We start from the raw sequence: 72,089 nt of genomic DNA, 5'->3' as shown, positions 1-72,089 counted from the left end.
CAATTATTGCGCAATTAATAGGGCTTGCTGACGTCAGCGGAGGAGAGAGAGGAGGGTGGCGCCGACGGGTGGGAGCCACCTGTCGGTGGGAGAGAGGGGGTGAGGGGAGGATGACAGGCGGGCCTAGGGAGGAGAGAGAGGAAGGAGGGGGTGGCGACCGACTAACGGGCCGGACCCACCGGTCAGCGGGAGAGGGAGCGAGAGGGGATAGGCGGCCGGTGACTGGCGGGTGGGACCCGCTCGTCAGCGGCCCTAAACAGAGGAGGAGGGGAGAGCTCGGCCGGGAGGGGAAGACGGTGCCGGCGGCGAGCGAGCGGCGACGGCGAGGACCGAAGGCACGAGGGCGATGACGGCGACGGCGTCGGCCGGCGACTGGAGGGCAATGACGGCGATGGCGGCGACCGGCGCAAGGCGATGGGCGGCGACGCACGGTGTCGGGACGATGGCGACGGCGCACGGGAGGTGGAGACGGGCGCCGGCAGTGGCGGCACGGTGACCGTGAGGCGACGGCGAGGCGAAGGCGATGGTGCTGGGGCGGTGCGTCGGTGGCAGCGAATGGCGCGCGCGTGCGACGGCGACACGCGCGTCGGCGGCGACGACCGAAGAGGGAAAGGGGAAAGAGAGAGGAAGGGTGATACTCACCGGCGAAGGCGAAGGCGAAGGCGAGGGGAAGCACGGTGAGGAAGAGGCGTAGGTGATGACACGATCCCGCGGCAACGACCGGTAGTGAGGGGCGTGATCGGCGGGCGTCGGAGACGGCAGCGACCGAAGTAGCGGTCGGGGAGCGGGAGGAAGCGCTGGCGCTAGGGATGCCCGCCGGCGGCGACGGGCGGCAGCAAGTCGGCGAGGCGACGGAACAGTCGATGACGACCGATGGTGAGGGCGGCGAGGCACAGACGGTGAGATCGATCGGCGGGGAAGGCGGCGTCCCTCGGGTGCGGGTGGGAGAAAGCCGGCCGCGGCGCGCGGAGGAGCGAGATTTATAGTGGAGGTGGCGCCGGCTAGGGCGGATGCGGCGGTTGGGGTGGAGACCAAGTCGGCGACGGCTGGATTCGGCGACGGCCGGATTCGGCGGCCGCCGTTGCGGGCGACGGAGTTGGAGTCGGCGGCGGCGACGCACGGAGCTCGGCCCGGACGCGGCAGGGAGGCAGCGCAGACTTGCACGGCGTGGGCGCGGGCGAGCTGGGCCGAGCGGCGGCCCAGGAGGGAGGAGGCGCGCGCGTGGGAGAGGGGACGGCCGGTCGGCTGGGCCGGCCGAGCGGGGGAGGTAGGCCGGCTCGGCTGGGCTAGCCCGGGAAGGAAGAGGGGAAAAAGAAAAAGGAAAAATAAAAAGAGAGAGGAGGAAAATTGGACTTCGGCCCAATTTGAGAAGGGAGGGAAAAGAAAGAAAAAAGAAGGGAAAAAGAAGGCCCCACTTTTGCAGAATTTTAAATTAATTTGTTTGGCCAATTTTTATACTTCTTTAATCTGAGTTTAAATCCAGTTAATCGATTTGAAACCTCAATTTAATTAAATTAAGTTCTTTTAGAAGGATTTTTCCTGAGTTAATTAAGCCAATTATTATTTACGAATTTCTTTTACGAATTTACGCTTGGAATAAAACTCCGGGTGTGACATTAATATTTAAACCTTGGGTCTAAACAAACCAACATTATATAATTCTAATTAAGTCAAAATCCTTCTGTTTTAACATTTCGCTTCTGGCTTTTGTTAGTTTATAAAAGCTTTACTCGCGTGATTTATTGGAGTTATTTTAGTTGCAATTTCGTTTTATTTATTTATTTTCTAGCATGTTCTATATAGAAAGAAGAGTTGATCATGGACCTGACTCCGCAATATATCTTGTGCAAGACAAGTTACCACTCCACCGTCAAACATCTTGAACCCATATTGTGAAATATTTCGTTTACAAATAAAATTGCACGCGAATGATCAATACGTGAATGTTACTTACCTTGTCATTAAATATCATGTTTCCTTTGTAGCCAATAATTATATATGCACCCCTAGTCAATTATGACACTGCTTAGCAATGCCTTACTAGTTGCATGTATGCCATGATGTCGTTATGATGTTCAATAGTTGTACAAATTCAAAACCAATAACTATTTAGACCGAGGCGACGAGGTGGATTTGGGTGGTTTCCGGGAAGCAAATTAAGTACGATCACATTTCGTGAATGGATATAGATCTAGCAAAGTAAATAAATAAATATATAGGTAAGTAGATGTGGTATCCAAGTCATGGTTGTTTCACTTAGAGCAAGTTTAATAGTAAAGCCAACTTGCTAGCTATAAGCTTATATTATAGTCAACATATATAACATATATAATAGATTGGCTATAAGGTTGGCTATAATTTTTATCTCCTATCTCTTTCTCTTATCTTTGCATTTAATGTATTTTTTTTAGAGTTGGTGTATAGCTAACTCTTGCATGAGAGCCAACCCTGCTCTTTTTTCATTACCTCTTTCCTCCACGTCAGATTATAGTCAACTTATAGTCTACTATTATACTTGCTCTTAGGTGTGTGTGGATAGATGGGAAGCTTAGCTGGCAACAAGTTAGACGTAGGCACACCAAAACAAATTAATTAACAAAACTGGGTGTTGTATTCCCCTCTTAGGATCACCAGAACTCATCAAAATACACCTAGAGTGCATGAGGGCTATAGTTCATAGAACGTGTACCCGCGATGTTAGATTATTGAAATAATTTGCCATGACAACTATTCTTTGTGGAGAGGAGGCTCATTCGTTGGGCAAGTCATGGAGTGAGGGTAAAAGCGCACATCCATTACAGTATGAGTAAACTAAACTATTCAAATAATCGTTCTCACGATTAAGCACCGAGACATATCATACACTTGGCTACTTTTAAAATAAACTTCATGGGAATGAGATCGCATATGATTTTGGGACTGGTGGATCAACTTCTTAAAGAGGGGAGAAGGGGTAGACCCTAGAAAACATGACGAACTCGAATAGGAAGCCATCCTTGGATAATAGGGATGGTAGACAAAACTCTCACTAGATTATAATAATGTGAACCTAAAACCTAACTACTAGATATAGCTAGGTTCATGAAAGTATTTGTAAACTCAACTTTATGCAAAAGATACATATCCATCCTTTGGGAATTACTCTGGTACTTGCATAATTACGTGGTGGCTTGCTAAGTACTCCCATACTGCTTGAACTACATCAAAGTTAGTTGACGATACCGCTACACACACATAGGAGAAGATGGTGCCTGGTAGGTTGTAGTCAGTAGTAGCCCCTAGAAATATCTCACCAGTATCATACCCCTTTCTGTCTTTGCTTGTAATTTGTGGCTTTCGTAGACTTACAACTCTATTAGCGCTTTTGGGCCTATTTGTGCAATAATCTCTGAGATATTTTGTGCATGAGCACTTGATTATTTAGCAGTATATTCGTGAGATACCAACTAGTTGATCTAGGAATTGATACAAAAATTCACGAGTGTTCTCGTTTCCAAAAATAGGAGGCCAACACCACGACAGGGAATACAGTCCAATCAAACAATACTAGTATTCGACTAGATTCCCTACATGGTAACCTTGTCCCTAGGCATTCAAGAGGAGATCAGGGCTCCTTAATGACATAATATTCAACACCTACCAATACACATGGCTAAACCGTTGCCAAAATGAATAGGGTATTACTTCGTATTCAAGGACTCGAACCCACTGGCTAAACCTAACTAGGTGTAGGGTATTACTTCGTATTTGAAGACCCAAACCTAAATAATTACTTGTCTCCTTCCTTGCCAATGGTCGTCGCTCCACCGCAGCGCGGGCACGCCGCCCCAGCGCATGGCCGTCATCCTTGCCAACAGCCATTGCCGCCGCACGGGCGGGCTCCTCCGTCTTCCCTATCGACCTACGCGTCACTGCCGCCTCCGCTTCCTCGTTGATCGGCGTCGCCACCCCCAGTCAGATCCGTCACCATTGTCCTCCGCCTCCATTCGAAGGCCCATTCGGAACCCGTTCGGGGATTACTTTTGGCCCCCGAGTTTGATTTCGATGCCGAGGCCAGGACCGGGGTCAGTCTTATCGTACCCGGTCCCGATCCATCCCGTTGCCAAACCTACGTGAGTTGGTTGGGACAAAGAAACTACCCTACTTCAAGCAATTTACTTTACTTTTAATCTCTCTCTCTTTCTTATACGCCGCTGACGTGGAGAAGCTAGGCTACTCGTTAGGGGCCAGAGCGATGCAACTTGGAAATGCCCTGCCTTGAGACCCTGTTTGTTTCCCTCCGACTTTTTTTTGTCTATGTCACATCGAATATTTGGACACTAATTAGAAGTATTAAATATAGACTATTAACAAAACCCACCTCATACTTAGAACTATTTCGCGAGACGAATCTATTGAGTCTAATTAGTCTATGATTAGCGAATGTGATGTTACAGTAAAAACATTTGTAATCATGGATTAATTAGGCTTAAAATTTTATCTAATGAAATAGTCTTTAATTAGTTTTATTATTGATCTATATTTAATCCTCCTAATTAGCATATAAACATTCGATGTGACAAGTGACGGAAAAAATGGCTGAATTCTGCAACATGTGGATGCGGTGCCCAACTTTGCAGCGTTGTAAACGAGAGGGAGAGCTTCTGAATCGGTGCCAGTTGCACTTAAAATAAGCGCATGCAGCTTCAACTTTGCACAACCGTGACTCATTGGAGAAGCTGCCAAAAAAAAAAATGTCTGCGCCATCTTCTGCACGGTGCAAGCTGATCAGTTGGTTACCGACTCAACTCACATCAGCAACGTGGCTGACAAAACTAGAAACTAGTACCACGACACGAGTAGCTATGAAAGTGAGCACATACAAAAAGGTCCACACAACCATCTCAGTGATATAGTGGCACATATTGACTCGAGTTGTTTGCAATTATGCTGGTTATTATAATTTAATTTCCTCCATGGAACTGAATTAAGCAAGGAAAGTATTGGCCATGATTAATTGATTCCTAGCTGAGGTGAGCTAGATTAACGGAAAATCTCCTGAGGTCGAATCGAACGGCGTGTCGACACCTACTGCAGTAGGATTGGATTCCACCGCGCGCGAGTTGCGACTGGGCCAATCGATCCGCGCGCTATCGGTCAGTACACAAAATGTGAAAGAAACCGCACCATATGATATGTCCTTGTGGGGGAGGGATCCTTGCCTCGCCCTGCGTATGTACGAATATTACAGTTCGCAATCAGCCCTAACCAGCCCTCTTAATCCAAAAAGCTATTGTTACCTCAAAAAAACGACCACGCACGTACACTATTGTGTTATATTAACTCCGTTTATGTTACTGAAAAAATTGTTAATGCGTTGCAATGGATAAATGAATTAGCGACGATGTGTGTTAGATGGATGAAACACTTGAAATAAAAAGAGAAATGTATAGATTACTAAAAGATTTATATAATAATGTTATATATTATGGTTTTAAAGTTATATCTTATTAATGTTGTAGCCTATAGTAATACAGAAACCTGACTCTTAGACATAAGATAACGGCCGAGACAGCTTAAAGGCACAAGTGGAGTGTCACGTCCAGCGGCCTAGCTTGCCACTCCTTATGGCTGCCCAAAATCCAAATATGAACTTATGCTTCCCTTCAATCATCGTGTAAAACAGGATGCTTTAGAAAAAGAGCACGTAAGTACTTCTTCTGTTTTTTATTTGACGTTACTGATTTTAAGATATACGCTTGATCATTCGTATTATTCATAATTTTATTTGAATATATAAAATTATAAGTCATGCTTAAATATCATAAAACAATACATTAAATCATAACAAATAATTAATAATTATATAATTTTTAAATAAGATAAATAATTAAACGTAAATAAAATCCTAATTATGCAGTCAACAATCATCCTAGTTACATGCTTGATTCAGAGGAGTGTCAACGCATGCATAGGCTAAACAAAATTCATCTTGAACTCTTTGTTTAATCAGACAATAGTTCCGTTTTTTTTTTATTTGAAAGGGGACAATAGTTCAGTTGATTCCTTTCAGTTATGCGAGACTGCATGTCTGCATCGCCCTCGGTTGTGGGTGACAACCCGAGCTCACTCTTTCTCTCTCTTCCCTTTCCAATCTCACTCTCTCATCTGCTCCTCCTCGTTTCTCCGGAAAGCGGTGCGACGGCTCAACTCCCGTACGCCACCGGCGGCGCGGCTCCTCCCAACCCCCACCGTCCCCGGCCCGTTCGGCACCTTTTGGTGCTTAATTTTTTTGGGGGGTTATCTGAGTTGGGAGATCGCTCCCAATCGGTAATGCCGGGCCTGATCCCTTTGTTTCATGCGAGTTTGGGCCCGATTTATCTGGCTTCCTCGCTAATTTTGTGCTGCGTTTGTTCGGTTAGTTGACCATTAGTCTGATTTCCAGATGACGCAGAGCAACTGGGAAGCACGGGGCAGCCGTGGCATCGTACGTCATCGGCTGTGCTGACACGCGGCCCATGATAGACGAAAATTAGACAGAAACACTATTTTTTTTAATAATAGTATAGATATGGATATATAGAATAGATAAGCTCATTCAAATTTACATGGATATGAATAAATTTAGACTTAAACTCTCGTATATTAGTTTATAATTAAATCTGAATAGACCTAAAATATCTTCTAAGTTTCTTAATAAATATGCAACGTCCAATTCAATCCATGTACCGAGAAGTAAAATGACTAACGTCTAATTTTTCCCCTTTTGTCACTTCGTAAAGTCCATGCGTTCTGTCCGAACTAAAAATTGATTATTTTTCACACTCAAGAGGATTTTGTTTGAAACAAATTATGGGGTTTTCACTAATATAAACTCTTACTCCTATTTGATAACAAACCGTTGCTTTTCAGAAAAACCAATAAAGAACAAGGCTAGGGGTGCGCTGCTTATCCGGTTTTGAAGTTTTGAGTAAAAAACAACTGGTTTTTAAGTTCATCGTGAAAAATATTTCGAGAAAAGCTCAGTGGTCAAAAATACATGTGACCAAAGCTCTTGGAACGGAACGTTCTAGTACAAGCAAACACTGTGCAGTATCGTTCCAAGGTTTAATAAAACAATATAATTACATTATTTTACAATATCTCATCAAAATTTCAGATGCATGTAGTTACATTTAAAAATGGTAGTAATAAGATTAAACATGACATAGACAAATGGAGATATAGGTAAACATAATTTAGTAATCAATAAAACCAAATTTGATGGAAGACCACTCGTGCTTGAAACAATACCAGGACAAGTGAGAGCGATTGTTTAGGTGTTTCATGATAAAAAAGCTAAATGATATATTTGTAAACGAAAAATAATTTGTGAATAAAATTTTTATATAAATATTCTTAACCATGTATGAGCCAAAACTGGAAAATAAACTTCGGTGAAAAAACTCCAAAATCAATTTTAAATTTAAAACTAAAAATTTAAATTTTGGCTTATAGTCATAAGTAAAAAGATGATGATTAGCAGTTAATATCGTCAAAAATTTGAATGAACGGCCAGAAGAGGTAATATTTTTGGCTTTTTTCAATGAGGTATTTGCAAACAAAAATATTATGAATAAAAATTTTATATACGTGTTTTTAGCAATCCAAAAAATAATGCTAAAAAATAAACTATGATTAAAAAAATCTAAATTTAACTTTAAATTTAAGATTAAAAATTAAAAATTTAACTTATAAGCATGAGAAGAAGAGAAAAAGATAAGGATGGAAGGGACCGGTATTTTGACCGAAACGATCACTGCTATTTGTTGAATACCATTAGGACGTGGAATGATACATGCCGGGTATTCCCGGCCGATACGAGTACGGAATCGCTAGGCTTGTTTCGATGACTTCACTTTTGGTATATTATGATAACTTTTTCGTGATGTAGATTAAATTTAAACACATATATATAAATACGTATTGTTTATTTATTTAGTCTGCACTCTGCAGGTAGGAGATCAATGGAGCGACAAGTAGACCTGCTTTTATACGAGTATTATATTTATGGAAGTTCTATGATAGAAAAAATAATCTTAAAATAACCGAAATTTGCAAGTCCTGACGTATATAGTTTCAGACCCGAGTAGACATACTCCAGTGCAGATTAGCCTGGAAACGCTCGCACGCCATATGTTTACACGTACGCAGCTCGATCGTGAGGCGAATCAGATGAGGGCGTATCAACGGCGGCCACCGGCGCCGGGTTGCGTCGCGTCGAAAAGCGATAGGAGGAGTATACATACAATTCCAACTGGTACGTGTTATTCGTGCCTCCTACCAACCAAGACCGACCGTACGGATCCGATCGATCTCCGGCGACTGTTTCTTAGACCATGACTACCGTGTTCTCCCTTTCACTTTCATCCCTCTACTTTTGTTTAGCAGCTGGACAGATTCATGAACAGTACCGGTTCTTTTTCAATAAAATCTCAGATAGCTGATTCATCTGCAGTGTCTAATATGCATATTTACTTGATTTTTGTTCTAATAGTATATTTATACACAAAAAAGCATATGTACGTATTTGCAAATATTATTTCACATACTAAATATTAGTAACGAGTTTTAGATCTGATTATATTTAGATTTCAAAAGAGTTGGTAGAAATTAAATGGGACAGTATTGTGATTAGTTGATATGAAAAACTAGTAATGGAAGTTTATAATTAGGTCAAAACATAATGTAGGGGTGTACAAACTATCATATCTTATGATAACTTTTAAATGGTATAATGTATATTTGAGATGGATAGAGAAATATGTTAATGTTTGACTACACGTATTTCCCAACGTCATGAACAGAGGTAGATATGCTCCACACAAAGGTTAGTACGGTGCTAACTGGCAGACTATTGCGCGCACACGGTATTATATGTAGTAATTCTTTTGACGTAATTTTGTCGACAGGGTATATATGTTCTTCGTCAAATATGATAAACCGTACATTGTTACGCACAAATTAAAGTAAGTTTGGAAAATTCCGAGAACCACGCCGTTGTTGCCAGACCGGCCGGAAGGTTGACAACCATCCAGGCGATCTCAAACTGGCACCGCTTCGGTGTTGCGACTTGCGTTGCGTCAGAGAGCTGGTAAACACAGCGCCGGGACCCACGAATCAAAAACACCATTTGGAAATGTGGAAAGGAACAAAAACCAAACAAACTCCAGACAATTTCTCCGCCCTGATCTACACCAATCCCAAATTCTCTCTGAACAAATAATTGGAGTAATCTGCAGGCCAAACTAGGACAAATTTGTAGTAGTGGTATCTCCAATGAGTCCAATCCCTTTTATAGAAAACTAGCTGAACGCCTATGCTTTATAAAGCATAAAAACATATTATGTTATTCCTATAATAAATAGAAAAATATTTTTCATGAAATATATGTCTATGCTTTTTATATAGGAAATATTCATATCAATTTGATTTTATATGGATACAAAGTTAATGCGGTAAATTGTAAAAATGGAATGGGAGTAGATGGTGGTGATACATTCACTGTCACGTCTATGCTTTTTATATAAGGAATATCCATATCAATTTGATTTTACGTGGATATCCATCTAGATTTAATTGATTTTTAATATTATGAAGTTAAAAGGATAAATTGTAAAAATACAATGAGGTAGATGGTGGTAGCAGATAGAGGCTTTTATAGTACTCATCCGTTTCATATTATAAGATTTTTTATCTTTATCTAAATTTCTGACAAATGTATATAATTTATATATGTGTCTAGATTCATTAGCATCTATATAAATATAAATATAGACAACTGCGTTACGAAACGGCAGGAGTAGTGAACATAAACAAATAAAATAAATCTGGAGAGCTAGCACAGTTGGGTGTGTCAGCAGCAGAAGAGCTCACCGCTTCGCAATCAGATTTTAATTAGGCCAGCTCGCTCGCGGTCCATGCGACGACCTGTGTGTGACGGTGCGCGCTGGCGCCCCAAACGAAGAGCGTCGTGAAGCAGCCTGACGGGCAAAACCGCTGCGTGAGGCCTCTGCCTCTGCTCGGCCAAGGAACCAACCAACTCCACTACCCAACCAAAACTCACGCGCGCGCCTATGAGTTGACAAAACAAAGCCGCGGTGTCAGCGTTGCATTCGCCGCGCGGCAGTGCAAGCGCAGCCGTCCGACTCTGTTCGAGGCGTCGCGGATCCCTCCCAGTTTTTGTTTACCGGCTCGACGTTGACGCCACCAATTAACGAAGAACAGCGCACTCTACATCTCTGTGTTGGGGCATGAACTACTTCCTGTAATCATGTCATATAGCCTGTAACTCTCTATCCATCAATTCATTTTCTCAGCTAATAGTACCAGGTGAGAGTTGTATTTTTGATTCAACTGTGCGTGGTCACATTTGCACTTAAGAAAGGGGAAAAGGAATTTGGTCTGATGATTGATTTTCTGTATAATATTTGCACCCAGAAAGGGGAACACATAAACAGGACGACAGGATCCAGTATGTCACAATCCTAACAACACTAGTTGCGCCACTACTACTTGCTATCAACACCAGGGTGACCAGACCAAGCTAAAACATAAATAAAAATGAAATCTTGCACAATGTTTTCAACCAAAATCTGTATACAAGCTGCAATCTTTTTGGTAAGAAGTATTCCTAATTATTCCTAAAAACCTCCTTGCTTGGAGATTTGGAAACCTTGTGCTACGTACAACTTTGCGTGCCACCCCCTCCCGACCTTTCCAGTTTCCACCTCAAAATTTCTACACCCAAATTTGCCCCAAATTTGGCCACCTAAACAAGAATTTCGATCAAAATGAGGACCTCAAATTGGCGATCCTCCCATGGCCGGCGGTGTCGCCGGCCGGCTATACCTCGGCGCACCGCCGCGGCGCGAACCCGAGCTGGTTGTTCTGCAGGTCGTAGAGGACATGGAAGTTCTGCTGCTGGAAGTTGCCGATGATGGACATGGCGGAGCGCGGCGTGCCGAGGACGGCGAGGCACATGATGCCTTCCGGGTCCAGCCGGATGAAGTAGTTCTCCGCCGGGAAGTCCCAGACGGCGCCGTCGGCGAACAGGAGGGAGAACTCCGGCACCTCCACCCTGTCCACGCCGGAGACGTTGTAGCACGGGTTCAGCACCGGGAAGTCGGCGATGAGGGGGTACGCCTTGTTCATGCGGTCGATGAACGCTTGCCGGATCACCTGGTACGCCGGCTCGGCGAAGTAGCTCAGCGTCGTGCCGGAGTCTATGATTGTGCCGCCGGAGCCGTCCTTGGCGACGTCCCACGTCGAGGCCGAGATGCTGAGCATCTCGCCGCCGACGAGGACGCCCTTGAGCTGGACGTAGTAGAATGTGTCCCCTGCCGAGGCGGCGGCGGGCGGCGAGAACGCCGTGTAGTTGAGGCGCGGGTGGCCGAGTAGCGCGTCGTCGTCGCCGAACACGATCTTGCTGCCGACGCTGCTGCCGTGGTCAACGAGGCAGTAGGAGAAGGCGTGGCCGTACACGGCGCGGAGCTGGGACGCGAAGGAGAGGGCGCCGCGGCCGAGGCCGAGCAGGCCGGCGGCGCCGTGGAAGAGGCCGCGGTTCCAGTGGCCGCACCCGAACACCACGCCGTCGACGCGGCGGGACGCGCCGGACGCGGTGAGGTTGACGGTGAAGGACTCGAGGGCGAGGTCGCCGGTGGTGTTCGACTGGTCACCGTACCAGTAGTAGTACGGGCACGGGTCGGCCATCGGGCGGCGGCACGCCCTGGGCGCTGCCGGCGGCGCGACGAGGCCGCAGCGAGGGTCGCCGCAGGTGACGTTGTGGTAGGACACGGAGGCCGCCGGGTCGAACACCGGGCCGCGCTGCTCGAAGCAGTCGAGGCAGGGCGCGCACTGAAGCCAGTTGAGGTCGCTGCCAGTGTCCATGATCATCTGGAACCTCCGCGGCGGCGTGCCGACGTACACATCCACCAAATACTCCCCAGACCCAACCGCGACGCCGGACTCCACCGTCGCCACAATCCGCTCCGTCAGCGCGCGTCGCGGCGACGGATTTGCCGCCGCCCCCGTCGCCCTTTGCCCGCCTTGCTTAGCCACCCTCCTCCTGAGCATCGTGTGGATCCGCGCAAGGTCCTTCTCCGCCGAGTCCAAGAACGACTCCTTCCTCGTCCTCCCCGCCGCGGCGGCCTCCGCGGCGGACCGGTGCGTCATATGCAGCTTCAGCGAGGGGGAGCGGCTCAGCACCACCACCTCCTCCTCCACCTCCTGCGCCACCATCTTCCCATCGCATCCCCCATCAGCTACGCCGGCGTTGAACGGCGGGAACTCGATCCCATACAGCGGCGACGACGACGACGCGTTGAGCTTGGCGCCGCCAGCAGCAGCAGCAGCGGGCGAAACAAGAAACGGCGAGGCCACAGCCAAGAAGAGGAGCAGCAGAGCGCGCACGGCAAGCCGCGTCATGGCCAAACCCACATGGGCGGGCGGTACAGGCGGCGCCGAGGTCGCAACAGAAAGAGGAAGAAGAAAGGAGAGGAGGAGGAGGAGGAGGAGGGCGGTGGCCGCGCAGCGCGCTGGGAGAGGGAGGTGGTGGGTTTTGAACGCGGCGAGGGGGAGGGAGGTGGAATGAATCCAATTCCTAGTGAAGAAGGGAGAATGTTGGGGGAGGTGGGGGTGGCCGTGGAAAAACGCGGCTTCCCTCGTCCAACACGGGGAAGAAGAAGACTTCAGGTCGGACCGCCGCGGGAGGGAGCTCAGGAAGAGCCGCTGACGTCAGCAAAGCAGCTGCCGCTGCCGAACCTTTCCAGAAATTTCCTCCTCTCTCTCTATATTTTTTCCCTTATATAATTTACTATCTCCGTCACGTAATAACTTTATTTTTTATTTTTTCATGTCTAACTTTTGATTATTTATTTTATTTAAATTTTTTGATTAATATTTTTATTGTTACTAGATGATAAAATATGAATAATATTTTATACGTGACTAAATTTTTTAAGTTTCTCCACAAATTTTTCAAATAAGTTAAATGGTCAAACGTTGAACAAGAAAAAACAAAAAATAAAGTTATTATGGAACGGATGTAGTATTATTGATAGGAGCTTCTGAGGAGTAGGGAAAACATTCTCAAGCTCGCAGCACTTGCTTGTAATAAGGCCTTGTGTAGTCAAAAAAAAAGTTTTTCAAAAACATTATATCGAATTTTTGGACACCTAAATAAAGTATTAAACATAGATGAATCAAAAACTAATTACACAGTTATGGAATAAATCTTGGCACGAATCTTTTGAGCCTAATTAGGTCATGATTAGCCATAAGTGCTACAGTAACCAACATGTGCTAATGACGGATTAATTAGGCTCAAAAGATTCGCCTCGCGGTTTCTAGGCTAGCCGTGAAATTCGTTTTTTCATTCGTGTCCGAAAACCCTTTTCAACATCCGGTCAAACATTTGATGCGACACTTCTCTCAAAAATTTTGTCAATCTAAACACCACCTAAGTTGTCCGGCACGAAATGCACGTTTTCCTACCGGGAATCTACTATAAAACATATTACCCTCACTTTGTTATTTTATATAATACCGTTAACTTCTATATCTACGTTTGATAATTCGTCTTATTCAAAATTTATATTCAAATATATAAAATTATAGAGCACACTTAAAATTTCTATAAAATAAATCATATTATAAAAAATAAATAATTATTATATATTTTGAATAAGATGGATCGTTATGTAGACTTAAAAACGTCATGTAAAAAAATACCGAGGGAGCACTACAATATTTGGAATGTTCATTTATATGTTCATTTATGTCAGGTTCTAGATTCCTTAACTTTCGTTGAATGTGGACTGGGAGTTATTGTTATGGGACTGTCTCCTTTGTTTATACTTATAGTTATATACTAAAATTTAAAATTTTGACTTTAAATTTAACGTTGATATCATGATTTTTTTACTAAAGTTTATTTTTCAGCATTGGCTTTTAGGTTGCTAGGAATATATATATAAATATAATTTTTATTTATAAATTATTTTATGTTTGCAAAATATAACGTTTGTTTTTTTCCGAAAAAGCCAAACGATCGATGAACGTGGAATGATAATTTATGATTCGGCTGCCATCTTCTTATAGCCCCATCTTTTTTTACTTTTGCTTATATTTATAAACTAAATTTATATTTTTAATATTAAATTTGAAGTTGGTTTTACAGTTTTTTAATCCAAGTTTAATTTTTAACCTTTGCTTTTACATCATTAAGAACAGATATATAAAAGTCATATTCTCAAATTATTTTTTATTTATAAATATGCCATTTTTGTTCTTTTCTTAAAAAAACAAAAATATGACCCTTTTAATTAATATTTTTAGATGATCTCATTAATTAATATGTTGGGCAAGTATGGCAAAATATATGAATTCAAATTACACACCATAATATAATAATATAAGCTTTCATACATTGATTCTTGTGACTCGCATTATTTCACCAATTCCAGAGCAAATTAGGTGTTTGAAAAGTGAATCTAAACAATCCAAATTTCAAAATTGATCACTGAGGTGATTAAAAAGAATCTTTTAATAAACTTAATTCTAAACAATATAAAAGTGCTTATATTTTGGAATGGGTAGCACTTTTGATATTTGATTTTTCATGGTTTTTGAGATAGTAACTTTGACCATAGTTTTATATTAGGATAAAACATTAAGAATATAAAAAGTTCAAAATAATATTAATAAAAAATATTATACTACCTACTCTCCTCCACTCCAAAATATAATTACGTTACTATTTAAATATTAAACTAAAATATAATCATCTATGATACTACTTATAGTATTATGTACCATGAATCATTTTGTTTTCAAGATTCTTCCTATTTACTTGCACCACTGTTCCATCCCTATGAATTTCTTATTTATTAAGGGATATGATAGTTTTTTCTAGTCGACCTTAATCTCTATATAACAGCCTATAAATGCTTAAATTTTAGGACAAATACAGCAGTCATGTTATATAACTTACTGCTCTTTGTTTGTAGTTTCTATAAATCAACTACTGCAAAAATATAGCTACCATCTATAACACTGAAAACATTACTGGATACTGTATGAAGCAACAACCTAATGGCAAAATTTCACAACAAAGTAATGCATCATAGCAAAAGCTAACCTTCACATAACAAATTGAGCTAATGGACCAGAAAATCTGACTAAAAAATTCCTGTAGCTTAAGCAAAAAAACCTTATTCATTGAAAAAACTAACCTTCTCACATGGACCACGCTATGTTGTTTTCTTATTCGTAGTTAATGCGCAACCTGCCGCACTGGCAAACCAACAAAATTCGCACCAAACGACTTTTTGTTACCACCACAAACCACCAACCTTTGTCATACTCCGTATTAAGGCCGTGTTTAGTAGTGAATTTTTTTCGCGTTGAATGTTTGACCGGATATCGGAAGGGGTTTTCGGACACGAATGAAAAAATAAATTTTCTAGCACATATGAAAACAACGAGAAGAATCTTTTGAGCCTAATTATTTAATCATTAGCACATAGGGGTTATCGTAGTACTTATAACTAATTAGGCTTACAAGATTCGTCGGACGATTCCCCCTAACTGTATAGTTTTTTATTTTTATCTGTATTTAATATTCTATTTAGGTGTCTAAAGATTCAATGTGATGTTTTTGGAAAAAAAATTTGAAAACTAAATAGGCCCTAAGTAAGAAAGAAGATATAAATAGAGAAAAAGTATATATACTTCCCCTTTAAGATAAACGACTACTCTAACCAATTTCACAACAATTAGTACCAAAGTAAAATGACTTTCTTCTATCTATTTACCTTTTTGGTGAAGTAAATAGATGCAATCATCATGTATTTACTCTAGTTTCTTTTGTTCTAAATCTAAATATAAAGTAGTCACTTATTTTGGGAAAATATTAACTGAATAGTCATTTAATTTAAAAGGGAGAGAAAATATATGGTTTGGAATCAAACCATAAGGATGGGAAAAGGCATTCTTTAGCACCTAACCAGGAGAGATTAGGAAAGAGGAGAGAAAAAATAATTTGGTAGCAATAAACGAAACAACATATTTGCAAACGAAAAATAATTTATGAATAAAATATTTATATACATGTTGTTAGTGTCTAAAAGTCAACTAAAAAATAAACTAAAATAAAAAATCCCAAAATTAACTCTAAATTTAAGCTTAAAAATTCAAATTTTGACTTATAAGCATAAGCATAAGCAAAGGCAAAAAAAGACGAGGGTGTAATTATAGAGTGCACTGGTGGAGACTGGATACATCATTCGGGGGAAGCAACCTTGGCAACCTCTCCTATAATTTAAGATTTGCAACGCTAATCACGTGGTTTAAATGATTAATTTTTAAAGAAACTAGCATTACGACTTTAGAAGCTCCCGGACAAACAAATTTTAGGCCCCTTTCGATTCAAAGAGAAAATAGGAATTTTGTAGGATTTTAATCTTATGAAGTTTTTCCTATATATACTTTGAAGGAAAGGATTGGATCCTATTGTATCCCATGAAATTCCTACAAAGTGCCTTATTACATGAAATTGTTGGAGGAAGTTTAATATAAAGTCCAATCTCATGGAAAGTGATCCTTTTTGAATTTTTATCGGCCCTTAAATTCCTTTGTTTTTGGTCTAATCAAATAAACATTCCTATATTTTTTTCGTGTTTTGCAAACCTATATTTTATGCATGCATTCTTTTCCAAATATTGTGTTTGTCTATTCTTTTTTTTGGTCCAGCGCGTGAAAAGAGATGCCTTAGAACATCTCCAAGAGGTGTTTAAAACCGTTCACTAAAACTGAATTTTGAGAGTTATGTTAGAAAACATATTTCTGACAGTTTTCCAAGCCTATTCCCAATTTACGGATGCCTAAAATCAGCTCTCTATACTAAATTTAGGATAAAAATATATGTTTTCAATACAAATTATTTGGTTTCCCAGAACAAGTATTTTGGGAGGGAAGTATTAGCAATATCTTGGAGATGCTCAGATCCTGATGCAGTCAGCAATTCTAACCCTTGTACTACTACAAAACTTAACTAACAAATGAAAAACCTAATAGTTGCTAATATATAAGTAAACTATTATATAATTTATGTTATCAAACTTTGCTTTTCAAAATTATTCTGATAATAGTATAATATTTTGGGAGAAAAAAAATCAAGAGTAAAGCATATTTGTATTTGAATTAAACCTTAATCAAGAAGCAGGCGTTTGAAATCCATATTTTATTTATTAAAAATAAAGTAATTTTTCTGAACGTATATTCAATAATTTCAATTATTAACTTAGTATTTGTTAATATATAAGTGGTTGAAATAAATCCATAGAAAAGAATGCAAGGTTGTGGACCTTTGGTTTCTTGGATGTGATAGACAAAACGTCGGTCGCTTCATCCTTTTGTGCGTTTTCACAGGGTTTACATTTTTCAGTTAGTTTTTTCAAGGATATATTTATCAAATAAATTTATAAAAGCATCAAAATGTTAATAAAACAATTGTTGTGCTGGTAGAAATAAAAATGTACTATATTAAAAATATATATTACAGTACCTTTTGTGTTATGAGATTCGTATGCAAAAATACTCTCTTACCATTGCAACTTAATTTGTGTCACATGAATACTATAGAGTTAATTCAGAAAACGTCATGTTTTATGGTTAATGTTGCATGAACCAATGGAAGTATGACTGCTAGCATAGAATCATATGTTTCATGGTCCATGATATTTATATAAACTCACCTTATCTAAATCTTACGAGAACTTACCATATCTAAAACAATAATATTTCAAATACAAAAATTATTAAGAAATCAATAATTAAAATTTCATATAGATTTAATAAGATAAAAAAAAAGTAAACATGCATAGGAACGATGGTTTGTGGAATCTTAAAATCAGAATACTTGTAGTTATACACCACAAGTCATAATATCTATGGATTTAATGCAACTTTCATAGTAAAACGTAGTTTTTCCTAAATTTATTTAATGATATATCAATAAAGTAATGATTGGTCAAACATATTGTTATTCTGACAAACAAAATGCATCTTATATTTTACAATAGATGCGTACATTTTAAAAATTACTCTTGATAGTTCCTAGGTTTGCAAATGTTAGAGCATTCATAATATGAGAGAAGTGCCTCTAAAATTGAATGAGATATAATATAGGATAAAATATGATATTGCAGGTGAATAATAAAAAATAGGAAAAAAAAATTATATCTTACATGAGACATAATTTTACACAACATACAAGCAGGGCCGGTCATGACTTTTTGGGCCCCGGTACAAAAATAAACATGGAGACCCTTATCATACTATATAATAATAATCAATAGAAATATATACATTATATATATAGAGTTTTTTTTATCATTCTTGATAAATAACTTGAGGTACCGTGCAAAATTCTAGTACCATAAGTTACATTGTATCTTAAGGTATTAAACTTTCACGTTGAAAAATATGGTACTTCGAGATATTTTTTTAGGATGCCACAAAAGTTATTATATATATATATATGAATTATTACCGGAAAAAATTAAATTACATTAAAAATTAATATTGATATAAAAATATTATATATGTTACCTAAAAATTTAGAGTGACAATCCCTAAAATTTAGGGGTCTGGAGCAGCCCCGCCTATCGACCATCCTAGGCCAGCCCGGTATGAGAGAGAAGTAGCATCAAATTTAAATATGAATCAGTAGTGTTTTCAATAAAAATAATAATGCCTAATATAATACTAGTTTCTTTATTATGTGTTGGATAGAAAAAATATTCTTATTGCCTGATTTTAGATAGTAAATTCTATAAGGGCCCCTTTGAATCATAGAAATGAAAAAAATAGAGAAATAAGAAAAATATAGAATTCACATAGAAATCTAAATGTAAAACAGAGGATTACAAAACGCAGGAAAAATATTGGAATGACCGTTTGATTGGACCATAGGAACAACACATGAATTTGAGAAGAGATAAAGACTCAAAGGATTTTTTTTCCATGAGATTATATCTCTTGCTAAATTTTCTTCAAAACTTATATAGGAAGAGACATTCCATAGGAATTTTATAGGATTTTATAGGGTTCATTATTTTGATTCAAAGGATTTTGCAGAAAAAAATTCCTATGGAGTGAAATCCTCTAAAATACTTATGAATTTCCTTAGAATAAAAAGGCCTAAATCTGGTATATTGAAGGGAAAAAGGTTCATTTCGACATTGTTGAATGGCCTGTCCGTTCTCTTCCTGTGGTTTCGTGGGAAAAGGACCCAGCGGAAGTTCCTCTTTCTCTTTTCGACGACGAGCAATAGGAGATATAGCAATATCTACTCACGACTACGCAATAAATTAACTTCTTATTAAAATATAATAAATAGCCTACTCCAAACCTGATAGAAATATTAGAGTTTTTACCTTTGATCCAACTTTAATATGATTTTACCTCTATGTTTTCAACTGTACGATTTGCCTATTTTTACAGAAGCCTATATATAGCTGAAGTACTTGATGGTGTCAAATACATGTATGGCCTTGCAGATTTGCCATGTTATGATATCAGACATTTGACATAAATTTTCCATCCCTATTTTGAAATGAATTTCATTAACTCAATTAAGGAATAGGAAAAGGCAAATCCTTTACATGAATTCTAACACCGTGAAGTTCTCTTCATGGAATGTAAGCAAGCACAATGTTCAGTTAAAAAAAAAAGGAAATTATAAAGTTAGAAAGTAGAGGTCAGGTCACAATTGAAGTTGAAAATAGGGAACAAACGTAATTCCCCCAACGTTTTACACCCCTTTGTAATGGTGGGATTATATGTATATATATCAAAATGATACAAAAAATCTGTAAAAATTGTTTTCGTAGGGTTATAGAAACTCAACGTGGATAATTATGTGTCAAAGAGTTATCATCCGAGTAATGTGTTCAATCTTTTGTCCTATAAAATATAAGAGTTGAGTTTAAAAAAATATTATTAAAATTTATAGATTTTTATGCTAAATTAAAATATATAATAGCTAAGTTATGTTGTAAGTACCCATGAACCATGTCTCTTTTACCACACTAGTGCCGCGTTCGTACAAGCTGATAAGATAACATACTTTTCTTGTTTGCACGTTTTCCAAACTGCTAAACGGAGTATTTTTTACAAAAATTTTCTATAGAAAAGTTATTTTAAAAAATCATATTAATATATTTTATATGTTTTAATAATTATTAATTAATTAATCATGTACGAATCTATTAGTACGGTTTTCGTATCGGGTAAGTTACCTTACGCTCTTCTCTCACGAACGCAGCCTAGATTTAGTTGTACAATATGTTTAGCTCGCTTTGCTGAAAGTTGCCTCACATTCCCCACAGCTTAGTTCTTTTTAGTTTTTGATAGCGAGGTACACGGACGAGGATTATTTGGTCGGTGCAATTGCGCCGAAATGCCGATGGCCGGCGTCATCCATGCATGTTTCGACAAATACAAGACTAGAGAGCAAAGAACCATGCGACCACTCTGACCTGGCAATTACTTTTCTTTCGTTGGAAGTAAGTACAGTAGAATGGATCGAGTCAAAAGTATTTTTTTATGGCAGAGATTACTCCAATTAATCCACTAGACTGGCCAGAGATAAACATAACCCTGTCGGATTTGTCATACCTTTTTGTGTCTTCAATTTTTTTTCCCTTCTTTTGAAATGGTCTGCTAGCTAGCTAGCTGTCTGCCTGTGAAGGAATCTTTGTTGGGAGTAGAAAATACTCAAAAGCATGCCTTTTTTACTTGGGCCTTGTTTAATTCCTAATTTTTTTCTAAAAATATTATATCGAATTTTTGGACACCTAAATAAAGCATTAAACATAGATCAATCAAAAAACTAATTACACAATTATGAAAAAAAATCTTGAGACGGATCTTTTGAGCCTAATTAGTCCATGATTAGTCATAAGTGCTACAGTAACCAACATGTGCTAATTACGGATTAATTAGGCTTAAAAATTCATCTCGCGGTTTCTAGGCTAGCCGTGAAATTCGTTTTTTTCGTTCGTGTCTGAAAATCCCTTCCGAGGTCCGATCAAACATTTGACATAACAGTTCTTCCAAAAATTTTCTCTCGCTGTTGCTATATGGTCATTTATATATTTCCTCTTGTCCAAATAAAATGGGATTGGGACAACGTCTCAGTTGAAAGTGGAACTTGAAACCAAACTGATTTCAATATGATTAATTATCTTAACTAGGATGTTGATTAATTAAACACGTTTAATTTGCGTGTCTTATCCTCCAAATCGTTAGGCAGATTTTGTTGAAATTAAGGCGTTGTTTCAGTGTGTCCTGTAGGGCTTTTATTCTCTCTCTCTTCCTCTTAATGATTCACCTGAAAGCTCTTTGCTATTGGTTTTTTCAGTGATTAGCTGATTGGTCAAGCTACGTTTGCATTAGGTAAAGCTCTAGTGGTGATGGCACTTTGGTTGCGTGTAAGTCAGAGTCAATCCTATATCAACATGTCAACGGACTACAAATGGGAATTCAAAGGACGACAAAACGATTTTGAACATGGTACTGATTGTTTTTTTCAGAAAGAAATAAACTTTATGTCCTAAAATATGTAGATTGGTTAGTTATTTATTTATACATAATATGCAATAAACATATGATACTAGCATATGCATAAGTAATTCTAATATCAATTTTAACTGATGGGATTTTAATTTTTTTGTAAAATTAAACTTCTGATCCATAGTAATACTAGCTAGAATTTATGTGCAATTTTAGAAATTCCAAGAGGTACCCTGCTTTTGTGTAATTTTTGTTACTTCTCAATATCTCGTGTTAACGCACGGATGTATCATAAACTAGCACCAATTTTTTAATCGTCCGAGGTCTAACTTATGACCTTAAAATTGCTCTTGTAATATATAGTAAATGGAAATGAAGTAACTATATTCTTCTAATCCTTTAATTGATCATCGACTTTTAAACATGTATTTGACAATGTCATCTTATTCAAAAAGTTTAGCGATAAAACAAGTCACAGCAAAATAAATAGTAATTACATATTTTTCTCAATAGGATGAATTGTCAAATGTAGTATATTGGTTATTCCCTCTTCCCTAGCCCCATCTTGACCATACTGTACATCAAAATCAGAAGGGTTGCTTCAGTTTTCTGTCTCTTGAAAACTGAATCCCAAAATTTTCCCTCTCTTGAGAGAGTTGAACACCCAATTTTTCTCAGTTAATTTTACACGCAATTCTGATTTTCTTTCGCGTTGAGATTTCCATGTGTTCTCCTTTTACCCGGCACCGCACCAACAAGGGCAAAAAGGAAAAACATTCAAATTTTGTCAGCATGAGGCTTTACAATTGTGTATATTCATGTGATGGCGACTGGCGTGATTGGACCGCCGATAACTAACTTATCATATTCAGCGAGAACCGAGCAACGCTACACGAGTTCGATCTCGGGATCGCGACTTGCGTGTCTCACCCGAGAATTTTTCACTCACACGCGTGCACATCCCAAAATCCTAAGCGTGTGGTAGGGACGAACACGTATGTGCGTGCGTTGTGGTGTGAGTGTGGTGTGTTATGTGTTAGTGTACGTCCCGAGTTGTACGTTTAAAAAAACTTATCATATTCAACAATACTATTATTATTATTTATTATATCCTGGAATAATTTGCAGTCACAGAGAGAATGAAGGAGCAGAGCAGCCAGGTCAACACAGCTTTGCTTTGAACGCGTCTTGGCAATGAATGAATGCCATGACGTTAGCAGGACAGCAACAAGAGGTTGCAGCACGTACGCTAGCGAAAGTGGGACTATCTGTTGGTTTTTCAAGCCGTGTAAGGTCTAGTCCAGTTCGTCCAATGTGAATGACTCTGCTATGTGCTAGTGGTAGAAAGCAATTAGAAACAGGTTCAGCGCAAGAATTTTGCATGAACCGTCAGGAGTCCTAGCAATTTTGGGAGGGGTGGAACCAGGCCTAAAGTAGATTATTATTTTTTTATTTTCTAAATATTTTTAACAAATAATTTTATTACTAAACCTCCGGAGAAAAGTTTTCCATCACATGAACCTTTTAGCCATGCCACCAACATTGACGTGCGAAATGACTTGCCACGCCACTAGCACTGGCGTGACAAAAAGATTCAGTTTTGAAAAAATTTTGCCCGATGGTTTAGTAATAAAATTACTCGCTAAAAAGATTTATTTAATAAAAAATTTCCCTAAAGTATCTAGGGATCAAACCCTACTACTGGGTTCTAAACCTTACATAAATCTCATACAAATTTTAGAAAAAAAATGAATTTGTAAATGGCTTAGATAAATAATAGATTTGTGCCCTATATATGGCTTCTAGCTGGTAGTAAGACAACAGTTCATCATGCTTCTCATTAAATTGGTGGGATAGTAAGTCCTAACTGGATTAATTATTACCTAGCTCTTGTTATCTGTAGTTTGACAATTTCTATCATTTTCGATAATGACACAGTCTTCGTAACTTTTTTTTTTATCGGAAGACAGTGGGGAAGCCCCCACGGTAAAGGGATTTTATGAAGCCCCCACAGTCTTCATAACTTAGCTTTGGCTATGATTTTCTATTACAAATATATAAAAATAAATAATATTTACTTTCATTGGAGTTTTTTAAGACTTATCTATACATATTGTAATAGTATCTTTAAGTTAAACATTTTAATAGTTATTAATAATCAATGCTTTAAAATTTTAACTATATGATTATAATTATCAAACTAGAGGGAGTATGCTAATTCATGCCATTATGCGGGGGCCACAGGATATTTATGAGCTAGGGCAGTTAAATTATCAGAAATCTTTATATTTTAATACAAAATTTAAACATTAGGCTACGTTCTTTTATAATGATTATTCTTAGCTTTTCTTTGGCTTATGCGTGCATATTTTTTGAACGGCTAAACGATATATTTTTCTAAAAGTTTCCATATACAAGTTCATCCGTTCATATTTTTTTAAAAGTTTCCATATATAAATTCATCCTTTGCACCATTAAATAGTTATAAAAATCAAATAATCTTTCATCTACAAAAGAACATAACCCATATATTCAATTTTAGGACAAAGTAAGCAAATGTAAATCGTTTTACTAAAAACTTTGAGCATTCTCAATCCTGTTATAAATGTAAGTTACTTTTTTAACATTTAGGCATGTTTGCACCTTCTTCTATTTGCACTTGCTAAATTCACATTCATCTTCTTCTATAAATGAAGGTAAAAAAAAGTCATTTGAGCTATTTTTAATTCGCGCGTACAAGTTTAAACAACTTATTTTTGAAATCAAAAGGAGTAATTCCTTTCAAAATCCTCCATTTATGGATTAGCAATGGCTGCTGAAATAATGATATATATATATATATATATGCAAAGATGACAAGCTTTTGACGTATCATACAGTGTCCCATGCTCTCTTGTCTCCTCGTCTTGATCTTAATGTCCCAACAGTAATAGGGCAAAATGCAGTCAACTAAAGGGGTGTTTAGTTGGTGAAATGAAAATTTTTTGACGTCACATTATAATTTAATTTGACCGAATATCAGAAGTAGTTTTTGGATACGAATAGAAAAATGAATTTCACGGCTGGCCTGGAAACCGCGAGACGAATCTTTTGAGCCTAATTAATCCGTCATTAGCATATGTGAATTACTGTAGTATTTATGGCTACTCACTTACTAACTAGGCTCAAAAGACTCATCTCATAATTTCTCACATAACTATGAAATTAGTTTTTTGTTTTGTCTATATTTAATAATCTATTTAAGTGTCTGTGATGTTTTTGGATAAAAAATTTTGGGAACTAAACAGCTCCTAATTTTTGTTGAAATTGCTAGTAGTCGACAATGTCGTGAACACTGAATGCAATCGTGGCACCGCACTGCAGTTGGCTGTCCTCTTCTTATTCAGAAAAGGAGGAGCAAATGATGTTCTCTTTTTGAAAATGTGTGCCTTTTTGTCGCCCCAATAGCTTGTGAATTCAGATCACCCGATTAGTTGGAATATTTGAAGTACAGGCTACCTTTCCTGTTTGACTAATAATTGTTAAGGAAACGTGATATATACTCTGTATGAGTGTCAAGAAAAATGATGTCGTTTTGCTCATATTTCTCCCTTGCTCTCGTTTTTGACGAACAAAGACTTTATACCGGTTCAAATTTGTCTTGAGGGTCTGCGGCAAGTTACATCAACTCTGTTCAGTTGTAAGGTTGTCAGTCATACTTGGACAATAGTCTCAGAAGTAACAAATGTTTTCAAGTCAGTAAAGAGATAAGAATAAAGGATACATAGTCCCCTCTGTTTCATAATGTTAAGATGTTTGACTTTTGTTTCGTAATGTTTGGATATTCGTCTTATTCAAAAAATTATGAAAATATTATTTATTTTGCTTGTGACTTACTTTATTATCGAAAGGACTTTAAGCACGGCCTGTCATTTTTTATATTTGTACTAAATTTTTAATAAGACGAATCGTCAAACGTTGCAACAAAACATGTCCAACATCTTAACAATTGCTCATTTGACCCTTATTTGAAGCCTAATTACCAATCTAATCCTGTTATTTTAGGTTTGCTCATTTGACCTCACTTTTCTAAATTGAATATCAAAGACCGACCCTGTTCTATGAAAGGAAGATAACAACGTGAACTAAGCGACAAACTCTCTCTTTTTCCCTTACTTATTTGACCATGTTGTATGCAAACTTCTAGAAAAAATATTTATTCAAACATATTTGAGATAAGTTTGAAATATTTGTTGATGAATTTGGTATCAATATGACATATTTAAGATAAGTTTGTTTGATTTGGCATCAATTCCATAAATTTGAATTTAATTTAACATATTTAACAAAAGTTACATAATTATGGCTGATTATTGCAAAATTTTGACAACATAATATCATATTTTATTCATATCAAGTTGCATATAGTGAACCACAATCATAGGTCTTTTCCAAATCGACATAAATTTATATCCAATGGCAAAAATCACAGGCCTATCCAGCAACACATTCAGGTAGGCCAACACAAGCCTAGGTAGACATGGTCTATGGGCACCGCCGCTGCTCCCCGGCCTCTGCGCGTCGACTCGCGCACTGCTCTCCACCTCCTCGTGCAATTCCCCACCTCCGGACTTTCTCCCCGCCTCCTCGTGCTGCTCCTCGCCTTCATGCGCCACCGCCTTAGCTCCCCCACTTTAGACCATACCCGCGCGCGTGACCCTCACCCAGTAAGAGCAAGTTTAATAGTATAGCCAACTACTGGTTCTAAATTTATCTATAGTTAATCTAATAATCAATTGATACAATAGTTATTTATAAAGCATTAGTATATGGTCTCATATATCATAGATATACTGCGTCTTGAAACCCGTACTGCAGCTAGCTATAAATTACTAGCCCACTACTCTTCTATTATCTCTTTAAAATATGTTTACAGCTAGCTACTATTGTACCTGCTCTAAGAGCAAGACTAATAATATAGCTAACAAGCTGACTACAGGACTCCTTATAGTCTTCTTTTAGCCCACCTATATAGTAGTTAGCTCTTTATCATTAATGCATGTCCCACATATCACTCTCACAAAGTTTCTTAGTACTTGTGCACGAGTTGGCTATAAGCTTACAAACAACTTCCTCTCTCTCATTCTCTCTCCTCCACATAAGCATTTAGCCAGCTTATAGTCATCTATTATACTTGCTCTAAGGCGACAGGGCCAGCCATGGATCCGCCACCGAGCCCTCCTCCCTAGCCTCTCTCTCTGCCACACCTCCATCCATGCCATTGAAGGTCTTCGCCTCCCACTGCCGTTGTCGATGCAACATGGGTCCAATCGGGTTGGGAGTTCCCCTTCTGGATTGGATTCATGTGTGCTCAAGGGTGTCTTGGTCACTTCATGAACGCGATTTTTTTTCCAAAATGAAAGCCTAATAGTGTACTCTAAACTGGGTCAAACAATAACTTTGATTTTGAAAAGTGCGATCAAATGGGCAAACCTAAAAAGTAGGGTCAGATTGGTAGTTAGGCTTAAAATAATGAGCAATTAAGCAATTGTCCCATAAATTAATAGCATCTTCTTATACAAATTCAATTTATGGTTCATTGCTACCCTACAAATTTTTTATTTTTTAAACCTTTTTAATAAATATTACTAAACCTCCGAGGTATATATTTTCACCATCTAAACCTCTTGGCCACGCCAAGCCACCTGCCATAACAAGACAACGTTGCCACACTAAGTAATCGGCGTGGTAGGACTGCCATACCGATGGTGGTGGCATGGGAACCCTACCATGCTATCTTGGCGTGATAGCCCTTTATGCCACGCGCAGGAGCAGCGGTGTGGCCAAAAAAAATTGAGATGGTGAAAATATTTAACTAGTAGGTTTAATAACCACTAGAGTTTGGTTAAGTTTAATAACCTATACCTGCATAGAAGCATTCTGGTAAGTTGTGAAGTATAACCATTTAACTATATTTATGACTATAAACAAGCGCTTACATAAAGCCATGCCATTATAATTGTTTGAGCCGTTAGATGAAAAATGTCTTATGCATAAGAAAAAGTCTGACAAGAGTTTAAATCGCAACCCTAAAGTGCAATACTAGAAATATTGACGGTTCAACTTGCAAAATAAGGATAAGTTAGGTCTTCTGAAAGTATGGATGGTTATTCTTGCTGATGTGGTGTCCTAGTCACTAAAAGAAAATAAATAATAAATAAAAAAGGATTAGGGCCCAAACGTAGTCTCTCACTCGTCTCTCTCCCACACAAGGGGTATTTCGGCCCATGGGGATTCGGGGCCAGGGCCTAGTTTTATCAAGGGCAGGGGCATGAGAGGTTTATCACCCACGGGGGACTCAGGGACCTATATTAAACTTTAAAACCTGATTAAACTTTAATTGTGGTGTGCCCATTGATGCGGATAGAGAGGAAGATGTGGGAGATGAATGAGGGACTTACATGCGGGCCCAATACTTTTTTACTTATTATTTATTTTGTTTTTCTGAGTAGGGTGCCACGTCAGTGAAATCAACCATCTATACTGCCAGAGGACTTAATTTAACCTGGTTTTGCAAGTTGGAGGATCAAGATTTCCGGTATTATGCTTTAGAGATGTGATTTAAACTCGATGACAATACGAGGGACTCAAAGTGGGCTTTTTCCTTGTGCATATCACCAGTGAGATCAACTCTACTCACCTGTACTTTTGCAATTCTAGCCTATGTTTATGGCCCAGTACAACCATCCTATCCACTTCAGTCTTAACTCTTAAGCCTCCACCACGCGTGCCAATTGCTTTCAATTCTCTTTCCCAAGTACAGTTGACCTCAAATCAAGGCTATAGTTCCTGCAAAACAATGGAAGAAGATGCAAGAACTAACGTTCAAAGAACACTAGATTAATCTCACAAGATTTGGGTTTTAAATGTGAACGATAGGGTACGATGGTTTCCATTATTCCATATGAACATTGCTACCTATTTATATTACAGGAAGGATAAGAGGAGTTTGGCCTTGGCCAGGAGGTGTTATTGGACGAACAGGACTTGAAAATTCAAATGAATTTTCATGTGATAGCAAACGAGTTTGAAAGAGCATGATTCAAGTTGAAAAAGAAATAAATGTGAAGTTATGCCTGTATATAATCGGGGGTAGGGTAGGGCTGGAATACATACCTTGCACGACAAACTTGTATATCGGCTTCACCTGGTTTATTAACAAGATATTTATATATACCTAAAATGTCTCTCGTACAACTTTTCATAAGGCGCATACAATTCATGGTTTACTACAGTTATACTTCATACAATTGTTTTTTGTTAGGCAAAACTGATGACAATCGATGATCGATGTGCCTGTCTAATCAAGTTGTTGAGCACGAAAAAAAATGTAGTAATTGCCATGATCAGAATGTCAGAAAACTTCTATCACAGAATTGAGCGTCGACCATTCTGCAGTTCCTTCAAAACTATTGTTTTCTAAAACAAGGTCGTCTGAACAGTGTCAATCTTTCAGGAGAAAATTATTTTTACGTACCTGCCGCTGCCGGTCCTCATTATTTCCAGTTTCCCAGTATGCATCATGGTTTACTGTAGCTTATCTGGTATTCTGGCACATCTACATAATCTATTTTGCCAGGTACAAAAATCATTGATATTTTCGTTAATACATGACTAGGAAAGGAAAGGTAATGGAGCACAAAATTATCCTTCCAAATGGGATTCACATTCTTTACTTGCCAAAGAATGCAAATCTATTCAAATATTAGAACCTACATATAAATGATTTTGCCAAAGTTTTGATAGGAGGGTTAATGAAATTTAACATAAAATCAACACTTTGAAGCAAAAAAAAAACTGTTGTATCTTCATCTTCCACATTTCTATATGATAATAAAAAAATAGATATGACTCAATATTTCAAAACTGTTTCAAATCCCCCATTACAAAATGGAAGTAAGAAACCAACAAAAGACTATTAATCTGACAGCGGTAACTTTTATTAAAATTTTGAAATTATGATCAAATTTATTGTAGCAATATGAATTTGTGCATAATGTTAAAAGGAAATTAAACTTCACTCATTTCCTTATTCTAATATAATGATGGTATTAATAAAGTTTAATAGTAATAAATGAGCTTACCTCCTAGGAGGTAAGTGTAATATGGACCATTGTATCCTAATGGATGGTTGAAAACAGTTTGGGTGTACCTTAAAAAAATCCAATACAAAACATTGCACTAATAATGTTAAGCTCACTGATTCAGGACGGATCTCCATTCAGGGGATAAACACCAGGCCCTACAGCACTAAAATTCAGTGACTGAATATTAATGCCACGCTGCCATGCATGATATTATTGTCTGCTTGCTTGCAGTTGCTAGCACAACAGATGGGGTACACGTACCACCTGTTGCCACATATATTGTCATTGATAACATTTCGGGAATCTAGAGCACTGGGCATTTGTCTGTGCAATTCCATGAAGAGACCCCAAAATGCATCAATCATAAGACAACTCTGATCATCAGGATAGCAACAAGATGTTAACCTATGCAATGTTGGAAACAAGCTAAATCCAAGTATTGAAACTTACATCTGCATGCGTTGGAGATGATGATGTGAATTTGTAGCTCTGGATGCTGCAAGACAGCAGGCATCAATATGTTGGAACTTTTATGGTTTTTTATACATGGCTTGATGGCTTCTTGGACCACTTTTCTCTGTTTATCACATGAATGATAAGAGCTGGCTATATAAGTAGATAAGAGTAAAGCATGCATCAAGATCGAGTCGCATCACATTGCAACATTATTGTAACGAGATGGCCGGCCTAGTACAATCTTTGGTATTCTGTTGCTTGACCATTAGAAGAGTAGATATATAGTACTAGTACTACTTGCAATGCTTGAAATAGCAGGATTGCAAAAATTGTTACCTAAATATATTGCTCATTAGCTGCACTGCACGCTCATTAGTTTCTAGCGCGAAGCTCATTGGCACCACGGAAAAGCAGATACTAGGAAACGGCAAGTTCTAGTGGGCATACGGACAGATAAGCTACATATTCAGTTAACTATGGTCATTCGTTTAGGGAATTATGGCATGTTCAAAGATAAAACCTAGCATAGACTCTTAAAAGAATATACGCCATCAGAGACTATTCCCTGTAAGGGCACGTACAAAGTTACTTATTAACTGATTCCCTTAATCGTCATATATAACAACGGCTTAGAGTCGACTTTTTATATTTATTAAAGAAAACTTTGTTGCATTGGGGTGGATAAAAAGGAAATCAAGTAGTATAATAAAAAAAATATTTTATTGTATTCATGAAGAAACCATACATGACTCTACTATTCAGTAAAATATTCTTGAACAAAAAACGGTTCCATCCTATACCTGATTCACGCATAGCCTAAGATAACGCTGATGGAAACGGTTAAAGAATTCAGTAATTTGTGTATATATGAAACCATCGAAGAAAATGAGACAAGCAAGTACAGGAAACAAAAATTCAGCAAATGCATGAACAAAATAAGAAGAAAAACTGAAGATATAGAGAGGAAGGGAGGGAGGGGGAAACGTTATTGCGCAAGAACCGCACAACCATGGCCATAACCAGCGCATCGCCGTCGAGACCTATCCATGGCTTGGAATTCAGTGAGGTTGCTAAAATCTTATACTTCAATTCTCTCTAGCTTCTTGTGCAATTGTCCGTCTGGACATCCATCCACAGGAGGCCCTGACGGCTCAAGACGATAGGCATGGACGGCGATGCGGTGTCATATGGAATCGTTGCGCGGTCTTGAGCAAAACGCCTCTCAAACTTCATGTTTATGTATGTATGCACAAACAATTTGCAGATACATGCATGCATCATGCATGTTACCTGAGGGCAGCTAGCACAGGTTGGAGAAGGATCAGAGATGAGAGAGAGAGAGAGAGGCTGCTATGCGATTGGGTCGCTGGTATGGATGACAAGACTAGCTGGGCTATGAGTTATGTAAGGTAGGGGCTCCTTTATCTTTGTTTAGAGAAGAATCTTTTTACCCGGCCTCCACATCTAACCGGATATATACAGTCATTTTCTTTTAGTTTTTTAAAGTAGGTAACTTAGCCCTCAAATAACCCAACATGAAATTTAGGCTTCTATGAAGATTTGAACTCAACTCCTTGGGTGCTACTCAGGTCACTGTAACTATTAGACTACATGTCATTTCACTATTGCAGTAGTGTATGATATGATTGCTCCCTAGCGTTTTTGAGCATATTGGTGCTTTAGGGTTTGTGCAAACTCTTGATCGTTGATGTCTTCCTTACTCTTTTTTTGGCATTGTTACGGTATATTTTACTGTCATTGGTGGTACTGTAGTAAAATTTAAATTTAACTATATATTTTTATAAGTATATTAAATATTTTATTTAAAACTTCGGTAAGATATATTTACCAATTCATATATTTCAATATGGTGTATTATACACAGATTTATTGCAATGTTATATATTTTAGTTTCAATTTTACCTCTATAAAATTTCTACTACACATTACCATTGTAGTATAAGAAAATCAAATCTATTAGATCCAAAGTAACGGATGGCTTATGATCATCGAAGAGTACCATAAAAAAAACTTTCTTTTACTCTTTTTTTTACCCTCTTTTTGTCATCGCAAATCACAATCTAATGCGATCTAAGAGCATATCCAAGAGATCTAAGGTTACCAAATATATTTTTAATATTTACACATGCCTAAAATTAGCTCTCATGTATCCTAAATTCAGGGCAAAAATATGTCTTCCTAATACAACTTATTCAATTTTAGATTTTTGTTGGAGGAGTGTGCAATTTTTATATTAATGTTTTCTTAGATGAACCCATTACAAGCTTTGGGAAAGTACAATATTAACATTCTTTTGGAGATGTTCTAAACACCTATATGTTTCTAGATTGACACACAAGGTAACGAATTGCTAGTCCCTCTATCCCAAAAAAGAATCAACCCCTTTGTCCCAAGAAGGAATTAAGATGCTAGACCAAAATACCCTTCGTCAATAACAATATAGTTGTTGACATCATAAGTGGACTGATGACATGTCACACACGAAGGCTTGGAAGACTTTCTTAGACCGCTTCAGTGCAAGAACTAAATTCTTAGAAAAATCATATGTACCAATCAATTTGATTCTATAACTGAAAAATATGAAAAAAAAACAAGGATAAAATGCTAAACCCAAAGGATCTATTGGCCGAATAGCGATATCGCTTTAGGACCCTAGCCGATAAATTAAACTAGTCAGCTTTGCAGGAATTTCATGATATATAATATAAAAATGTCTTACCGGTTGAATTATGAGTAGAATAATAACTAAGTAATCTGAACAACTAATTCTCCTTGAAAGATCGGACCTAACCAGGACAGTTTCAAGATTAATCAGCTGATCAGACCGATTTAGCAATTATCGCATGATCAATCAGCAGCTGATAGGGTTAGATATGACTTAAACATGATAAACTGGAATAATAGACTAATTATTAGCATATAACAACAGTAAATAATTGCACGCATGCTCACACTAAAAATAGAAGATCGGACTAAACCAAGACAGTTCAGGTTTAAACATGATCAAACATGAAATCAAGATAGAATTTCAACGTACTGACAATTAAGTATCAAACCAGCATAATATATCAACTCATCTACTAAACTTAGAAGATCAGACAAGCTTATGTAGGTAGATCGGACTAGATTGACATAGATCGGACTAAACCGAGACAGTATGCGATCTAGCATGATGTAATTACAGAAAACATGACGATCTATAAGCCTAAGAAACAAACCAATAGATTACTTAAGATAATGCTAGCTAAAACTCTAGCGATAAGACTACGCAAATACTCGATCTAATCTATAAATATGAATCTAACAAACCAGATTGATCGGACCAAACCGAGGCAGAATCAAGCAAGTAAACCTCATGTTGACAGATTCAATAAAGTACTTATATAATCTTGACCGAAAACCTATTACTACCTCAAACCAATAAATAGATCAAAATAACAATAAGCCATAGATAAACCGTCGAACAGACTAGATAGAAGATTGAACTAAATCAAGACAGTTCTATTTAGCCGATTCGACGGGTTAACAATCACGAAACTACATTGCGAAGCTGACAAACCTCGCGCCGATAGCTCGCTCCTATCGAAAGTGTGGCGACACACCAAAAGTTGTATTGACCATATGATTGTTGATATTTTACAAGCCAAGGGGTGTTGTATTTATACCCCTAGAACTAACTAGAATTGGATACGGAATCATATCTATTACCTAACTTATTACACATGGATCCTATCTAAAGATATTGCTTAAAACAAACTCTAATATTTACATATATCGTATTACACGGACTCTATCTATTTCCCGAATCTATCTGCATCATTTCCAAGCCCAATCGGACTCCTGTCCCAATCTGAATCAACTTCTATTGGCTTTATCCAAGTCACTTTCCAATTGCTTTAGTCCAATTTCCTTGCTTCCTCTCGACGACTTCATCCACTACAAGACCTCATTGCCCTACTACATCTAGATCCATGCTCGCCTTCGTCCATGGCCCCGATGCCATAGAGCATGCCTACCTATAGCAGTAGCATGTCGACGATGATGTCGATGACCTCTTTATCATTAACTTGTTGGGATGGAATATTACTTATATGCTCTAAAGGCGACAAGCATCTTATTCAAGTGTATTACTACATGTGCAACCTACAGATGTTGCGATAGGTGGCTCTACTAGAGATATCATGGTTGTGTCCAGGACCATGCTCGCCTCTGACCTCAACTTTGTCCCTAGCCCTATGCATAGGAGATTTTCCTTGCAAATACCTTACTTTGCCTTTATCGACCCACAAACTAATGAAGGTTGATCTCCAGCCCTTGGTCCATTCAATGGCAAGTAGGATACCAACCTGGAAGGCTAGACAACTAGTGTACTCCGCAGAGTGAACAATGTCGCTTCCTATGGATGGGGTGACGGGACGCGAATGGTGGGTACTACTGTCTATCTTGGAAAAAGGTTGGCATGCCTAAACTCTACGAAGGCCTAGGTCTCAACAACCTTTACCTCATGGGGCCTCCCATTACATACAAGATGGATCTTGCCTCTGCACACAAACTTGAACAAACCACAGCATGGATTGCCCATGCCTATGGTCAAAGAGGAGCAAGATCTCTCATCAGCCTCCATGACCATGACCTTTGAGCTAGGTGATGAGAATTTCATCATGTTTTGGGAGGATCTCTAGCTTTAGAGATTTGGTCTCAAACACCTCGCATAGGCCCACTATAATCTGATGCCCAGCCAAATCTGATGAAAATGAATAGTCACGGAGATGATTTAAGATTGTTGCTGGATCAGTAAAAACCAAGGTGACTTCAGGGTCAATGTGATTGTGGCATACCTTAGAGTTTGGCATCCGATATCTCCCATAGTGCTAGAATAGCTACTGGACTCCCACACTTGGCAATGGGAGAACTTGGACCAATACTCAATAAAATCTCCCTAAAATGCTATGTTCCTGAGTTATGTAATGTGGACCAATAGCTTTTTTTTTCTGAAAGGTTGCCACTGTTCAAAAAAATGAGCCTTTGACTAAGACGAGAAGACAACTTGTGCTTCAAGAGGGAAAAAAATTCCGGACGAGCTTCTTGCTACTGATACGTCGTGGAGCTTGTGAAATTTGTGCTCGACGAAGTTAGGGAAGGGAGACTAGGAGATGAAAGGTGCCAAGGAAGAAGAACTTTGTGCTAGGGTGAGGAAGAAGAATTCCATGATATTTGTTAGAGCTTTTTTTACCATCCTTGAAAATTAAAATACCTATGATACCTTGAGATATATTGTATCTTGAGGTACCAAAAATTTATATTAAAATTCTTGGTACCTTAAGGTGTGTATATGTAGTCTTGTGTTTGTATGTGCATCTATCATGTAATCGCGAAAAAAAGGACTTCTTAAGCTGAGAAGCTAGGATGGGTACACCGGTAAATCACTTTGAGGTTCACAAAGCACTATAATTTCTACCATGTTAGATGTAAATCACATGAGACTGGTCCTAGTGTGTTTCTTCAGCCACTGTACAATCTTTTTTCCTTCTGAAATTCCACTGTTTGAAACATATCGAACCAAATTTATGTACTCATCACTACAATCCGTAGAAAGTTAATTCAGATTTTTCAGTGGTTATAGGATGTTATTTGCTGTTAGTTTCACTCCTAAAACTGTAGCTCTGTTCAAATCTAGCATATAATTTTCAGGTTACGGTAGAAGAATAGAGGGCCAATCCATCTTCTGCAGTGTACCGAAATAGCAGCCCTCTAATCATTTCTAGTGTAGTTCAAAATGATATATGCTAGTTTATAGGTGAATCCAATTCTGGGGAGGGCATTTTTATTTGTTGTTTCTTATTGAGTAAAGTACATGGCCGGTCCTTAAACTTATGGTGCGGTACTAGTTAGGTCCATAAACTTAGAAAATACACGTTTAGATCCATGAACTTATTTTAATGTACCAGATCCATGAATTTATTTTAAATGTACTATCCAGTCCATAATTTTAGACATTAAAACGAGTTGATGAACATAAACGTGCACTTTCTAAATTTATAGACCTAAGTGGTACCACACCACAAGTTTAAGGACCGATCATGTACTTTACTCTTTATTATTCTAGGAGGAAGTTCCCTTTTATATAATTGTTCCGAGAGAGACTTCCTGTAGTTTGCTATGAAAATATTGTCCTTACAATTTTATTTAGGTTGCTCTTTCTTCTAACACTATTGATGTCGATTTGTAGTTCATTATTCAGATTCTAAGTGCAATTCTCTTTGAGCGTGGCTCGTCGTAAAAGTACAATGAATCATACATTCGTAAAAGATTCAGAAGAGTATTCTTTGAGTAGTATTACCTTTTTTATTTGTGTTTGATTAGAACTGTTTGTCAATCTTAACAGCCAGAGCTAATTTACTACTATATGGATTGTGGAAAAGAAAAGCATTTCCGTACCTTGGGTTTCCGGTTGTTTTTTAGAGCACATTGAAAAGTTTAATAGAGGTGTTTTTGGGCCTTTGTGAGGAATTTTGAAACTCCAAATATAGCTTCAACCATTTAAAAATTGCCATTCGAATTTAAATTCACTTATTAGTTATTTCCTTTATAGGATTCAGAATAATCTTACAATAACTCCTGGACTACAAATAAGACCATTAGATTAAAACAAAGATACGGTGTATATTCATTAAAGGTATTGCAAAATCCCCTTTGTGTAATATCTGTGTATATGCAAGTACTGCTGTTCGCTAAGCATCCAAAGTGCCAAACATGGATAAAATGTAACTAAAATAAGTGCTGAAGAAAAAAAAATTGTTACACAAAAGGATCGAGGCTACTGTAATTCTTTTAGGGTCTCTTCAGATGAACCAAACATATATGCATTGGTGTTGCAGATGGTTAATCAACTGAACTCGTCATGATGATGAACAGATTGATCAGGAGCTCACCGATCTACCACCGTCATGCCACAAACATGGCAAGTCTTCCCCGAGAAATTTAGGCATCTTCCTTCTTTGTTGGAGCTGTACAGAAGTATCAATAAGGATAAAGGAATTATTTTTTTTCTATAGGTGTGAAGTTTAATAAAGAATGTTCCTTTATTTTACGAGTTTTTTTACTATTTTTGAAAAAGTACCTCAAAATACCATCATTTTTAATATAAAAAATATAGTATCTTAAGTTATATTGTATCTTGAGGTATCAAAAATTTATACTAAAGAGAGAGATATTTCTTTCCACAGATGCATTAGTTTACATGTGCATGCATATTAATGAACTTACTTGGTAGGGCCTTCATGATGAAAAAGCACACCGCTATGACGATATAGCAAAGTACTAGATTGAAACCCTTCAAGTAATGCCATTTGTCATCCTGCAGCAATATAGGCGTCAAATTCATCTACCAATTGTTAGTCTTGACAAATTAAAAATAATAATAATAATAATATCGGTGCATCTGTTCAAGCAATTATTTTGTTACCTGAAGCGTAAATGCGGTGGTAATTACTGTCATAGCCAATGATCCAGTCTCAAGAAGGTTGAAGTCGAGATCCATAGGAATGCCACTCACCCAGGATACGATCAGAGTGACTGGTACCTAATCATGAAGAATAAGTAAACTCATAAAAAACTCAAAGCATAACAAATTAATCATACCCAAAAAAAAAAAGACCTTCAAAGAAACACTGCTATCCATTACGCACCACAAGCATCGATATTTGAGTTGCCGATCCAAGAGTGATCCCGAGGGTGATATCCTACATGACACATATATGGCACTCGTTAACTTGCATAATCTGAACAGCATTGCCAAGAAAAAAAATCATTGGATATGCCCATACAATTTTATTCTTGAACGCAAATATGATGGCGCCTGCATGCTCTGCTGCATTTCCAACAATCGGTAGTAGGATGATACTAATGAACCTGACAGGGATACCCATGGATTCTGATGCTTCCTGTTGATAAAAGGTTGTTACTCTAGTCAAACCTACTGAAAAATTGGCAATGGAAGGAAAAAAATTAATATCTATAAATGATCTTGATACATCTTCCTAATTTCATACCTCTATTGTAGTAACAACGTAATTGGACAACATAGCAATGACCGCGGCCATCCCTATCAACCAGACCACTGCACTGGCAAATCCTATAACTGATTTGTCTGTATCATCATCTTCACTGCTGTTGCTCTCTGAACTGTCCTGCAATTTAATGCTCACCAAAATAAGTGTTATGTGAATGTGGATTTAATCAGTAAGAGAGAAAATGTGCACCATTATTCTAAGCATAAAAAGTTGCACCATTATTTCCTCATGTGTAGTTTTCTTTTTAAAATTTGTGCGATTTGACAAAACTTGCACTTTATAAAATTTTAATTCAAAACGAAGGGCATTCACTACTATGAAGGAAACGAAAAAACTCCTAGGTTCAGGGGGAAATATGGGCAAATGATTCCCAGATAGAACTAGTTAGACAAGGACATTACTATGCATGACTTTTCCTATATGATAACCCTGAAAAAATGTTTGCTTATCCACATGAGAAAATGCAGTTCCTTAGAGTAGTAGTTACAATAATCGATACCACTCTTAGCATCCTTGTTAAAGATCCTGTAGAGTAAATTCAATTATGGCAGTGATACATGCAAGTACTTTACTAACAGAAAATTTCCCTAGCCTCTACATCATCGTAGTGCAGAAAGAGATGTACCTCTTCTACCTCAAATATTTGACGATGGGTTTTTAACTGGAACAGGAGGTTTCCAAAGTAAGCAATTATCATTACTATAGCGCTTGCTCTTGATAACTGCAGAACTGAGCTTGATAAGCCGATGTTATCCCCGGTGCTACTTGTGTATTTAGACACTAGAGCAGCAATGTGACAAAGAACTCCCAGCAACAGAAGGCCTATGCTTACATCTGCTTGTCTCTGTTAAAGGAAATCGATGACACACACAAAAAAATATATATATACATATGTTATTGTTACTAATTGTATCTCTGAATAATGTATAGTTTTCCACTTACCTTGTCTAGTGGACGCTCCTTGCCAATATTAACAATCCCGCCAAAGAGGATTGATGAACCAAGAACAAGTAACAAATTTGATAAGATGGAACCTAAAAGTGACCACTTGAGGATTTCCATCTTATTCTTATTCAGAGCTAACAGTGCAATGATTAATTCAGGTACATTTCCACACGTTGCATTCAGAAGCCCACCAGCTATAATAAAATATATTCCAAATTATAGAGAATCGTCAAGTAAAATCAGTAATGTTTGTACTCGGAAAAGCACAAACCAGAACAAATGCATGGTCTTTGAAGCAAAATAAGATATATGTCAGTGTCATATTTGTAGTTGCTTGCACTTTTCAATGCCTAGTTCTCAATTCTCAGTATCAGTGAGAACTGTCTAAAAGCATATGAAAGTCCGAATCTATAAATATGAACTCGTTAAATCTATAAAATTCCAAATCACAATGATCGCTGAAGATAAACAACACAGTTTATTCTCAGGGCAATGTTCCCAAGCATGCCGCCCCTTTTCTGAACACTGACAATACACAATATTGTATATCTATCAGTCCCAAGAGAGTTTTCAATTTGTTTGAGAAAATCAAGATAACTTAAAATCATATTTTAATCTCCCTCCTGTCACATTTGTAAATTCACTATATGTGCTCTATCCGGTTTTTTTATGTTTGACGTCGTTGTCTTTTAGATCTACGTTCGACAATTCATCTTATTAAAAAATCACATAACTATCATTTACATTCCGTGACTTGTTTTATCACTTAAAAAACTTTGCAAAAGAATGAATAAGATGAATAGTCAAATGTATGACTAAAAGTTAACGGCATTAAACATAAAAGAAAAATCTATAGGAAGACATCAGTAGCTTGGATGCAAGTTCTTTTGCATAATTCATAAAGTTGGACCGACATCATAGCTTTTGTTTTCTATATAATAAACAGAAAAGAAATTAGAGATTGTACTCGCCTGTTGGTCCTGCAGTATTGGCAATATGTCTGCAAAAACAGATATCACACAAATAGTCAGTGACAGAATGGTGAACCTGGAGGGTGTCACAGAATACTCATCAAAACAGATGATAATAGACTGAGATATTACTCGCTCAAGAAGCTCACACGTTCTGCGAGAGGAGCAAGGCCTACCAAGCTGAAAGCGAACACCCAAGCCTGCCGATAAAGTTTCTCACCATTAGTGAAAATACAAGACACCACAATGCGAGGAAACACATTAAGTAATGTGTCGTTTTTCATGCCAATAATATGCAAAAGCTGATTTCTTTGCTCTGTTATTTGAATTCCTTCAAATAGTATGTAACAATTGCTAACGATCAATACTGTTCAAATACAGATATTCTACAAATTAATGCAACAACTTCCATTGGTGACCAGTTAACTGGGAGTCAAGCAATTTCAATTCTCATAAAAGCGAAGTAAATAGCTCCTCTCTGGTACTTATTCAAATTGTTTCACAGATGGTTGTATGCTAGTAAGGTAATAAGCCTTTCATATTTCACTATATATTGGCAGCTAAACATAAATATGGATTAAATGCTATGTAGACATATTACGGAGTGTATCTCTGAAGGTATGGATTGTATCATATTTAAATCTGGTGTGATCTTATCAAAGATTGGAACTGATGTTGTGTCCACAATACGTTTACAAGTTTTTCCTACTAATTCTGCGCATGCAGAAACTTTTAGGGCATTTTAATGATAGAATTTACGATAGAAACGATCTAAGTAATTGATTTTTTTTAGTTCTAGTACTAGCAGAAACAATTACACACTCGTTTGTTCTACCGTCAACATTTTTTGTGATTGCGTAAATAAATATGGTCTATTATTAGAGATCGAAAATATAATTGAACTATTGGTTCTACTAGACCATAGTGAAAATTGTCAAATATGCAATCTTCCAATAAAAATTTTGCAAGAAGGCAAGCCAAGGAAGAAAATGCTACGACGAAGCTTCAAGGAAGCTTCTCTAATTCTTGTTTTGTTCTATCAGCAGAAAGTGAAAGAAGCTTCTTCCGTTAAGAATCAAGAGTACGGACGGCATGTTGTCACTTGTCACACGTACGTCACGTGGCGAAATTTAGTTTTTAAGGCATTTTTTAGACCCAATACATTTCTAATTAATCGTGCAACTGCACTTGCTAAAAAAAACTATACTCATTTGTCAACTATATTACTGACCCTCTCGTGGTCAAACCATACGCGTATTTCTCTAGTACTCAGGTGTATCACGCCTCCAGATAATTTACACACCTGTCTTATGATTGTTTATCTCAGTTCTCTTCTCATATCGTAGCCTGGTACATTATGACTAAAAATTTGCCGATTTAATGGAAAACATATAAGAGCACATGAACTTTAATCGGAATATTTCAAAACCAGCTGCAAAGGGGTTTTTATGTGATATTTAGGGAGGCTACTTCAAACCTTCATCAACTATATATAAACTCTAGAAGATCTAATTACCCGGTAGAGAAAATGTTATATTATACTTAAGTTCAAAACACATAACTCGATTATAAATTTAGAGCTATTTCTTATTTTATACTACATGTTACCCAAAACGCAACAACGGAAACTAAAAAGAAAAAGGTGAAGTAATTCATGTGAACCAAGGGGTAAGAAAAATTGACTCCACATACAACAAGAGAGGAAGAAGATCATACACACACAGAACCACACAAAATCGGTTAGCCCGAATCCACTGCACCCATCAACGGATCCAGTTAGTTCTTGTACACTTTGCAGAGCCCAGCCGGAGCAACGACAGTGACAAAAAAGGTGCAGCGTTACACCTGCGTTTCCATGTAAACGTCCTATTCGTTTGTCAAATAAAATTCATTTGCAGATGACATGTGTGACGCACAGCCTGTCTGCCTACCTGTTTATTGAACCAAAAGCTACCAGACAGCCTGAATCAGACCCTTCACTATGTGAAAAGGGATAGTTGGCATGTTCGTTAACGACAGAGAGGGTAGTAGAGTATATATGTATATATATACGTAGGTGAAATGGCATGTAACCACGTAAAATAGTTTGACAGGAACTGTGTGTTGCTGGCTTCAGCTGGCTTTTCTGCTAAATTTGTGTGGACTGTCTTTGTTTTTCTACAGCCACAAGAGATGAATGCATCCAAAACGTCCAAAGTGTGTTGCAAGCTGAGTGGTGTGGTTGTACCAAGCGCTTGTTTAAAATCCTAGATTCCATGATGATATTTATAGCCTCGCTTATGCTTATAAGTTAAAATTTTAATTTTCAACCTTAAATTTAGAGTTGATTTTAGTTTTTTTTTTATCGTAGCTTTTTTTAGCCTTGACTTCTAGATCGCTAATAACACGTATATAAAAGTTTTATTCACAAATTATTTTTATATGTAAACATGTTGTTTAGCATTTTTCATAAAAAAACCCAAACAATCACCTCCTCACTAATTTTAGGAGGATATAGAGGGGATATATATGTACATGCCCAAACTTTAGAAGGCCGTGTTCTTTTAGTAGGTTCAATAACCGGGGCGAAAAACGGTAGCAACGGATTAACACTTCACTAATTAATTATTAGCTAAAAAAACTTGAAGATTATATTGATAAGAATTTCTAAAACAACTTCACTAATTTTTAGCACATTATTAATTACTCATTTTTACAGTTCGGAAAGCATGAAAAATGAGAAAATCTGGGATAGCAATGGATGAAAAAAAAAACATGGCCGAAGTGTTCCAAATCTCCGAACATGCATGTTCGATCGTGTGTGCACGATGATGTGAGTATGGTGTTGGTGGGTTTTGCTTCTAAGTGTCCTCTCTTAAAAATATCCAAAAATGTTCACATGCATGGAAGGACCTGTTTTAAATTGTGTTTAACCATTTACTTAAAAAATATGCAAATAATAAATATATATATATATCATGTTTAAAGAAATATATCTTTAATTATAAAACAAATAATTTTTTGAATAAGATGTGCAGCGTTAAATAAAAAAATAGAGGTACCAATATGGTATATCTACTTATTGCAACTCATGTCCAACTCACTCTTGTTTGTCAACGAATGTCCTGGTCAAAACAAAGATAAGTAGCTTGCGGCGGCGCTCATCTTATTTATTAGAATAGATACTCATACATGTAAAAAAAACTATAATTAACTTAGTCCGTTGCAAATTGAAACGCAGGAATAAATTTTGGTTCACTACCGTATCTATCTCATCCCCTGATTGACTTTACGATTTGTGTTGCTTACTTAGGGCACGTACAAAGGGTTCGTATTGCCATCTCTATCGCTGCATGCTCGCTGACGTGGAAGAGAGATAATAGGAGAGAGAAAAGTGGTTGTTTTGCATGGAGTCCGCAAAACATCGATTCTTGGCACATAAAACGAGGAGACAACCAAAAAATCTGTTTTGTACGTGTGCTGACTCTAATCAGAGGCGTTGATCAGATGAAATGTGAACCGACAATTAATTAGTATGTAATTATAAAGAGTTAGCTTGAAAGATTGTCATTTGTATGAGAAGTTTTTTCTACCGACGTGGCTTGAGATAGAGCCTATAAGAGTAGGTACAATAGTAGGCTATAAGCCAGCTATAAGTATATTTTAAAGAGATAAAAGAGAAGAAAAAAGAGAGGTGAGCTACTAATTTGTAGCCAGCTACATACGGGCTCTAAGACAAAATATATGTATGACATGTGAGACCATGTATTAATGTTTTATAGCTAACTATTGTATAAATTGGCTGAATTAAAGCTAGTAGTTGGCTATACTATTGAATTTGCTCTAATAGGTTCTACCATTAAACATGTTCTTATTCTCGGATTATGATTATAGCGTGTTTAGTTGCTAACTAATTGCACTTTGTAGCAATACCACTCCCCCAGTAGGCCCATATGCACCCCTAGTTGCAATATAGAGCGGACGAATTGTTTAATTTATATTCCTGGCCGTGTCATGCCATCTAACATTTTTATTTCCAAGTAAATGTACGAAGCAAAAGAAAATTACACCCTCTTGTGGTCGCATCCTAGGCAATTGATGATGATATAATAATTTCAGTACTATAACTAAGGTCGTACAAAACTATGCACGTACTGTTGCTCACTGACCTACTGTTATCTAACTAACCAAATTAGATGGTGAGCTAATTTACAGAAGAGACATTCATGTCCTGTCCAACTAATCAACCTCGTCCTTTCGCTTATAATAAACATAAGCAAAATAACTTATTAACAATTAAAAAATAATCTATAAGTTTTTACACACATGTTTTTATCAATCTAAAAAAATACTATAGAAGCCCCAAAATTACCGACAAAATTAACCTCTAAAATTTAAATGTTGGCACATGGTCAGTTGTCTAATGATGAGGCCCAATGGTCCTGTTCTATAAAGATTAATTTAAGCAACTTGTAATAAAGTGCAAGATTGTTCGGCAGTGGGTGACGGTCTAGTCCAAAATCCAGATGCAAAAAGAACAAACCAGATATGCTTCTCTTCTAACTGGAGAGGTTGCTGGACATAGTTAGGGCTTTATTAGGTTTAGTGAAAAAAAAATAAAGCAGAGTTATCTTTTTGCTTCTCCTTATACATGTAAGCCAAAATTTAAATTTTTTAAACCCTAAATCTAGAGTTAATTTTAGGATTTTTCATAGTAGTTTATCTTTCACCATTTCCTTTTGAATCGCTAAGAACATGTCTACAAAATTTTTATTATAAATTATTTTTTATTTAAAAATATATCGTTTCGCAGGAACGATGTATAGAAAAAACAAAGAAAAATATTTTTTTAATATAAATTGTAAAGAGAGACATGTAAAATTTTACATCTACTTAAACTAGGGGTGGCACAATCGATCTCCTATGAAAAATAGAGGAGAGGGCAGGGTAAGATGAAGAAGAGGGGACTAAAGAAAGACGAAAGTAACTAGTCCACGGCTTTTGGATCCTAGATTCGTCACTGACTTAAACCCCATAAAAATTTCCATGGATTAAGGTGTGTATATATTTTTATTACTTTTAACTTTTTATGTCTAAAGGTTGAAATTCCTATATCAAAAACTCTAGCGCAGATACAAGAAAGTACGTTACACTCTCACGTACGTCACCGCACATCTATCAGGATCGAACTGGAGGCTTCTTCCCTGTGTGCCTCCTATTTCTGTCGGTGCAACTGCTCGTACGACCTTCGTTCTAAACTATAAACTATAAATATTTTAGAAACTAAATCTTATAACATTTATATGGATACTAATAAATTTAGACGAGAGCTAAAAAAATCTTACGTTATAAAAAACATAGGTATTACCATTTATCTCATCAACCAATTTATATCTAAAGTCTTTTTATTTTATCCTACATATCCAATCCATTCCTCGAGAGGTGCTACTATGTCCTTTTTCTCAATATTAACTCCGCTAAACGATACAGGAATGTTTATATTTTGTAAAGGGTGGAATATTTTTCTACATACACGTGATTCACCCCCATCGTAATATCTGATTGTTGTTTAAGACATTAATATTCAGCTTTCTACGTACCATGTTCAGAACTGGTATATTCAGTAAACATAATAAAATGCGAATTTTCTTACAGAATAAGGCTAAAACTACAATTAGCTACACTAGCATGCAACAATTGAACGGTGTAGTGCTTGAATAACGTTTAAAAGAAAACCAGGCAGCATTTTCTCTGTTACGCAGCTCTCCATCAACTCACCCGTCACCCAGCATATCCTGCATGTACCCTCACGAGAAAACTACTTTCATGGTACAAGATGTTTGACTTTTTGGTTATAATATTTGACCATTTATTTTATTTAAAAAATTAAGAAAATATTATTCATTTTGCTTATGATTTACTTTATTATCAAAAGAACTTTAAGCATGAATTATTATTTTTTTATATTTATACTGAATTTTTGAATAAGACAAATGGTCAAACGTTCTTAAAAAAAGTCAAATATCTTATATTACGAAAAATTAGGGGTACTGTTTCATGGAAAAGGTCCCCTTTTCCCTTGTTTAAAAAATTGTCTCCTTCCACGGATATATATCCGTCGTAATACACGGACAAGTTACTACTATGGAAACAAAAAAAAAATGGGTGTTGAACGTGAACCCACAATTTTTATGGTCTAATTTTCCGAATCGTGGCCTTAATTAAAGTTCATCAAATATGATGTTTGGGGCTGACCAATGTATAGGCAGAAAACTAGAGAGTATGATCAAAATTCAGAAGAAGTAATTAATGCCATTTTAACCAGCTGTAAAGCTTGGTTAATTTAATTTGCAAGTAAATATCCTCACGGAAACGTTGCAATCGGGGCAGTACGAAGACGAAGTAGTAATGGCGAAATTGAAGGGAGAACAGTTGATGCAACGGTCGTACGAGTACTTTCGTACGGGGAAATACGGTACGACGACACGTTTGGGGGGAGAAGGCGGTTTGGCGCACGTACCCGGCCGAGGCGGAGCGACTCGGCGGCGACGGCGAGCGGCACGGCGGAGAAGAGCGGGAACAGCTTCGTGCCGAGGAACACCTCCTGCAGCTGCGCCGCCGCGCGCCGGAGCCCCCGCGGGAGACGCGGCAGCCGCCCCCGCAGCAGCGACGCCTCCGACTTCTTCCGCCCGGCTGCCATCGCCGCCGACGACGAGGTCCCTTGCTCCTCCTTCTCCTCCTCCTCGGCAGGCGGCGGCGCCTTGCCGGCGTCCAGAAGAAGGCCGCTCTCCAGGAGGTGGTGGTGGTGGTGGGTGCTCTCCGGCGGCGGCGGCGCCATACCGCAAAACGAGAAAAAATATACGAATAGATCAACCGAGAGAGTATTCGACGCGCGCGCGCGTGTCGTCGTGGCGATGGTGGCCGGAGGCGGAGGCGCACGCGGCGTTTGGGTAGAATGGAACAGCGAAAAGCGTGGGTGTATTTATATAGGAATCGAAAAATAACCGGCTTTGTGTGCGGTAATTTTATATGTCTCCATTCTAAAATACTCTGTCTGATTATTTATATTTAACACCGTTAATTTTTTATATACTTTTATCCTTTGTCTTATTCACAGTTATTTGCAAATATGCAAATTTATGAGTTATTTTAAAGTTTATTTAGCAAAATACAATAGTAGAAAAATAATTAATAATTAAATAACTTTTTGGATAAAAATAATTGTTGAAACTTGAACGTATATAAAAAATCAATGACGTCAAAAAAAAATAAAGGGAGTATAAACATTTCTAGATTTTTTAACATAGAATAGGAAAATATCAAAAGATTATATTTTAGTCGCTTTAATGATTATTTGTTAAATTTTCAATTGATTATATTCTTTTTCTAAGCATAGGATTAGCTATGAAGTAATTAAAATGATTGAGATCATATATATCAGTGAAAAATACTTATATTGTATTGTGATACATAATTTAAATATTAGAAATATTTATATTTTAAAATAAACGCTAAATCCTATTCTTATTCAAGGTGGAGCAACGTACATTGAAGATTGGACAATAAATTTTTGCGTTTTTAAGTAACAGCAGCATTTGTTTGTGTTAATTTACTCATTTATTTAAGTAACAGCAGCATTTGTTTGTTTATTAGTACCACGTGTAAATTGTAAGCCACAGTCTTATAGCCAATATATTAAACAGTACGCTTAAATAAAATGATTTTTTCTTCTTTTTTTTCTTTATACAATTACAATTTTTAAAAAAGATACACATGCATATATATGTAGATGTCCGTATATGTTACTCGGTTCCACATTATAAGATATTTAATTAGATATTGCTTAGATAAATGTGTAAGCTAATGAATCTGCCTATAAAACATATGTTTGATTAATGGATAAATTTAAGTAACACCAAGAAATCTTATAGCATGAAATAGATGATGTAATATATTTGCATATTCACCACACACATTTCAACAAGCACATGTGCTCTCTTAATACGCGTTCAAGTAAGAGCAGTGCTAGCGGCAAATTAAATCCTTAACTTGATTAATTTGTATTGAAAGTGTATTCAAATGCATAATATCTGTATACACTACGATTTAAACACTGGTAAATAGAGCCAGACCCATCACTCTACCATAATATTGTTTATTTAACCAAATATCATATGACAGCATCTCACGTATCGATGACGTGGCCTGGTAAATAGACGAAATGTTGGAGGTGGCATTGTCACTAGCTCTACCCCTATAGCATCTCCAACGGTCTCTCTAAAATATACTCTCAAAACATTCACATAGCTAGCTATCCATTTAATTTAGCAAGCCAAAGTCGTTACTTGCTCCAACAACTTCTATATACTCTCTCCATTACAAGTGTACGACAAATGGAACCTATCTGTCAGTCCCTTTTAATTTTCTTCCTCCTCTTTCACCCCTTCTCTTCCTCCTCTCCTCTTTTCTTTTCGACCGACGAGCAGCGTGGAGGGCGGAGACCGATGGCAGGGACGGAGGCCGACGACTGTGGGGACGACGACGACCTCTGGGGTCGGCGGCGGTGACGGCGATGGCGACCATGAACTTGCGCGGCGGCGACGACGATGGCCTCCGCGAGCACGTCCTTGAGCTGGCAGCGGCGATCGTCCCTGACGAGAGAGGCTGACAGCCATCGTCCCCGGACGCGGTGGCGGCTTGCTAAGCGCTAGCAGCGACTGGTCTCCTAGCTCGACGTGGGTGGAGTAGTACTGCTACGTGTGTCGGCTCATGCGTGGGGCCCATGTTTGGTAAGTCCTTTTTGTCTAGCTATCTTTGGTCGGTGGTTGGAGGAGTTTGGCCAGCCAAATGGCTTGGCCATCCGATTGGTTACTCTGTTGGAGTGTAAATTTTAGATAAAATTATCAAAATTTAGCTTAGAGAGTCAAATAGTCATATTGTTGGAGATGCTCTTACTAACATATGGGCCCACTTATAAAGAATTTTGTTTTTTCTTCTTTTCTTTATTCTCTCTCCTTCTTGTTTTATTAATTTTCCTTTCTTTTCCTCTTTTTCCCCTATTTTCACTTCTTCTATGTGAGCATCGAAACAAAAAAGTGTGAGGTCAGGTAACATACCCCGTCAACGCCACGTATAATTCCAGATGGCTCATGCTAGTTTGGAATCGAGATGATATCTTTTTACAGATTATGGGACATAGATGTGTATTCTTAGAGTAGATGGATAGAGATGAACAAGTTTAAAGACCAATCATGCATTTTACTTTAAAAGACATGTCATTTAAGCGAGACTAAGAAAACATAAGAATAGAAAAACATACTACCTCTATCATTTTTTAGTTTTTTGATACAATGTTTCGACTCTTCGTCTTATTTAAATTTTTTTGCGATTAATATTTTTATTTTTACTAAATGATAAAACATGAATAATATTTTATGCGTAACTAATTTTTTTAAGTTTTTGAATAAATTTTTCAAATAAAACGAATGGTCAAACATTGGACACGGAAAAACGAAAAATAAGGTTATTATGGGACATAGCTAGTATGATTTTATACAAATATAGCTCAAGGTCACAAACATATAGGAAAATACAACATGATCATCTTTGTTTTATTCTTTTTAAAACTATACCCTCCATTAACTGATATCCAGGTCTAAAACTTCTGGCCACGCTAGCGGTAGTTGCATGGTCAAATAATGCAGTGACAATATTAACTATAACTGATTATGAAATTTAGAATTCTATCTTAAATTATTTATACAAATCATATATCAAAAATTTGGCTTTGTAGAAAAAAAAAATGTACCAAGTGGACCCACATCTACCTCTACCCTCCTTTACGCACGGCCCATACACGAGACGGACGCTAACTGCCATCGCGCGCATCGTCGGCACATCATCTCCTAGCAGAGCTCCAAGTTGTGGGCCCGTGGCGATGATGCCATGGCAGTAGTTGGGCCATGATCTTTTTATATTTGGGCCTTTCTAACATTTCAGGCCCATATAGTTGACAGTATGACACCATGCATGGTCGCCGGAGGCCGCCTTTGGGTCCACGAGTTCGAGACGTCAACAGTTTCTGTAGCAGATTCGTCAAGCTGTTTAGTGCTGAAAAACATTGATTCATCAATCCATTTCTTGCGCTGGAGCTTCCACAAGCTGTGCTCAATAGTTGAGGAACGTTGTTAATCACTACCGGCTCGTTGTGATGTTTGATTTTCCAGTTCAGTTGGAATTTTGCCCTCACATTCTGATGAATTGAATTCGTATCCTGGATCCCCAAATCAAAGATGTTGTTCTTGCTTCTTGATTTTGAATCCTAGTTCTGCGAACCAAAGATGTTGTTATTGCTTCTTGATTTTGAACCCTTAGTTCTACGAATCACAGGTGTAGTGCTAATGTGGTGGGCAATCTTGTTTTTTTTTTCTCCTCAAGGGGTGCATGTGAATCTTACCTCCCAAACAGACTATATGCTTATGTTATGGAAGTTTATCTCTTGAGGAGATCATTTTTTTTCTCGTGGGCCAATCAAAATCGATTTTAGAGATAATTTTGTTCGTATTCTAGCCTCCCTCTACTATAAATATATAGGGACATGGACACACATCATTATAAAAAAAGAGCTTTACCTATACACCTTATGTTCGTTGTCTCATCTATGATGTGATTGTTCTCGAAAGGAGATGGGTATCTATACCTTATCGTTGCCCCTCCTTTCATAGATATAGACTGTATAACTACTACTAGACTAACATTGTCGGAATGCTAAATCTGCTTTCTCTTCACTGTAATGAACTCGTTATCACATTGAGTTCTCCTGATGAATCAAACAGTAAAAAATATTCTTTCTACATCTAGGTCCAACTCGTTTGCCGAAATTGGCTAAACCGAGGGAACCTGCATGGGTTGAGAAACCTGCCGTTGCCAAGCGTTGTTGCTCTTGCGTGCACGCCCGCCATCGCCGAGCGCTGCTCCTCCGAGCCGACTCATTTTCGCCGAGCTCCTCCGTGCGTGCATGCCGTAGGCCGAGCTCCTTGGCTCCTTAATTCATGCTCCCGCCATCGGTCAACGACGCCAGCTGACCGAGTGCTTGATCTGGAGGATGACGACGCCGACCGATCGAGCTCCTTCGCTCCTCCGTGCGCGCGCCTGTGGAGAGGACGAGGACGAGCTAGCTCTTCCTTGCACCAGACAGGGGAGAGGAGGCAGGAGAACGAGGCAGATCGATGTCGCTCCTCCACGCGTGCATTTCCGGCCTTCGGGACATTTAACTTTTTGTCACTCTTAGAAATAACATCTATAGAAATAACATATAACATATTTAACTGTCACCCGTTGTTTATGACATGTGGGCCCTCATACGTCTATGGCATATGGACCCAGTGACAAATATGTTAGCACCATTTTTAAGAGTGACAAAAAGTTAATTATTCATTATATTTGTGCATAGAAGTATAGAACCTATGTGCATATGAATTTTGTACTTATAAATTTTAAACAAATTAAGGGAAAATGTTAAAAAAAGAACAAAACAAACATATATATGTGTGATGTATATAAGACTCAAATATTTGGTCCATTTCCTACTTAAAACTATCATGCTCCACAATGAAAAAGACTAAGAGCATTCCTAACAGCTCATCTAAATTTGGTTATATGATCATCTAAAATACGTTCATCTTTCATATCCCTACGTACTCCAGCAGATCATCTATATATAACATCTTCCATATCTATTTGGAGGATTGGAGAGAGAACATCTAAATATAGAGTTTCTCTCCTAATATAGATGACATCCAAAAATAGATGATGGAATAGATGTTCTGCTAGCGCTCAACTTTTACTCTTCATCCTTTATTTCTAGAATAGAGAATGTGATGGATAAGCTGTTGGAAATGCTCTAAGGCCTAAAAGAGACATTGACATAGGCCAAAAGGGGGGAAAACATGCATAAACAAACATAGATGAGGTTGTCATTGCCACGCAGATTCGCATGGCCCCGGGAGGGCACGAGTGCTCGCATGTTAGCCTTTCAGGATTCAAAGGGAAGTATATGACATGTTATAACCGATACTTCCGCCGTGCATCACATGCATGATTATATTCATTGACCCAACTATAACGGACCACGTTCTCTCCGCTAGTTAACTAAATTAGATTCCGTTGTTTTCTACGTAAAAGCTTTCCAAACTAGTTTTTTAAAAAATTACATATAAAAATTGATTTCAAAAATCATATCATCCACATTTTAAGTTTTTAAGATAATAATTAATTAATCATATACTATCAGTGTTTTACGCACTGGCTAGAGGTTACTTAACGAAACAAAGAAGAATGTTAGTTGATCTCCAAATACCAACGCGGAATTTGTTATTTTGGCTATAAAACGGGATGACTTCGCTAAAATAACCACATAACTGTGGTCTTCTTTAAAAGGGCTCTACATCAAGTGATACCCCTTTAAAATGACCATACTTGTTTGAATTATATATTTTTATATTTTCCGAAAGAACACTTGAAAAAACAAAACTACCCTACCTCTCTCGAACATAATGGATGTTCCTGGCTCTAGGCCACCGGAACTGGCGCCGCCCGCACGCGGCCATCGGTGTCCTCAGTACTCGGGGCCAGCCTACCAGCCCTTTAGGCCACTACACGACGGGTGGAAGGCCGGACGGCATAAGCGAATGTGGGCCAACAGGAGCATTCATTCACATGTTGAAGAGAGTCAGAGGTATTTGAGTCCTTTTAAGTATGTTTTTTTAAAAAAAAATACAAGAAAATAATATAATTTAAATAGGTATGATCATTTTAGAGAGGTGTCGTTGAATGCCAGACTTTTCTAGATAAGTCCATGATTCTATAACCATTTTAATAAAGTCACCCGATTACGTGGCTAAGATAACAAAATTAATATCGGCACACACATACCAAGTTGCAAAATGTTACATAAACCAAATAGACCTTCACCCATGACCTCAGGTAGCGATTGGCCAAGCCAGAACATTCCCAAATCTATAACGATGGGGCCTACCGAAGGGTGGCATTTATTATTTACCACCGCAAAGCTGCCTCGTATGGAGCTGGCCCACGTGCTACGACCGGTTTTACATAAATAATAAATAATAGTAGACTGAAAAAGAATCTTACCCTCGTCCTTTCACCTATATTTATATTTATAAGCAAAAATTAAAATTTAACTTTAGAGTTAATTTTATTACTTTTAACTGCTCTAAGGACATAAAAATTTTATTACTTTTAGACAGCTAAGAACATATGTAACAATTTTATTTATAAATTATATTTCATTTATAAATATATCGTTTCGTTTTTACATAAAAAGCCATAAGATGACCTAATTTGCTAGCCTACCGCCTCTGTCCTAACTTGCTTTCTATATTTAAGCATAAGTTTATATTGCCTCTCATGCTTATGCGATATTCGAGATAGCCGAGATTTTAAGATAGAAAAACTATTTGGTTTTAGCATAACTATTTGAGAATATAAATGATTAAATTAGTCATTACAAATCAAAAATATTGTTACCTTTATATAGAAAACGTTTATTATGTCCACAAAAATCCAAAATTCATAATGGGGTTAGAACCCAACCTTCCTCTCCCCCTTCTTTTTTTAATATGAATTAAATTTCTCTAACTTTGATTGAGGTTATAAAATAATTATCGACACCTATGGTAGCAAAGTATTTTCATGAAACCTACAGTGAATATATCTTGATAGTACATTTATTTGTTAGGATAGATGTTGCTATATTTTTATATTGGGTCAAAGATAGAGAAATTTTTCCGGTGAAACGATACAGAAACTTTGTCAAAGATTTTTATTTTTTTAACCGTTAAACGATATATTTTGTAAATAAGTTACTTTCAATATTTATAATAAGAGCTTCCCCCTTACTTATGCCCGAAAAAGCTCTAGCCAATCTTCGCTTTTGAACAAAGCCTGGCGATAAAAGCTTATACATGGAACGGAAAAAGGTAGCGGTCTTTTATTACTTTCAGGCCTACTTGGTCGAAGCCAATGTACACTAAAACATTTGCCTGCTCTAGTTTTATATTATAAAACTTTATATAGATCTACTTTGTGATAAAAGAGAACAACAATACACCTTTGTGACAGTATTTTGGAGGAGGACCACTGAATCTGAACATCAACCTAACAAAAGAAATCCAAACACATCATCTGTTGTTTACCATTAGTAAAATATTACTCATTCTGTCCTAAAATATAATTTCTCTTATTTATACTATAAGACATTTTAGTTATAACTAGATTTATCTATATATTAATATAAGTCTAGATTTATTAACCTACGTATAAAATCTATATAATTACTAAAAAATCTTACTCTGCAAAATAGAGGCAACAGCTAACCACACTAAGATTCCATGCCATAGATCTGCGTATGACCAAATCCAGATTTATACTTTAGGATGGAGCTACATATTGGGACAGAGGGTTTAGGCCGTGTTCGGCTCTCCCCCTTTCTAACCCTTTTTTTGCAAAAGTTTTCGATAGAAAAATTACTTAAAAAATCATATTAATCTATTTTATAATTTTTATAATTATTTATTAATTTATTAATTATACGTTTTCTGTGCCAACTAACCCTCGTACACATCGTACCAAACGCGACCTTAGTATTAAACTACTTTTGTACCATGGCATATGGGATTTAGTCTCGAAATTTTGTTGTGAAATACAGGAGTTTTTTTTTCTTATCTGAGAGACTGAGACAATGCTTTATTTTCATCCATTAACTTTTGTGCTATTTTATCTTACAAAAATTAACTTTTATATTTCATTATTTCCTACCTACCAGCTTTTATATTATTTTATCTCCCCCACTACCATATTTTCCTTTATGATTTCACTAGTTACTTAATACTATAGAACAGATTGACCATTTGTTAGCATACCAATTATCAATCAAGAATAAGTCTTTTTAAATGTTTGTTTGTAAAAAAGAGAGTAGTTTTTTTAAAAGAACCAAAATATCAAAATTCCAGGTCCATCGGCAGCTGACCAAGGAGAGTTTTTTTTCGTGCGTATACTTTCCAAACTGCTAAATAATATATATTTTTAAAAAAAATTATATGAAAGTTGTTTGAAAAAATCAGATTAACATATTTTTCAAGTTTGCAAAAACTAATACTTGGTTAATCATGTGATAATGGTTACGTGCCTGATCAGGTTCCAACGCGCCCTTCGTACTCTGGTAGAAGTACCCGTTTGGCCAATTCCAATTCCACGGCTGCGCGTTGAATTTCGGGTCCAGCTATTTTGGCCACACTCCACGCAGCCACGCTCCTCTCCATCGAGTCGTCGACGATAGCTTAGCCGCGGAGGTAACCGGCGTACGCGCGCGGGCGTCACCCGCCGCGACGCGACGCGACGCGATTCCACACCTACCCCGGCTAACCGGGCCGCCCACCCGCACCCCACACCCCCGAAGTCGCGAAAACCAAACCAAACAACGGGAGCGATCGAGCCGAAGTCGTCACACGTCGCCGCGCCACGCGGCCGCGCCATGTGACAGCCCGCGACCCCGCGTGCCACCGCCGCCCGCCCGGCCGCCACGTCCCCCCGCGCCGCCGACCACGCCGGCAGCGAAGAGACATCCCCAAATCGTCCCGCCTCGGCGCGCGCACCGCACCGCCCTGCCCCACCCTCCTCGGTCGCCGCACGCCGTCTCTAGTATTTTTTTAGGCCTCGGCCGCCGGCCGCGGCGGCTCGCCTTTTTTTTTTTCAGTCTTCGCTCGCCGCCGCGCCGCCCACCGCGTCTCGTGTTCCCCTTCTTGGGCCGCACCGTCTTCGGAGAGCGCGCGCGCGCGCACGTACGGGCGAGGAGGAGACGGAGTAGTAGAGTTGCTGGACAAGGAGGAGGAGGAGGAGGCTAGCTGGTGGCTGCGCCTGAGTCCGCCAACCGGCAACCGCGATGGACATAACGGAGGTGACGGTGGTGCACCACGCCGCGCTGGTGCTGCTCGCGCTCTGGGCCGCCGTGTCGGCCGGGTGGGCGCACCCGGCGGTCTTCCTCGCCGCGCTCGTCTACCTCTTCGCGGTGAGTGAGTCCCTCTCGTCATGGATCAGTGTTCCTCCGCATGGCGCCTCGAGATTAACGGTGGTTGGAAATGGAATTCTGTGTTTGGGGGTTTGTGGCCATTCGTTCTAGGGATGGGTTTGTTTAGATGGATTGGGTGGAGCAAAGCCGAGTAGTAACTAGTATTAGTCCCCTCTTCGCTTTCTTCTCCTCTGAGCTGCATTGGTGCGTGCTGGATCAGAGCTAGAATTTCTTGTCTGTTCCTTCTTTTCCACTCGCTGTTTGGTTATGGTGACCCATCAATTCCAGTTTTTACTTATCCTTCTCCGTCGCTGTTTGGAACTTGGGATGGCTTCTGATTGAAGCAAATATAGCTGGCATACCATCATCTATGGATCATTTTCATGCTGAAATCCCCCATCAATGATGATTTCGGCTCTCCGATACAACCACAAGTTCTTCAAAGTTTGGTCAGGTATGACGTAGGCTGATGTTTCAGCCTATGTGCGCAAAATTGGTCAACAATGGAGTCTGCACTTCCCTTTAGTTCAGGCAAGGTGGCCAAGTGGGAGTACAAGACGACGAAAATACTGTTTCTTGCTCTTGGATAATTGGTTATCTGTAGTCTACTTGCCTGCGTCAGCAACATACTTTGCTTACAAACAGTTAACTCATGGGGATGATGGGATTGGTGTGGTTACAGAGTTCTTTTATCCATGATCACGCAGATATAAATCCTGATTGTCTGATCCTCACACAGAATGTTCAGAGACCAATACATCTTAGTGGAACAGTTGCAAAGTATGGGGTAGTTAAGTTACGATAGTCGTTAGTCAATATTTTCATCTTTCTTAATTTGGATAACAAGGTCCCTGTTTGAAGATGTGGCCTTCCCCAGTCAAATTTTAACAACTAAATGTGAATTGTTTTGGTGCTTACTGATTAGGAGTACCGGCATCCTCATTGGTTGATTCACCATGTTGCTTTGTTTTAAGTTAGAATACAAACTTCTCTAAAAGAGACTCATGGACATATTTGCCCAGACTAGAAAAAATTCTATCTCAAGTTAATCTAGCTGTACGGTTCATCTTGCACTACATGAACTCCTTTATTTTTTTGGATCTTGAAACTACATCCTTGCATTTTCTCTGAATTTCTAAAATATTGTAAGACATTATATTAAGTTTCCCTCTTAATTTCTTTTTACCCATGAGAAAAATGTACTTCATTCATTTTAGTAACATGCATATTATTAGCAAGATTAGAATAATATCTGTTTAAAAAATATTGATAGCAGAAATACATTATGGTCATACATTCTGACTGGTACTATGGGATAATTGTATGTGAAGTTTTCTGATAAAAAAATATTGATCTTTACAATCACTGTTTTACAGGACTCACTGTCCAGGGTCCAATTTGTATAGTCGTTGCCATTCTTTGTTCGTATATTACCGTACATGTAGAATTGAAGGTTGCTGATATACTGTAAACCAGGTAAATGAACGATACACAATGAGGCTGCGAAGACGAATACAACATGAGGAACGGAAATGTGCAAACCAAAGAAGGGTAGGCTACACCCTGTTTTTTAGCATCATTTTATAGACTACAATTCTATATTCTGGCGATGCTATCTAAATGTGATTGTTTCTTATTAGTCTTCAGCTATCATGTCAACTACAAATCCTGTTTTCCCGAGCTTCAGCTCATTTTATTTCCAAATCAGCTTCTCTCTGATGCAGAGACTGTCAGGTGGTTGAATTATGCTGTTGAGAAGATCTGGCCAGTTTGCATGGAACGGGTTGCATCTGAGCAGTTTCTTTTGCCCATATTCCCGTGGTTCCTGGACAAATTCAAACCATGGACAACGGTAAGTTAAAAATTTTGGATAGTAAATCCATTGCTTTTTCTTTTTTGCTGCCTCTTGAATGGCAACCATCCGTCCTGATAGTAGTAGTGCTCTTATTTGCACATGACATACTATTTGGAGTTCAAAGCACAATGGTAAAAAGGCAACCTTCTTTCGCTATGTATCCTTTTATGATAAAGTTACTTCCAGGCTACAACATATCAGGTCCAATAGCGATTATGGTGTACACAACTCTAATTGGGCCAACAAATAAACATAAAATATTCCAAAACAAAATTAATGATTAGTTATGGAGTCTTGGATCAAAACTTGCAACACCCTCCAAAATTTTCAACTAGAAACTTGAAAAGTACTTGGTTTCATATTGATGGATTGATATATATATATATATATATATATATATGTGGATGAATCTAGGCTAGGCTAGAAAGTCTTACATTATAAAACAGAGGGAGTATGTTAGAAGAAATAAAACTTGGTAATTTTTATGTGAATAATGATTTTTGACTTTCACTCACAGGACAAATTTGAAACTGCAATTGAATACATATATTGAACAAATCGAGAAGTACATGCAGATTCTTCTAAAGAACCAATGTTGGTTTGGTGTCATAACCAACTTAGTTACACAATACTTATTGATATTATGCTTGCAGAGGAAAGCAGTGATCCAAGACCTTTACTTGGGTAGGAACCCACCAATGTTTACAGATATCAGAGTTGTCAGCCAATCAACTGATGATGACCATCTGGTATGTAATTCTATGCCTTGTGTTGTTCAATTAATGTTAATATGTTTTCTTCAATTAAATTTCTAACAGAAGTTAACATGCCAGGTTTTAGAGATAGGAATGAACTTCCTATCTGCAGATGATATGAATGCAACAATGGCAGTGCAGCTTAGAAAGAGATTAGGATTCGGCATTACAGCAAACATGCATATAACTGGGATGCACGTTGAAGGGAAGGTAAGCTCACGGATTGGCCTTCTGTCATCAATATAGCATCGAGCATTTTTTTTTTACTGAGAACAAATGTCCTTTCTGATGATCTCAACTGAATTGATTATTAGCGTGACTGCATAAATTTTTATAGCGATTGAGTATCAGATGTTTTCTCCAAGGAAAAGATAATGAACAAATAAGAAAAAAAATTGCCACAAATAATTTTAGGTGGATATTCCAGAAAAAGGTGAACAACTCTGAGGGTGTTGACAAATTTGTTCATTAACCTCTTTAGATTGAATATGTAAAGCTTTTAGATGGTTTTGTTCTTATTTAACATTGTCTAGAGTTTTGCATTTAGGTCCTCGTTGGGGTGAGATTTCTCCAACAATGGCCATTTATTGGTCGCGTAAGAGTGTGCTTTGTTGAGCCTCCATACTTCCAGATGACAGTCAAACCATTATTTGGTCACGGGCTTGATGTAACTGAACTTCCAGGAATTTCTGGATGGCTTGTAAGCCATATTCCGTTTTCATTTTTGGTGTCCTCAATTTAGTTATCTCATGGATTTCTTTGGGGATACTAATTTCTTTTGATTATTTTGATTTGGCAGGACAGGATGTTGGATGTTGCCTTTGGGCAGACCCTTGTTGAGGTCAGATTTCGCCATTCTTCTGTTATATAAACAACCGTATTCTTGTTATGTGCTCCCCCAAGTCACAAATAAGTGAAGCTTTGGACGTCAACACTGCTTATAAAATGCAAACTAAAAAAAAAAATTCGACCAGTGTGGGAATGGCTCCCCACACGACTTTCCATTAAGAAGAAGCCTCACCCAAACCGGCTAAGAAACTCGTGCTTTGAGGCCCCTGCTCCATGCACAAGGGCCTGCTGTCCATAGATCCATGCACAAGGTCCCTAGCCTGAAATTCGCTCTCATGGAGAGTCGAACCCTGGGCCTAGAGGTGCTACTCAAGCACTGTAACCATTAGGCTACAGGCGCTTCCGCGCAAAATGCAACTTTAACTGCCAAGGTTCTGTTGTAGTAACTTATTAAGTTCTAGTGAGAGTATAATAATGAGCATGTTTCAAGTCAAGTTTACGTCTTTCACTTTTACAATTCCACTACAAATGTTAAGAGATACATTTCTAGCCATACTCGGGCGTGTTCGCCGCCCCCGCTAGTTAACTTATCCCCTCTCATTTTCCGCGCGCACGCTTCCCGAACGGCTAATTGGTGTATTTTTTGCAAAAATTTTCTATAGGAAAGTTGTTTTAAAAAATCATATTAATCTATTTTATATTTTTTAATAATTAATAATTAATTAATCATGTACTAATCTATTACTACGTTTTCCGTGCCAGGGATAAGTTAACTTATCCCCTCCACGCCGAACGCAGCCTCAACAGATAGATGTCTAGCCGTACTTCATGTAGTCCTAGGACTTTATATTTAACTGGATGTTGTAGTTTCTAAGTAGGTGGTTTATGGGAATTATTAGTGTATGTCAAAAAGTTGTTTTCCTCATGTGTATGAGAAAGATGCAATGGATAGGTTTGGCACTAGCTGACCAAATTTCTGGAGTGTTTTGTTTTATTATCAAGCAATAAGTGATAATTTTCTAAAACTTTTTTGCAGCCTAATATGCTTGTTATTGATATGGAAAAGTATGCATCATCTGCATCTGAATCAACAGGTAGTTTTGTTTCCATCCTGGGAACACTGATTTTTTTAACTCAGCTCAATCAGTTTTCATTTCATTCTGTCAACCTCCGTAGTATTTCGTTCCTTTCGTTGAATTACCATGATATTAATAGCATTCAACCTAGATGATGTAGTATGAAAGATTTAAGTGGCTTTGGTATTATGTTGAGCAGTCCTTAATTTGCAGCCTGCCAAACCAGCAAAGAGAAAGGATTAGTGGTCAAAATTATACATTTGTGGTTCCTGGGGTTCATTATGTATGCCTGGATGGCTTATGATAATGCAACTGAACAAAAAAGTCAAGTAAAATTTAGTAACCAGAAAAAAATTGGCTTGTGGAACATGGATCCATCTGTCAGTCACAGCAAAATTGGATACCCTTCATGGCTCTGCTAGATTCTATTATGTCATAGTCACATTCATTCAACAATGTTATGATACTAACAATATTTAAATTTATTATTCAAATATGTCAGACAACTGGTTTAGTGTTGATGAGAAGCCACCAATTGCACATGCCAAGGTAGAGATATTGGAAGGGGCTGATATGAAACCCTCTGATCCAAACGGTATGTTCTCAGCCACCAAGCCTGTCTACCTCTGCCCCAACCATAATATAAGGGATTTTGCTTATGTAGTTACATTGATAAAATCCCTTATATTTTGGTAGAGGATGCATTTAATTAGTGTAGTGCCTCAGGTGATTCTCTGTTGAATTTGATGTCACTAGACCTCGTTAATAGATATTTAATATTGAAAAAGTTTCTTGTTGGATCTATGTGCAGGTTTAGCTGATCCATATGTGAAAGGCCATCTTGGGCCCTACCGTTTCCAGACCAAGATCCACAAGAAAACTCTCAATCCCAAATGGATGGAGGAATTTAAAATACCAGTAACCTCATGGGAAGCTCTGAATCTTCTCTCTCTTCAAGTTCGAGATAAGGATCCCATCTTCGACGACACACTCGGGTTGATCTCTTAAAAACAAGCCATGGCATCTGTTTTTAGTGCTCTGATTAGTGTCTGAATTATAACTCGTAGTTCATACAAAAGTGCTGCAAACATCAGATTGTGTGCTTCACTTTATTAACAATAAAGCTAAACATTGACTCACTTATCATGTAGTGATTGCTCCATAAGCATCAACAAATTAAGAGGTGGACAAAGGCATGACATATGGATAGCTCTAAAGAATATAAAGACAGGACGGATTCATATAGCGGTAACAGTAATTGAAGATGAAAATGAAAAGGTAAGAGGAGAGTTTCGAGATTTTTGAATTTTTCTGTCCAGGCTGCTGGAAGTTCTTCAGCAACTGGATGGAGATCCAGTAGTGTTATTTTATTATAATATTGTTAGTTTGGTAACTGGTCAGAATCGTGGTTTTTGGTTGACAATAGATCATGCATCAGCTGTACCATCTTTATATATACTAATTGGAGGCTCTACTAGAAGTCCCCACATTAATCCTGGAAATACTAAAAAGCTAGAAATTACAAGATTAATCGAAAAGTACAAGACATTCTCTCATTATTCTGAAAAACAGAACATCCATTATTTCCAATACATGTTGACTGATTTAATCAAGTTGGAATCCAATAAAACTAAGATAGCTGAACTGCCTGGGAGTCCTACTCGGCCACATTAGCAGGTTAATTTACTCTGGATCTCTCTGTCAACTTAACAAAAAAAAGTTACATAATCTAGATGGATGCAGAACAGCACAACTTATTACGTGCATGCACTCAAGAGACTTCGGTCAAATTTCCAGGCATAACTGAGACTGACAAACACAACCCAAACAATCTTGAATCCAATTATTTTTTTATTCCTGAGCACATGTAGTCCATAATTTATTTTCTTCGGGCCAGGTAAATAAAAAGATGATGAAGTTAAGATAGCAGCTAAAAATTATTAGTATCTTTGTAACAAGGTTAGTATTATACCAATGTTTAAAAATCTTATACAAAATAAAATTGTTGTATATGTATTCCATGTATTTGCATGTGTTAATGGCTAGTATGTTTAATGTCAAACTGCAGCTTGGATTGAAGTGTCTTTTCTTCTTTTGAAGGGGAAGTCATTTTTGCTGATATAACATACTTGAACTTGCAGCTTCCTGACGATGAAGAGGAGCAGTGTGGAACACCCCAGGGGGGCAAAGCAAGCACACCAAGGTCTAGCTTTTCATCCAGGATCAACAATGAAAGTGAATCGTCTGAGGAGTTCCGAAAGATGTCTGATGAATATGAGTCAGTTGACATTGAAGGCCTAGAAAAGGCTGATGTTTGGGTACATCGCCCAGGTAGCGATGTTGCAACCACTTGGGAGCCTCGGAAAGGACGTGCAAGGTGTCAAGATTCTAAAATCCTGCGGGTGAATGATGCCTATTGTGACAGTCCAAAGTCTTGCCAATCAGAATCTCAGAGAAGTGACTCTAGTACTGAAGAACCATCCAATGGCAAATCACACCGTCATCTCCGCAAGGTGAAAAAGGGTTTGGGGAAATTAGCAGGAGCTGTGTTCAAGAACCCAAAGAAAGAGAGTGATGATGAAGCCTCGCCATGTGTGACCCCTCACCCAAATATAAAACCACTTGGAGAAAAAAGGGTGTTGGTAACATATGTTGTCGATGAAGATCTTTGTGAAAACCTGCCAGACGACCAGCATTCCAGTCCTGAGAATGGCGAGTTGGAAAGTCCGACCAAGAGGCATTTGAGGAAGAAAGCAGTGCACCTGGTGAAACATGCAGGGAACAAAACCGCTCATAACCTGAAGAACATGTTCAGCAGGAAAGGCAGCGACAAAAGCAAAGAAGGCCAAGATGACCAGATAGATGATCCCGACACGACGATAGTAGTAGAACCTTCAAAAGTTGAGAAAGACGACCCTGATGTGGCCGAGCTAGACCTTTCAAAAGTTGAGAAAGACATCCCCATTTCGACAGCAATCGACCCTTTGAAGGTTGATTCTGATGTGCCCAACAGCAATGTGGTTGATGCACAAGAGTTTGCGTCTGATGGCAAGGACAAACCCCAGTGAAATGTGCTTGTGCATTTTTGGTATTACTCGACTCCTGCTGCTGGGACTCTGCCTGTAGGCAGGATAATGGGTGAGTAGTGAGAACATAGTCTGATAAGAGTCCTGATAGTGAGCGTAGAGAGGTGGCAATATAATCTGTTTGGTTGGTTGAGTCCTCAATCTACCTGGCCGCCGATGTTTTTCTTGTATTTAGATGCTCGAGGGACAAATTCCTGTACATGTTTAGTGTAGCATGATAGAACTGTTTACATTTGGGGGGATGGAAAGCATCAGGCCAAACATTGCCTATTTTGTGGCAGTGTTACAAAGGACAAAATGGACGAGAAGCAGAGGAGGGAATCAGGCCAAGCCTATTCTATACTACCTTTGTATAGAATCAATTTTCGTTTATTTGATGAAAAGTCTTCTCAGCATCGATATTTTATATTACAAGATATTTTGATTTTCCTAGATTCGTTTTAGATAGGAATGAATCACACACTAATGTGCGCACCCGTATAGAATAAGATATTCTATATATCCCTCTTTTCATAAGGCCTAAATCTTTCACATCCTCTTCTAAAGGCCCAAAACCCCTCTTCTAGTTTGGTCAAAGCTAAATCCTGTCGGTTAAACCCGTCATTTGAGGTTCCTCATATTTCATCTTTGCCAACTTCCGTGTATGAAAAAGTACAGTAAAATACGGTAACATGCTTTATACCTTATAAAATACAGTAACAATGTCAAAATATAGTCATGACGGATCTAGTTTTCTAAATCATATTGTTTAACCAACGTGGTGAAAACGGTTTTGAAAAATAATATAAAACACATGCGATATTGCTCTCTAAAAATTGAAAATACAATTTTTTTAGCTCTCATATGCATTAGCAACAATATATAATCATGATGCCACTGTACTTCTATCTTGATGTTACCGTATTTCTATCACAACGTTACTGCAACCAGGTGTAGCTACTCCCTATCGTGATGTTAATATATATATAGGAAGCCTCTATCCTACTACCAGGTGTAGCTACTCTCTTCACGTCTAAGGTACAGAAACCTCTGTACATATTTTTTCTCTCTTTCAACAGAAAGTACAAACTCTATATACTTGTAGTTATAACATTCACATGAGATTTAATAGTGTCTATACTTTCTGTTGGGTGGGAGCAGAAACAGTTATGAAAATATTTTTTATCATGAACGTGCAGGAAGTAGCTACACCTGGTAGTAGGATTTAATTTTTCTATATATATAGCAATACTAATATGTGCACCTCTTAGTATAAGCTATTCTACACCCCCACCCTTCCAAGGCCTTTCTAGGCCCATCCCACCTCCCACCCTCCGCCCAAGGCCCAAAAACCACCCCAACCTCATTTAAAGGCTAGTTAAAGGGTTAATCCCATGGGTCAACCTCTTTATGGGCTTCCCCTTATGTCTATTTAAGCTTACCTCTCGTCTCATAGAAATTGTGCAGTAACACGACGACAAAAATACAGTAACACGACGACTAATTTACAGTAACAACGTCGAAACATACCCATGAGGGATTTACTTTTTTTAGAACAATTTTTTTTAAATAATATGGTACAAAAATTTTTAAAAGTAATATACGAGGTGAGAGATAAAGTTGTTTAAAGTTCGAAATCTTAAGGAATATCTATAAATGCAGTAATAATGCACCTTCTATGCTGTAATAACGCTATGTTGCTATAAAATATGTGTATTGTTACTGCACAATTGCAATAACATTGTGATAGAAGTGCAGTAACATCACGATATACGTGCAGCAACATGTGTGTTGCACAGTTGCAGTTACGTCGTGATAGAAATACAGTAACATCACCATAGAATTACAGTAACATCATAACTGTATACTGTTGCTACAGTACAACTAATGCATGTGAGAGAGCTAAAAATATTGTATTCTCAATCTTTAGAGAGCAATATCTCACGTGTTTTATATTATTTTTTAAAATTGTTTTCACGCATTGGTTAAAAAATATGATTTAAAAAATTAGATTCGTCGTGACTATATTTTGACGTTGTTACTGTATTTTATAAGACATGTTACTATATTTTTAACTGCGTGTTACTGTACTTTTCAGACAGACGAGACTGGACAAATGTGAGGTGTGGAAGAAGGTCGAAGGACATGTTTGACCAACGAGGGACAAATTTGACCAGGCCAGGAGAGAGGTTTTAGGCTCTTGAAAGAGGGTGGGAGGTGGGTTTGGACCTTATAAGAAGGGGGGCATTGAATAACTTATTCTATGGGATGCACATATTAGTTTCGCTATATATACATACATACATATACACATATATAAATAACATACACATCGATTTATAGATAAATCTGGTTACAATCATATCTTATGTTACGAAACATAACATAATAAATATATATATTAGATACTACCATGTACCATGTATATTACTCTCCTCTGCTAACGTGATTGATCAACACTAAAATTTCGAAATTTGTATTCCTCCGGCTAGAAAACAGAAAATATTATTGTTGTTCTTCCGGATTAAAAACAGAAATTAGTATTACCTTTTGAAATTTGTATTCCTCCGGCTAGAAAACAGAAAATATTGTTGCTTCTCATCCGGATTAAAAACAGAAATTAGAAAACGGAAAATATTGTTCCTGCTCTTCCGGATTAAAAATAGAAATTAGTAAATCGTATTTCAGATCGTTTCTGCTTCTCTAGGGAGGAAACAGAAAAGATCGTAGTTGTATTCCTCCGGCTAGAAATAGAAAATATCGTTGCTGCTTATCTGGATTAAAAACAGAAAACATGCTGATCATCCGGATTAAAAACAAAAATTAGTAAACCTTATTTCAGATCGTTTCTGCTTTCTGTTTTTAAAAAGAAAGGATTGTAGATGTTTCTGCTTTCTATTTTTAAAAAAGAAAGGATCGTAGATCGGTTCTGCTTTCTGTTTTTAGAAAACAGAAAATATTGTTGTTGCTTATCCGGATTAAAAACAGAAATTAGAAAACAGAAAATATTGTTGTTGCTTATCCGGATTAAACACAAAAATTAGATCGTAGATCGTTTTTGCTTTCTGTTTTTAGAAAACAGAAAATATATTGTTGTTGCTTATCCGGATTAAAAACAAAAAGCAGAAAACAGAAATTAGAAAAACAGAAATCAGAACGTTTCTGCTTCTCCGGCTAGGAAACAGAAAAGATCATAGTTGTATTCCTCCGGCTAGAAAAAAGAAAAGATCGATGCTGCTCTTCCAGATTAAAAACAGAAATTAGTATTACGTTGCTGCTTCTCCAGCCAGAAAGATCAGTCTGTTATTTTTCAACCCCTCAGATGTTTAGTGTAAGAGTAGTTACTTTTGGTAATAGTATACAGGCTTAATATATATATATATATGGTCTAGCTACGGTGAGTTGCAACTCACGGGTTCCTCCGTGAGTCGGGGTCCAAAAACATATCAAATCACCTCTAAATTTCGATTTATATGACTTACTAGATTCTTCATATCAAAATCTGGTAGCACGCAAAAAATTTTCATTTTTGAAGTTTTTTAAATATTTTTTTGAGATTTTTAAAAGTGATACATAACCCATTGATTATTTTATTATATAGTACAGTCACATTTAAAAATCTCAAAAAAATACTTAAAAAACTCCAAAAATAAATTTTTTTTGCGTGCTACCAGACTTTGATATGAAGAATCTAGTGAGCCATATAAATCAAAATTTAGAGGTGATTTGATATGTTTTTGGACCCCGACTCACGAAGAAGCCCGTGAGTTGCAAATATATATATATATATATATATATATATATATATATATATATATATATATATATATGAAAACATAAGTTATAGGTAAAATAGTAATAAATTTAATTACAATAAAATAAACGATAATTACATAAGTTTTGGAGAAGAAGATGAATGGTCAACCGTATAATAAAAAGTCAACAACATCATCTATTAAGACATTGGGTGATATAATAACAATTTTAACAAAAAGTAAATACAGTAAACATATTTAAATGTGGATCCAATGAAACTAATTTCATTTCTTGGATGTAGTTGTTTATTCTTCTAAAAGTTCAGTCAACCTTATTATCAAACTTTAATAGTTTGACTTAGGATAAAACAAAGTACCTTATAATATGTATAAAACGGTGCAAGTAATTCTTGTTCCCCCGCTTCCTCCATGCACTAATATTATGTTTGACCTCTTTTCTCATTTTTTTTGGAACTTCGATCATCAATAAATTTGTAAAATGCTTAGCTTAAAAACAGAAAAATGGTATGCATAAATGTATCTTAAAAGTAATTCATAATCTAATAAATATATTAGATTTTTTGAACTTGTTATAACAAAAATTAAGAAAGTTTACATATAATAAATGTTTCCAACGGCTTTGGTGTGAAAAGATTCCAACCAGTGCAAAAAGATTATTTTCTTAGTTTGTCGTTTTGAACCCGGTGCCGACTAGCCAGTGTAAAAGAATGGTTTTAATGACCGAAAGCGTGTAGCTCCCACTTTAATTCCAATAAAAACATAATTACAAACAAAAAAAAATGCATATCCTATACACCGCGCAAAGTGCATTTGAGTGGAAGCATATTTTCGTATTTGATCAATTTAAAGTTACTTAAATAAGTTTGTCCCACCTTTTTTTCCACCTTATCAAACTATCGAAGTGCTTGTGACTAGAATGGATACCAAATATACACCGGTGTTCTCTGCAGAAACAAAACAAATTTTTTTAGTCTGCATATTACAAAGTGGTTAGAGGTTGAGAACTGTTCATATGTGTGCTAATAAATCTAAATCTAGACACATCTATAAAATATATATATTGATATATGGATGAATCTAACCAAATCAAACAAGTCTATAACATAGAGCAGAGAGAGTATTTATCTTTAGTACTTTTGGTCCCGTACTCATCTTGGACGGTCTTGTGTATGTATACATTGGCCCTAAACCAAGCTACCGCTCCCCTTATAAGCTCATATCAATCGTTTTTGGCGGGGTCTCGGGGGCACCACTACCGTCGGCACTCGCCATCTCTGCTCCTTCGCCCGCTGATCGGAAAATACATTGATGATTGGAAATATGAAATATATTGGGTGTCATTATTTGGCTTATTCGACATATTTATAAATAAAAAATAATTTATAAATAAAAACTTTTATATATGCGTTATTAGCGATTAAAAGTCAATGCGAGAAATAGAATACAATTAAAAAAACCTAAAATCTACACCAAATTTAATATTAAAAAATTCAAATTTAACTTACAAGCATAAACATAAGCGAAAAGATGGAGCTGATTGAGCAATTGGAAACGAGAAAAAGTAAGACAAAGAAAACTCGTTAATATTTTTGGCTCTATGTTTCAAAAAACAAAGAAATAGGAATAGTGCAGGATTTAGGATGTCATGCCAACTTCTATATAGATAAAACACAAAAATCGCTCAATCATATTGTTTGGTTGCTTCACAGTAAACCCGTACAGGAAGATGGAGAGAGTGACAAACAAAATCCAATATGTTGGAACTCATGGTAGATTTCCACCAAAATTCTTATATTTTAGGTCATTCCACAAAAAATCTAAAGGGTTCATTTATTTGATCCAAAAAAGCATATAGGGAATTTTTCCAAAGAATTCATGCCCTAAAAATTACTGTAAAATTGGTTTGTTCGAAATTAGCTCTTATAGTTCATTGTTGCTAAAGAACGGTTGACAAACAAGAGTTCAAATGGTAAAATGGGAAAAATTCAGAGTAAAGCTCTCTTTCCCTCTCTCTCTCTCTAATTTTGGAACATCCAGCATGCAAAAAGGTGGCATCCTGACACTGACAGATATACTTCGGTTACAAAAGCTTCAGACATTTACGATTGTTTATTGCTGTGGAGCGGTAGGTAGCAAGAACGATAGAATCTGCTTAGAGCAAGATCAATACTAGCATCAGTTTTCTACTCCAATTTTATTCCATGTCGTACGCAAGTAATTTTATAGCTCACACATATAATAAGAGACTTTAATTTTTAGCTTATTCTATCATGATAATAATATTATATTCTTTATGTACCCTATCACTACTCTTTATTTATCTTATAAGTAGTACTTTTTCTTGATTTGTGTGTGCAGCCTGGCTCTAAATTAAACATCTATCTATCTTCTCTTCCCTTCTTTGTTTTTGCCAACTCAGCCATATTTTTTTTTGAGTCAGCTTAGCACCTCTATTGTACCTGCTCTTATGGGTCTAAGATCGACACCCTCCACATTTCTCAGCTAGCATATTACATCCACCTGGAAATCAAAACAAAACACCAACAATCATACGTTCTCAACTGAACATTTGTAACTAGGCATGGTATATAGATAGTGATTGCCGTGAAAATCATTATTTTAGATTCCGTGAATCACAATTCAATTGCTCAAATTAATGGACCTAAGTAGCTAAATCACCATACATGTACTAAAAAGTAGGGTACCAGTGTAAAACCCTATATGCTACACGATGAGTACGTTAACAAATCCACCACAATTAATCGGTGCTAGTTCAATACTCACTCCATTGACAAAAATGCAGACTTTTAGAAAGTTAGAATAAAAAATATATAACTTTTAATTAAATACTTGTAGGAAAACTGTTGTGATTTTTAATCTGAAACTGATGTAATAGATACTACACAAGATATTTTAACCATAATTAAATGTTAAGTCAAAGATTATATATACATGTCACTGAAGCTGGAGTTTCTTAAAAGGGTCTTAGGAGTCATGACGTTCCATTGTAAAATTAGTAACAAGCACCTGCCTCTCTCTATACTAATACTAATTGGACATTTTCTAGGGATTCTTACATTAATTAGAAAGATATTACTGTTGATAGGATAGATGATCCTATAAAGGCCGTGTCATGAGTCACACTTAGAGTTCATCGATGTTGCGTATGTGTCAAATAAATTGACCTAACAAACCATTCAAGTGGAAACCGAATTGTAACAGTCCTGATTAAAAGAGTCCACGCCATATGTAATTTGGTAACTAATCTAATTTAAATCTATCTAGGAACTTTGTTCGAGTTCCTTTTATGTACTATCTATCACCTATGGTTTCAAATAATTATCATTGGTTACTATTTATTTGTTAACTTTGACAGTTTGTCTTTTTTTTAAAGAAAATGTCGTCTAAAAGTATGCATTTAAAGCACTGTTTTAGATATAACATTTGAGGTATACATACTGATAAAATATTCAAATTCAGTAAAAATGTCTGAATTAATTTCAAATGATAATGCAAATGCAGTATATAGAATCAAATAAAACACACACACATATATATATGGAAGCCTTTATCCTATTACCAGGTGTAGCTACTCCCTTTACGTCTAAGGTGCAGAAACACATCTATACATATTTCTTCTCTCCAAACTCTATACATATAGTTGTATTATTCACATGAGATTTAATAGTGTCTATACTTTCTGTTGGGTGGGAGCAGAAACAATTATGAAAAAGTTTTTTATCGTAAACATGCAGAGAGTAGCTACACCTGGTAGTAATATATATATATATATATATATACCTTTGTCCACATGAAGAGCTGGAGTAATTAGATAAGTACTTATAGTATCTGAATATGATTTCTCTTCTCAAGTTGGGACCTATATAAAGTATTAATAGCAAGAACTGTATCAATAAGAAAAGTCATTATAATTATTCTCAGATTAGATGAAAAGTCAGGGTATGGTTAGTCAGATGGCATAATCCCTCTGGTGAACCAAAAAAAAGGAAAGGGATGACGATTAAAGCAGATTTTTCACAATAAACCGACTGTAATAAAGACTAAAAGTTCCATCTGTTCTTTTTGTTGTTGTTGTCGTCGCTATGGAATGCATGGGCCGACACTGTAAACTTTTTTTTAGAAAGATCATTGTAAGCTTTATCATGTATATGCATAAAAATATCTGTACCTTTGAAATGGATATTGTTACTTAGTGTGCAGAAACTACTTTGATATCGCTACTACATCAAAAATAAAAAATAAAAAACAATGAAACCCTCAATCTAATTTAAGCACTATTAATTAGACGCTATGCCATTACCTAAAAGGGGATCCCCGCCCTCCCTCCAAGTTTAGGGAGTTCAGTGACCTAGATGATACATGCACACAAGTTTAGAGACCGCTGGTGCACTTGACAAAAAAAAAACCACTGAAGCACGAATGACAACCCATAACTCAAATAACAGATAAAACACCCCCAACTCAACTTCTTAATATAGATGAAATACCCCTTCAGCCT

General features: G+C 37.5%; 3 protein-coding genes across 3 annotated transcripts; 1 reads left to right on the top strand and 2 right to left on the bottom strand.

Annotated features, from left to right (window-relative positions):
* Positions 1-10,551: 10,551 nt before the first annotated feature.
* Positions 10,552-12,597, bottom strand: LOC102702446 (protein ASPARTIC PROTEASE IN GUARD CELL 1). Its single transcript, XM_040520828.1, has one exon. It carries the CDS (start codon positions 12,442-12,444, stop codon positions 10,864-10,866), a length of 1,581 nt encoding a protein of 526 aa, XP_040376762.1. The 5' UTR covers positions 12,445-12,597; the 3' UTR covers positions 10,552-10,863.
* A 24,240-nt stretch (positions 12,598-36,837) lies between these two features.
* Positions 36,838-47,105, bottom strand: LOC102702166 (vacuolar cation/proton exchanger 1c-like). Its single transcript, XM_006648511.3, has 11 exons — positions 46,688-47,105; positions 40,321-40,388; positions 40,189-40,217; positions 39,215-39,411; positions 38,898-39,116; positions 38,252-38,389; positions 38,027-38,143; positions 37,889-37,942; positions 37,666-37,782; positions 37,467-37,557; positions 36,838-37,207 (listed from the first exon to the last, which is right to left on the bottom strand). Exons 1-11 carry the CDS (start codon positions 47,003-47,005, stop codon positions 37,182-37,184), a joined length of 1,374 nt encoding a protein of 457 aa, XP_006648574.1. The 5' UTR covers positions 47,006-47,105; the 3' UTR covers positions 36,838-37,181.
* An 8,855-nt stretch (positions 47,106-55,960) lies between these two features.
* LOC102714887 (C2 domain-containing protein At1g53590-like) lies at positions 55,961-64,073 on the top strand. Its single transcript, XM_006647144.3, has 12 exons — positions 55,961-56,254; positions 57,731-57,805; positions 57,963-58,106; positions 58,763-58,858; positions 58,943-59,074; positions 59,412-59,564; positions 59,664-59,705; positions 60,690-60,747; positions 61,232-61,324; positions 61,541-61,724; positions 61,881-62,007; positions 62,871-64,073. The coding sequence occupies exons 1-12, from the start codon at positions 56,129-56,131 to the stop codon at positions 63,795-63,797; spliced, it is 2,157 nt and encodes a 718-aa protein (XP_006647207.2). The 5' UTR covers positions 55,961-56,128; the 3' UTR covers positions 63,798-64,073.
* Positions 64,074-72,089: the final 8,016 nt, after the last annotated feature.

Source organism: Oryza brachyantha, chromosome 2 (genome assembly GCF_000231095.2).
Source record: "Oryza brachyantha chromosome 2, ObraRS2, whole genome shotgun sequence".
Taxonomy (NCBI): Eukaryota; Viridiplantae; Streptophyta; class Magnoliopsida; order Poales; family Poaceae; genus Oryza; species Oryza brachyantha.
The sequence above is the reverse complement of the archived record's forward strand: the minus strand, read 5'-3'. Positions and strand labels throughout refer to the sequence as shown.

Coding starts and splice junctions, on each gene's coding strand:
- LOC102702446 (XM_040520828.1), bottom strand. CDS start 12,444: ATGACGCGGCTTGCCGTGCGCGCTCTGCTGCTCCTCTTCTTGGCTGTG.
- LOC102702166 (XM_006648511.3), bottom strand. CDS start 47,005: ATGGCGCCGCCGCCGCCGGAGAGCACCCACCACCACCACCACCTCCTG. Junction 40,389..46,687: donor AGTCGCTCCGCCTCGGCCGG/GTACGTGCGCCA, acceptor CTTTATCGGCAG/GCTTGGGTGTTCGCTTTCAG. Junction 37,943..38,026: donor TTGCGTTCAAGAATAAAATT/GTATGGGCATAT, acceptor TGTGTCATGTAG/GATATCACCCTCGGGATCAC.
- LOC102714887 (XM_006647144.3), top strand. CDS start 56,129: ATGGACATAACGGAGGTGACGGTGGTGCACCACGCCGCGCTGGTGCTG. Junction 59,075..59,411: donor GGATGCACGTTGAAGGGAAG/GTAAGCTCACGG, acceptor TTTTGCATTTAG/GTCCTCGTTGGGGTGAGATT. Junction 61,725..61,880: donor ATCTTCGACGACACACTCGG/GTTGATCTCTTA, acceptor CTTATCATGTAG/TGATTGCTCCATAAGCATCA.